General features: G+C 45.2%; 1 protein-coding gene across 1 annotated transcript; it reads left to right on the top strand.

Moving 5' to 3' along the window:
* The first annotated feature begins 40020 nt into the window (after window positions 1-40020).
* Window positions 40021-59683, top strand: ATP6V1G3 (ATPase H+ transporting V1 subunit G3). The gene is made up of 3 exons (XM_056845271.1): window positions 40021-40140; window positions 54577-54677; window positions 59415-59683. Exons 1-3 carry the CDS (start codon window positions 40059-40061, stop codon window positions 59586-59588), a joined length of 357 nt encoding a protein of 118 aa, XP_056701249.1. The 5' UTR covers window positions 40021-40058; the 3' UTR covers window positions 59589-59683.
* The last annotated feature ends 12406 nt before the right edge of the window (window positions 59684-72089 follow it).

Raw genomic sequence — 72089 nt, 5'->3', positions numbered from 1 at the left:
AGGCCATGAAGGGCTTTGTATGTAATAATCAATACCTTGAATTGAGCCTGGTAATTGATGGGCAGCCAATGGGGTGACTGCAGAATGGGAGTGATGTGCATGTTCCACCTAGCTCCTGATAACCTACCTGCAGCATTTTGCACTGAGTCTCTGAATTGGCTTCAAGGAGATGCCTACATAGAGTGCATTGCAGTAAAATAAATTAATCAAAGCCAATTATTTTCCTGCTCACAGCCTATATTCTTAACCTCTACACTAGGCTAAATCTTGAAAGATTTGGACTGCAGTGGCATAAGGACAAACTGGGATCCGTGGTCTAAGATGTCTTTACACTAATGCACAGAGCATGGGAAATAAGCAAGATGAACTAGAACTCTTAACAGAACAAAACAAATATGATATAATAGGCATTACGGAAACCTGGTGAGATGAGTCTCATGATTGGAATGTAACACTTGAAGGGTATAATCTATTTCGGAGAAACAGACCAAATCGAAAGGGGGGAGGAGTAGCATTATATATTAGGGATGATTACACCTGCGAGGAGGTCCAGAACTTAAACACTGGAAACCAGCTTGAGAGCATCTGGGTAAAAATTAAGGGGGAGAAAAACAGTGAGGTCATTGTGGGGGTATATTATAGATCCCCAAGCCAGACTGAAGAATTAGATGATGCCTTCCTGGAACAGATGTCCAACCATTCAAAAAAGGGAGACGTAGTAGTGATGGGAGATTTCAATTATCCTGACATCTGTTGGAAGACAAACTCTGCCAAGACAATAAGGTCCAACAAATTCCTCACTTCCGTGGAAGAAGCAACAAAGGGAACAGCCATTTGGGATCTGATCTTAACCAATAATGATGACTTGGTTTATTGGGTGGAAGGAGTGGGATCCTTAGGTGGGAGTGACCATATTCTCCTGGAGTTTGTTATAGGGCTGTCAATTCGGTTCGGCCCGAACCGAAAAACAGCCGAATTTCCCGATTCGGCGGTTTTTCGGTTCGGATTGAACCGAACTAAAAAAAGGGGGGAAACGGGGAGCCGAATTTGGCGAGTTTGGGGTGTTCCCAAATAAATTCAGCAAATTCGGGCCCTTCCCCCCTTGCGCACCTTCAGGGAGCTTCCCTGAAGGCTTGCGGGGGGCCTTTAAACAGATCTGTGCCTCCCAGCCAGGAGACACAGATCTTAACCCCCCCCCCCCGCCCGCCTTCAGGGAGCTCTCCTCCCACGGCAGACCCCCACTTTGGCCCCATACAATGATAAAGGTTTTGTGACCCCCATGAACAAAATCTGGGAGGCTTAGCGGGATGGGAGATGTGGGGAAATTCCATCCCATGAGCTTCATTCTGCTAGAAGATCTTGGAACTATACGAGTCATTGAGTTCAATGAAGCAATGTGGAGAAAACTGAGCTTGTGAGAAGAATGGGATAAAGAGTAAGGAGAATCACTGTGCTCTAAGAATGCTAATGCATTTAAAATTGTTGGATGTAATTTAATACATAATCTTTGTTTCCCATTCTTCCTCCAAGGAACTCACTACCTCCCTGTGAGATACCTTGGTTTGCGACACAGGAACTTGTCCAAGGCCACTGAGCCAACTTCAGAAATTAGTTCGGATCTGAACTGGGATTTCCCAGTTTCCCTTTTGGTATCACTTAAATAATTTCAGAAGTGTGATAGTGGCCGGGGGGGTGGAGCTAGTGAATGATAAGAGAACAAGCTACAGGTCATAAAATTGCTGCTTCTAAGCTTATCTTAGCTGTAAACTCACTAGATGGCATTAAGCAAGGCACCATTTTTGCAGTCTTTTACCTGCAAAAAAAGAATGGTAATGCTGGTCTAGTTTACTGGGTCTGCTCTAATTTTTTTCCTGGTCTAATTCCCACTAGAAACACAAAGTTCACAATATAGATTTAAAATACAAAAAAAATTGCATTCTATAACAATATATTGCTCTGAAGCAACATTAATATATTTTCCAAATTCAGGAGTTCCATTGCTATCACAACAGTAAAGACTACTCAATTGTATCCAACCATCCATGCATGGAATATGGCATTTTCCCACTTTCCTCTTCATTCCTGAAGCCCCTTCTGACCCCCAGAAATATCATGTCTGGTATCACAGGACCCATATGGAGGAACAGCAGCATGGGTTAGGGGTTGGAGCGAGAAGGTACAAGGGGGTGAAATGACTTCTCCCTCTTCTATAAGCTCTGCTCTGCTGAAACAAGGAAGCAATTTCATCCTCTTGCTTCTCCCCTGACTTCCATGGCTGCTGCTCCTCATGGATCCTGCAATCCCTGGAATGATCTTTCTGGGGTCTGGAAAAGGTTGCAGGAATTGACAGAAACTCTGTCTGCCTCCCATGCACAGGCAGCTGGACAAAGGCCACTGTACCTACCTGTGTGGATCAGGTAGGATTAGTGCTATAAAAATGTTAAAGACTATAGCATGTTTTTTCTGTTTTCCCCACTAGTCCACACAATCACAACAATTTTAGTGATCGGTCATAAAACATGGGGAAGGTTAGTGGCATAAAACACAAATGACAACACATCACCATTTTAGGCCAGCTTTTACGAGCTACCATCAGAGTGCCCTGTTGGATCAGTTGTGAAGGTTTTTCTAAGCCCTGCGCTTAGACTGCACATACATCTTCATGTGGTGTTCCTTCAGGGAAAGGTCTGAAGGCACAAGATGTTCTGCTGTTGCAGAAGCTAAACAGGTTTGAGTCTGTAAACTATCTGGATAGGAGCTTGTTGGAGATCATAGCCAAGTTGCTCAATGCTTGGTATAATAAATGAAAGACAGCCAAGCAACCATCACAATTGAAACGAAGGACTGGGAATGAGAAAGACCTGTGCTAATATCAGACAGGGATGAAACTCTGTTTAGTTCTTTTCCTGATAATCAAAGAAGAGGATTGGGGGAAATAGGACATTACAAGCCAGTGAAATCAAACAAATAACAAAGGCTCAACCTTTTGATATTAATCACAGCCTCACTATGTCCTTTGGCATAATCATTAGATGTTGGCTCTCTGGTTAGCCCTTTGTGCTTCCCATCTATGGCATGTTTTTGTTAGCACCTTTTAAAACACATTTAAAATCGTACTCCAGGAGCAATGAAGCAAAAAAAAAAAAAGATATAAAGGAAGCTGATGAACAGGTAGCACCAATTGGGCAATTGACAAAGATCTCAGTATGGATGAAATTCTGTTCCTGTTGAAATCAATGCATGTTTGGCTTCAATGGGACCACGGTTTTGCTTGGTATCTCTTTTTTTAGGTTTTGTTTTTATTCTAAAGCAACAGAATCTTTATTTATACCACAATACTTGCAGACTACTGTGTTCACTATTTTATGTTTCTCATTTTATATGGGAATAGCCCAAGGACATTTTAGAAAAAGAATTGGGGGGAGGCAGAGGAGGCACTTTGAAGTTATTGTTCCAGCACACAGCAGGGAGCCTAGAATACTATCAGCAACCCCAACAGTCAGCAACATGTGCTTGCAAACTGACGGTATAATGTACAAATATGCTTTCTGCTGAGGCCTATCCCCTGATGTGTAACTGCCACTAAGGAATGAATAAAGAACACTTCACTGAAGAAAAAAAAAAGTCAGAACAAATGCTTCCAAGTTTTATATAATAGCCATGGCTTCTGAAAATTTCCTCCAGCAAGCAGTTTGCAAGTGCCGGAAATGCAATCGGAAGATTCACTAGAAGCCAGCGGACAAAGAACTAGCTGGTTAGTTCAGTTCCATATGTGAATTTCATTAACCCATCCCACCACCACTTTGCCTTTACAGCGCCTGCAAAATTGTCAAGTCAAGAGGATGCCACAGTGATGGCAGAATTTCCCCTTCTACACCAGTCTTTTTTTATATAATTTTTTTTATTTTCCCCCCAAAATCATTTCATATTCCATTATACATAGCCATTGATTAATTATATTGTAACATTATTTTCTTATCTTATAAAATGTGAATTTCTTTAACTTCCCCTCTCCCCTCCTCTATCTCTTTATTATCATTGTTGCTCTCTTTGTAATTATTGTGTAATCCCACCGCCACTTTGCCTTTACAGCGCCTGCAAAATTGTCATGTCAAGAGGATGCCACAGTGATGGCAGAAGCAATGATAGGCAGAATTTCCCCTTCTACACCAGTCTTAATGGCAAAACAAGTCTTCGCATAATGTAGGCCTGCAATACCCCAATATGTGGTACTAGTGTTGCCAACCTCCAGGTACTAGCTGGAGATCTCCTGCTATTACAACTGATTGCCAGCCGATAGAGATCAGTTCACCTGGAGAAAATTAGACTCTATGGCATTGAAGTCCCTCCCCTCCCCAAACCCTCCCCTCCTCAGGCTCTGCCCCAAAAACCTCCTACCTATGGCAGAGAGGGAACTGGCAACTCTATGTGATACCTATGAGTGCCTTGGTGCACACCAGTGGACATCCTGGTGCTCATTTGCTTCTTCCTTAAAGCAAATGGCTAGTCTTGGCTTTCTTCCACCTCACTGGAACAGGAGATGTTTCAGAAAAATCCAGGAGGTATTACTTTTGTGTTTGGAGGGAAGACTCATGAAGAAACAATTGTCTACATTATGGGAGAATGCTTACTTGGCTTGTAAACTCCCAACATTTTGTGATTGGTCCAAGCACTGCACTGCAGCCATTATCTAGTGGCACCCATTCCCCATTCTCAGAGATCTAAAAGTGTCCGCTGGCTCAACATGATTAGTAGGCCCTGAGATAGACACAATACCACTATGCTGGATAAAAATTGGTTACCAAGTAAATGCAAAAAATGAACTTCCATTCATTTTTTTTTTCATTATTGTAACAACAACAAAAATAGAAAAATAGACTGGAGCCTTGAATGGACAAGAAAGATCTTTCTACAAACCTCAAAAATGCCCCAGGCTTGTGAAATATCTAAAATCTAAACCCCCAAAATGATAAAAGGAATGCTTGTAGCTTTAAGAAACAGATGCTGTCAATGGCCATTGCTAGGCAAGCGCAACAGTTTTCCCAGCATTCCAGGTTTGGTTTCTCTCAGGAAAAGGTAGGGGAAGCCCCTTTCTCGGGTTTTTTTTGGCCTTTGAGGGACGACTCATCATGGCCAGACCCAGAAGTAACCACAGGGCGACTTGCTTGACTCACCCAGGCCCAGCAGCATGCTACTGTTCAACAGCAGCTACCCTAAGAAAGCCAGTTGCTTGGACTCTCCTGGGAGCACTTTTACTACAATTAAAACTTGTTCTGCTCTTAGCTAACTCTCTGCTTCAGCTTTCACATTTAAAAACTGTGCATGACCTTTACTCTCTACGCTTGCTTAGTGTAGTCTTAACTGTAGTTAATAAGGCAACTGCTTCAGCACAATTTAATGCAGCAGAATTGCTTTCACAGGACTTAGCCATTAGCATTATATGTCAGTAATTTATCTTGCATTTTAAGTAATATGTACCATTTACCTGCTTACACAGCGGACTAACTCACATCTTGGTGTTTTGTTACTGCAGAATTGAAGGAGCTGACTCCAAAATTTATTATAAGGTGTCTCGATAGCAATAAAACAGAAGGCTACTCGACTTTGGGTGCCACCTAAAGTGATAGAACTACAAGTCCTAACAGTGTCATATGACTGCAAACACAATATAAAGTGCACCCTGTGTTCAGCGGACTGCTTACTGTGTCTAGTTTGTTCAAGAAATAACTCCTTTTCCTTCTCCACCAGGAGCCAGTTATATGGATCAGTCAACAACCTTGTGCAACAAGTGGCAGCTAGACAAAGGTGTTGCTGATCAGCCTCTATTTGTAGGTTGGAGAATTACACATGTCCTATGTGTCCCACTGGGGAAGTATAACTGCATACCACTGTCAAGTCAAGTGTCCCAGCAAGAACAATTGGACTCTGCTTTTTTAAGCTCCAGCAGGGTCATAGAACAGTAATTGGACAAGTTATAGCACCCTCACATCACCTTCATATAAATGATAGCAAAAGTAACTCTAGGTATTTTTTTTAAAGCTTTACTATATGAGTGGACAGTTATTACCGGTTGTTCACTTTAACAGGCTTTCACCAAAAAAGCACACACACTTCCTGACTGCTAAAACTGGGGAAGCCACATGACTGGTATAATGTCATAAAGGAAGAGGTGGAAAGTATATGGCTGAAATGGGTTGGATTTCTGAAAGCAGAGGTGAAGATTAACCATTATAGGAACCTGTTATCTCCTTTCTACCTTATGTTTCAGTCTACAAGTGAGTCTAGTCACTGAATGACTATCATTAGGACCATTTTGCAGCAATATGTACCACCCACCTACACGAGGACACACATCCCTTTGCTTTATCAAAATTGAGGAGATTATACATTGCTGTACTTATGTGGTATAAAAAGGCAACACATCAAACAGTCTTAAAATATACGGTATTTTTACAGTTACATTTATTCATAAGTGGATCTTTAAACCATGCTGAAGATCTTGCTCTCCCCCTCCTGAAATCTATTAATTCGCTCTCCTCTTCCTCTGCTTAATAAAATCGACCATAGCAATGCCAGGGGAGGTGCTAGGCCTCAAGCATACCAGAAGTTATATCTGGATTCCTTCCTCTGAAAGATTATTATGATTACTTTAGCGTTACTTGGAACAGTTTCAGAAACATTTTGAATTTTTTTGCCAGGACTCAAATTCCAGGACTAAGACTTTGGGGGGCTCAAATAAGCCCTGGGGGAAGTCCAGCTAACATTCCAAATTTGAGCTTGCAAGTTTTGATTAAAGGTTCATAATTCTTAGGGTCTTTATCCCAGTTCATACGTAATAAAGCTTAGCATTTATAAAAAAATTCTTGAAAGTGTTTCATATGCATTATCTCAATAATCCTTCCTGAAACTTCATTCCGAATTGGTAACCCCAAATTGCAGCCATCCAGCAGAAAGAAAGAGCCGGTTAGTCCAAGTATTGTAGTGCCCTAATTAACTTAGTTTATAGAGAAAACATATATGCTGTCACATATATGCATATTTACATAATATGAGACACATACACACACACATATATATATTCTTATATACAGATCCAGAATCACTTTGCATTATGGGTAACATGTATACTTTGGTCAAGAGACATTCATTGCTGAGGAGCCTGGGTCAGAGTGACCTGCAACTGTTTGCAGGCAGCTGACTAGGTGAGATCATTCCCTCTTAGTACAGGCAGGTTCCTTAATTAAGCCTGGAGCTTTGATTTAAGACAAGAAGTGTCATTCTGGAATGTAAAGTTGTGCTTACTCATTAACCATTAGGGAACGCCTTGAAGAGCATTTTCTATTGGCTATGCAAATAATTGCTTATACGTCCAAAAGGTTTATTGGACAGTTCAGTCTTACGTGTGTATTATGCTTCTGTAACCACCCATTATCAAAGTCTATATCCATGCTTGCAACCCTTTGTGTGTGGAAATTGCTCTGCGCTTTAGGCAATTTTCACCAGCATTTTGTGTATTGGCCAATAAAACAACCTGCTTTGAATCTTCAGCTTCCAACTGTTTTATTGTGATTGAATATTAATACAATAAGGCAGGTGACATAACATTTTGGCCCCCAACGTGTGTTTTCTCAGGGGATCAGTCTCCTTAGCTGGATCCCACCAGAACTTTGTGAGAAGCCACAAAATTGTTGGGACGTGAGGGTGCTTTTACACCCCGCGAGTCTTTGGGAGACTGGCACAGTTGAAACCGCCTCCCGTGGGCGACACCCATCTCAGCGCGCACCCTGCTCTTTCAGCGGGGAGAGACGGAGTCTGCTCGCCCCAGGCAGGAGGCAGATTCCGTTGCAAGCCCCTCGAACGCTGCCCCCTGGAAGTTGACCTGCGCATGCGATCAAGAGAAGAGCTCCTTTGACTCATGCAAGTGTGAGTATTTTGATGAAATTTAGATACAGTGTGCTGGTTGTATGTGAAGGCTGCATGTGTGGGCACAGAAAGTGACTGCTGTCTGAGATTCCTTTGACTCTGGTGTGCAGCCCCCACTTCTCATCACTCCTTTTTCCCTGTGTCTCATGTCTGTGTGTTTGTGCCGCTTCCTTAGCTCCTGGCCCCTGTTAGGCACAGAAGAGAAAAGTTAGGTAGGAAGCTTTAACAGTGATGGAAAAGGCACGTTCTCCCTTCCAGAGAGTAGAGGGTCTTAATTCGTGTCCGCCTGACGAGGCGCAAAAATTTCTGGAGTTAAAGCATGGGGCAGAACCAGAGTAAGCTTTCTGGCCCCTTTTAAAATGTGTTTGTAAGACTTGGAATACTCTCAGAGCTAATGATGGGCTTTCTATTAAGTTGTTCGTGTTCTCCTATGAGGTGGCTTGGCCACAATATAAACTAGAAGAGGGGAAATCCTCCCCCACTACTGGATCTTTGGATCCTACTCGTCCCCCCCCCTTAAATCTCTTTCTGTCCAAGCAAGGGAAGTACCACGAAAAAGGCTACCTTGCCCCTTTTTGGGTTCTCCGAGACAACCCCCACTGGCAGCTCGTTCTAGCCTCGCCGTGCCTCCCTCTGGAGCATCCCTGGTTTTGTCGTGATTTGTAAACCTCTGAAGGTCGTGTCTCCAGAAGACGCGGAAGTAGAGGATTACCCCCCCCGCTCCGCTGCCCTCCCCTGCTTCCTTGCACGACGAGCAACTCAAGGTGCCAAGGGACGACTCTCCTCCTCCTCAGCCAGAGCGCCTGCAGCAATCTGGCCGCGCCAGAGCGCACCATTCCCCCCGCCTGTCTGTGGATCGGGCCCTCTCCCCTCAGCAGACGCCTTGCTCCAGCTCAGAGCTTCGGCTCCTGGAGGCTGGCTCACCTGTGAATGCCCCTGTTCAGACCTCCACCCCGCCTCTTTCTTGGAAAGTCTTGGCACTTGGCAGCCCCTCCACCTCATACTCATCCCCACTTTCTGGTGCGAAGGATCAGGGCCACCCAGAAACCCACAGTTTCTGATCTCCATGCCCTTCTGGCAGCTTTGCCAGATAAGTCTTAAAAGCAGCTCCTATGCTATGAGAAGAAGAAGTTGCTGCAGGTTGAAATCCTATCAGGGCTTGGCCCCAATCCCCCCCCCGCAGAACTTGCCGTCTCCAAGCTCCCACAGCTCAACTTTTGATGCAGTCCGCTTATGAACTTTATACCCAGAGGGGGGGAGCGGGGAAAAGAAAGAAGATAAGGAAATGCAGCGGCAAGCGACCCTTTTGGCAGCCGCGATCCACAACAATTTCCCATCCAACCCGTTCATCCGAGCCAGAGGGAGGGGAAGGGAATCTAAAGGATCCACCCTCAACAGTAAGCATCACCCACGATTGGGATCCCTCCCTGGGCCCCTCTCACTCTTTTCAGCCACCCCCCTCTTGGCCTCACGGAGTGCCAGCTTCTTTCCCCCGGCTCGGGCCGCGCTTCTCAGAGAGGACATCCCTCTGCCGGCTCTGTTAACTCATTCATCTCCAATGCTGCTCCCTATTCAAGCACAGGTCCTCAGGCAGCCTGCGCTCCTTATCAGCAGACACTTTCCTATCAGATGGCTGGGTTTGATGACTCTGCTCTGGACTTTCAATCATATTGCCCTCCTTAACCATCTGGCTGCCTGCGGCTTTAAAATCAGCAGGAAAAATAATAATAATAATAACTTCCAGTGGCTTTCCCCTGAAGTAACCTGGGAAGTGAGGAGATTTCTCGGAATCACGGGGATGCCAGGATCTGGATTCCTCCTCCTTGGTTTTAGTACAACCCCTCTACGAACTCCTCAGAGTAGATCAAGCTTGGGACTGGACACAGATTCACCATGATGCTTGAGATTCCCTGCGCTCAGCTCTTCTTAGAGCCGTGGCTCTTGCTCTTCCTGATCCTCAGAGACCCTTTCTCCGTTTGTCACTGAGAACTCTGGGTGTCCAGTGGGTTTACTCGCTCAATGCCTTGCTTCCATCCCCCAGCCAGTCGCCTATCCCTCCAAACGCCTTGATCCTGTTGCCCGGGACTGGCCGGCTTGCGTAAGAGCAGCAGCGGCAACTGCCCTCCTGGTGCAAGGTGCTCAGAACATCACCCTAGGAGGATCCCTAGAAGTCCACTGCCCCCACTCCGTGCAATCCCTCCTCGAACGTAAGGCTCCCATCTGGGCTGCATCTAATCGCCTCTCCGAATACATGGCAATTCTCCTGGAACAGGCAGGAATTTCCCTCACCCGCTCAGAGCGCCTGATTCCAGCCACCCTTTTCCCGATGCAAGCTCAGCCACAAGCCCCAGATGCTGAAGCACAGAATTCCCTCCCCGCTCAGGATTGCATGGAAGTTTTACTAGCAGCTGGGGGGGGGGGGCTCCTCGATCTCCGGTGTGATCCTATCCCCTGACTGTGAACTTGTCCTTTGGACAGATGGGACTTCCTACGTCCTCAATGGAACTCGCCACACCGGCTTGGCTGTTGTGGATTCCTCCTTTGAACTGTGTCCATATCTACTCCCCCCCCCCATGATCAGCGGAACTGCTTGCCCTCATCCAAGCCTGCTACCTAGCCGAGGGAAACTCAGCCACAATGAAGAGCTAAGGGTTTCAAGGTGCAGATGGCAAGCCCCTAAAGATGAAGCCCCTGCTTGCAGAACTGATGGAGGTTCTCTGGCTCCCCTATTCCCTTACGATTATCAGCTGCCCCAGCCATCAAGCGGACAGCTCAGAGGTTTCCCAGGGCAACCGCACCGCGGATCACTGGGCACACAAAGCCGCCCTCCTGCCCCCAGCTATTAACCCGATCTACCCCCTCGTCCTAGCCGACCCTTGCGAAGCAGACCCGATTCTTTACGGCAGTAAAGATGTTCTTGAAAAGGGGGGGAGGTGGGTCGAAGGCTGGTAGACAGTGGGAGATCGAATTCAGCTCCCATCTGAAGGACTTTTTGTTGTAGTACAAAGGGTGCACAGAGCATCCCACATGGGAATCAAAGACAAACTGGCTCCAATCACGCTATTGTAATCAGGGACTCCATGCCATGGTCCAGCACGTTCTTGCCAACTGCCCCAAATGTCTGCAAACCAACCCAAAGCTTCCTATCCACAAGGGACCCCCGACTAGACTCAGGACAGCCAAGTACCCAGGAGAGGCTTGGCAGGTTGACTTTGCTGAAATGCCCAAGCATGGAAAAAAGAAACACCTTTTAGTTTTTGTGGACCTTTTCTCTGAATGGCCGGAATTTATCCCGATGGGGACCCAAGAGGCAAGAGAAGTTGTCGACACCCTGCTGGATGTCATCTTTCCGAGATTCTTGATCCCCAAGGGGTTAAAAATCCGACAATGATGCCAGTTCCCTATCAGAAGTCACTCAGGTGGTTAGTACCTTCTTGGACATTAAGTGGCATTTGCACTCAGCTTATTGCCCACAAGCCTCGGGCAAAGTTGAGCGCATGAATAGAACACTCAAAACGCACATCTCTAAGTTGTGCCAAGAAACTTCCCTTCCCTGGAGTAAGGTTATATCCATTGCCCTAGTGCACATTCGAAGTGCCCCAGGGTCAAAGCTTGGTTTCTCACCCTTTGAAATATTGTATGGGAGACCTTTTGTTGCAAATGTATGTAAGGAACCATATGGTGGGAAAAGAATTTAAGTTTGTACATGCAAAAGCTGGCGTACGTTTTGTCTTCTATTCACACACAGGTGCTGGATGCCCTTCCCCCATAGCCCGACCAGCCTCCACGTTCAGAGATGAGATCTGTGAATCCTGATCAAAGAACTTTCACCAACTTCGGAACAGCCCAGGTGATTGCTCCTGAAGCAAGTCCTCCTGTCTACTCCAAGAGCAGTGAAAGTGGAAGGAATCAAGCCTTGGATCCACTGTTCCAGAGTGAAGCCGGTTCCTGACCCAAAATCTCAACTGGCAAGCTGAGCAGTTCGCTCTTCTGCGTCTGAAGATTGCCTGAATAACTTTTCCTGAAGAGTTCAAAGCCTTTCCTGAATGGACTAGACTCTCGAGGTGTTGGGCCTGAGTGGGGTGGGGTTTGATTTTATTTTTTTGCTGGTTTCAAAAACAGCGTCTGTGTGGCGTACCTGTTTCTGAAGGTCAGTACTCTGAAAGTATTTGTATTGACTATGAAATCCCTGAGTTCCCTGAAAGGTCCCCTTCTCCCTCTCCTATTTATAGTGTTTTGTAATCTCCTGGCAGTATCCCTTGGTGGCACCTGCAGACCCTGCTGCTTTTCATCCACCTGTCATTAATGTCATGAATTCATGAAGAGGGATGGGTACTCAGTGAAAGTTTTTCGTTTTCCCCCCAGTGTAACCTCTGCATGCCTTCAACCTCCTTTTTAAGACATGCACTGAAATGGGAAAAAAAAGTTATGTCATTGCCCCAAACCTAGAACATGTCATTGGGAAGTGGGCTGGAGTGTCTGGCCCTGGGGCCCCTTGGGCATGTACATCCCAAGTGAAGCAGAAAGACTCAAAGGCCACCTTCTTAACTTGCCTGCCCCAGATCCTGAGTCAAGTGCCAGAGTCAAAGGCCCCCCAATATATCCTTCCCTGTATAGACAGCTGGCAAAAACAGTTTGGCTCCCAGATCCAGTTAGAAATGTATTTATTGACTTGGGAGAACGAATTGCTGCTGTGTTAAATGTTACTAATTGCTGGGTCCGCTGTGGCTCTATAGCCTGCACGGATTGGCCTTGGCAACTAATTGAAATTCCCCCGGCTTCCTTAGCTGAGTGGAATTGCCACCCTTCCTCTAACCCTTCAGCCAGGCCACAGCTCTGGCTGCTGAGAGCTCCAAATCTTGGGAGCCTCTGTGTATCCCGAAGACAATCTGCCAAGTTCAATCACCCAGTAGGAAATACTCTAAGCACCTCCACTTTTGTAGCCAACGACACCCACTCCTCCTGGTGGCCTCGAGCCCCCACTTCCTTTTTCTCAGCCACCAACAGGAGTGAAAAATGTGTCCCTGCTAATGACTCCCGACTGTTTAATTGCTCAGGCAGTAACCCATTCCAGGCATTCCCCTCTTTATGATGGCTCTGGAGAGACCCTTCTAATTTCTCCTTCCCCTGGGTTACTCTTGATGGTTTCTTTTGGCTGTGAGACAACACTGCTTATTCTCAACTGCCACTGAAGTGGGCTGGAACCTGTGTATTCGAGACCATCCAGCCAAAGTTTTTCTTGCTGCCTGCAGTCAAAGGAAATTCCCTAGGCATCCCCTTGTATGATGATCTCAAGAGAGTAAAGAGATCCATTCAGATCAGTGGCAAAGAGTGGGGGGAGGAATGGCCCCCACAGCGTATCATTAAATATTATGACTCTGCTTCTTGGGCCAATGATGGCACTTTTGGGTATAAAACTCCTATATACATGTTAAATCACATCATCCTGCTTCAAGCTGCCCTAGAAATTATTACCAACCAGACTGCCAGTACCTTAGAGCTGCTGGCCCATCAGCAAACACAGATGCAAGCAGCAATTTACCAGAACCGACTTGCATTGAACTATCTCCTGACCAAGCAGGGTGAGGGTTGTGAAAAATTTAATTTTGATAGTTGTTGTCTTCAAATAAATGACAATGGAGAAGCAATCCTTAATATTGCCTCCAATATTTGAAAGGTAGCCCATGTCCCTGTTCAGTCCTGGAAGAGTGCTTGAGATGCATCTTGGTGGGAAAATATTTTTGCAGGGGCTTGGTGGAAAAAGTTGATGTTCTTTTTAGCTTGTGCTCTTGCTGGAATAATCTTTGTACCCTTTTGTATCCCCTGTTTCATGTATCTCAGTCGAGCTGTTCTCCGAAGCTCACCCATGGTCACAATGCCCTTGATCAACCCTCACCCAAGGCACCAGGGAATATAATGGTTCTACGTTTCCTACCCAAAGCAGTTGCTGAGCTGCACCCACACCTTAAGTGTTTTTATTTCTACTTTAAAATAATTGAAAGGTTCAAATCAAGGGGGGGAAATGTAGTGCCCTAATTAACTTAGTTTATAGAGAAAACATATATGCTGTCACATATATGCATATTTACATAATATGAGACACACACACACACACACACACACATATATATATATATATTCTTATATACAGATCCAGAATCACTTTGCATTATGGGTAACATGTATACTTTGGTCAAGAGACATTCATTGCTGAGGAGCCTGGGTCAGAGTGACCTGCAACTGTTTGCAGGCAGCTGATTAGGTGAGATCATTCCCTCTTAGTACAGGCAGGTTCCTTAATTAAGCCTGGAGCTTTAAGACAAGAAGTGTCATTCTGGAATGTAAAGTTGTGCTTCCTCATTAACCATTAGGGAACGCCTTGAAGAGCATTTTCTATTGGCTATGCAAATAATTGCTTATACGTCCAAAAGGTTTATTGGACAGTTCAGTCTTACGTGTGTATTATGCTTCTGTAACCACCCATTATCAAAGTCTATATCCATGCTTGCAACCCTTTGTGTGTGGAAATTGCTCTGCGCTTTAGGCAATTTTCACCAGCATTTTGTGTATTGGCCAATAAAACAACCTGCTTTGAATCTTCAGCTTCCAACTGTTTTATTGTGATTGAATATTAATACAATAAGGCAGGTGGCATAACAGTATCACCCCTTCTATCTATCCATCTCAGATTCTATCAGATTCCATTAGTTGCCAGCCAACCTGCAGAAAGAAAGGAGGAAACAAAGAGTGAGGACCAAGGCCTCCTGTTGGATAAACAGGTAGCAGTGGTGGCTAAGGGTGCCTTTCACCAGCTGTAGCTGGTCTATGTAGGGCTGTCCTTGAAGACTGTCCAGAAGCTACAGTTGATACAGAACGCTGAGGCCAGAAAGTTAACTGGATTGAGTTGTAGGGACCGTATCACTCCAGTCTTACTCCATCTACGCTGGCTCCCAATTTGCTTTCGGGCTTAATTCAAGGTGCTGCTACTTAAAGCTCTATACAGCTTGGGGCCAGCATATCTTAAGGACCACCTTCTTCCATATCTGGCTACCCATCCAGTCAGGTCATCTCCAGAGGCCATGCTTTGGGTACCCCCTACCATGTGAGGCTACACTGGTGGCAACCCAAGAAAGGGTTTCTTGCTGGTGGCAACTTAGGAAAATAACCTTCCCAGGGAGATCTGTCTGTTTCTCTCTGTCTTTTTTTCCTGCCAGTTTGTGAAGACTTTCTTTCTTTCTTTCTTTTTTTGGCATACTCCCCCTAACCATTATTTGTCCTCCTACCCGAGTGTGGTATTTACGTGTTTATATGTTTTTATTGATTTATTATGTATATAACTTTCTTTTAAATGTTGTTTTAATGTTGAAATGTTTTGAAATGTTGTTTTAATGTTGAAATGTTTTGAAATGTTTTAATATTTTGATGTTTGCCACCTTGGGGATCCTATTTCTCTGCTGCCTTTCCACCCAAATAGGATCAGTCAGTCAATAATACCTTTTCTATTAGGCTGCCTGGCCTAAGTGCTACCTAGAGTTGCTAGCTCTTGGAAGGCACAAATCTGACAATGGCTAAGGCCAAACCAGGGTAGAACTTGACCCAAGAGTTAAGTATTGGCTTCTCACAAAGATTACATGAGGTCCCGACTCACTTTATTAAAGACCAAAATGAGACGTTACAAGTATAACTAGAGACAGGGTTGCCAACTTCATCTTGGGAAATACCTGGATATTTTGGGGTAGTGCCTGGGGAAGGCGGAGTTTAAAAAGGGGAGGGACCTTAGCAGGAATGGGATGCCATAGAGCTTACTCTCCAAAGCTGCCATCTTCTCCAGGGAAACTGTCTCAACAGTTGAATGCATAAATTGACTTCATTCAGTTGGTCACTGGGGTTTAAAGTAGTTTCAGAAAGATTTAGCACTGGTTTTTAGATAAAGACAGTCTCCTATCTTTAATGGGGGGGGGAAGAGCTTCCAATGTCAGCAGGAAACATCATAGCGCCATTGCCATGTAGTGGTTAGACTGCTGTACTCAGGAAGACCTTGGTTCAAATCTACACACTACCATAAAAGTTGTTGGGTGATCTTGGGCCAGTCTAATTTCCCCCACCTAACCCATCATACTTGTAAGGACAAAATGGGGAAGGGATAGTGATGTAGTCTGACCTGAGCTCCTCGGAGGATAAAAATATACTAGGCAGGATTACAATGTACTTGACATGATCTTATGGAAATAACTATTTTGAGGAGAAGTATACAATGTAGCACTTCCTTAGAAAATTGAGAAAGGTGGAATCTCCAGTTGAAAAAGGATTCCATTCTTAAAATATTCCGAGTTCTTCAAGGCAGGTTTGTAATCACTTAGCATTAGGTACTGTGTGAGAAGAGGGAGGAATAATTTCATTAAAGTTCAAGAATAAGGTTCCCTTTGGGGCAAATACACATAATTGAAAGGTGTTCCATTTGAAGCGTTGCCAGGGAGAAGCGTCAATGGGTTTAATTTAATTTTGCAAAGATTTCAAATGCTAGCATTGTGCAGACTTTTATCAAGGATTACTTTGTCATAAGGCACAAAGCTTCCTTTAAATATAGATACACTTTTGAGCTTTTCAAAGCAGCCTATTTCCCTTTGTGAGCCTTCCATTATCACCTGTCATGCCCTATGAGAAAAGGTTTAATCTCTGCAGTTGCTGCTACCTTTTCGCTGCTAAGGAACAGCAGTACAAATGCTAATGATATTTCAAAATCGCCGTGCAGTACACAGACAAAAGGGTTCCTAGTTGAAGGGTTACCCTTGTAAAACTAATACTGTACAATATACTTGATACAGTCATATAGCAGATTCATCTTCCATTCTTTTGACTCATCTGAACTGATTATGTAAGAGAGAAGAATATTGTTGTTGCTGTCATTATTGTTGTTATTGTTATTCACATTAATCATATTATTAAGCTTTTGACCCAAATAGGGCACCCAAGGTAACAAACATCAAAAAATTAAAACATTTCAACATTAAAACATTTAAGACATTAAAACAGCATTTAAAATAGAGTATTTCTAAACTATTTAAACAATTCAAGAAAACCTTTTAAACACACAAAACATGTAACATGACCAGGGAGGAGAACCAATAACAATTATTGGGGGATATGCTAAACAAAAGGGGGGAAAGTCTTCATCCACTGGTGGAATATAATGATAGAGGGAGAAAATGAACCTTCCTGGAGGGGGGGGGGAGTTGTTCCAAAGTTTTGATGCCACAATCGAAAATGCTCTTTCTTGGGCTGCCACCTGCCTAGCGTCAGCCAGTGGGGACATCCAAGCCAGACTCTCCAAAGATGATCTGGATGGACAGGTAGGTTCATATGGGAGAAGGATGCCCTTTAGTTATGCTTGCCCCAAGCCATATAGGGCTTTAAAAGTCATAATCAGCACCTTAAATTGAGCCTGGAAGCTAACTGGATGCCAGTATAGATGGAACAAGACTGGAATGATATGGTCACTACAACCCACTCCAGTCAACACTCTGGCCATAGAATTCTGTACCAACTGTACCAACTCTTGACAGACTTCAAGGGCAGCCACAAGTAAAGTGCATTGCAGTAGTCTAATATAGATGATACCAGCGCATGCAACACAGTGACAAGATGTTTACCATCCAGGAACGACGGCAGCTGGTTCACCAGACAAAGCTGGTAAAAGGCACTCCTGGCCACCTCTGTATCCAACAGGAGACCTGGGTCCAGCAGCAACCCAAGCTATGATCCTTTAAGAGAAGTGCAACCCCATCCAGAATAGGAGATATCCCAATTCCAGGGTCAAATTCACTACCACCACCAGTAGCACCTCCCTTTTGTTAGGATTAAGTTTCAGTTTATCAGTCCTCGTCCATCCCAAAACTTCTTCCAGGCACCTGTTCACAGTTTCCACAGCCTCCCTGGGATCTGCTGAAAGCTCAAGATAAAGTTGAGCTTTATCTGCATATTGGTGGCAACTCAGACCATAACTCTGAATGACCTCTCTCAACCGTTTTATGTAGATGTTGCAAAGCATGGGGGAAATATAGAACCTTGCAGGACCTTAGAGGTCAGAGGCCAAGGGGCAGTTCAGCAGCACACTCCAAAACATCCCTAAGTATAGGAAGATTAAGATGCCATCGGTCCATATTCAGGAGATTTGAACAGGAATTTTCGATTGCTTCAAGTTCCCTCTGTGAACACACACACAGAGAATCCCTTCATAAACAACTATTTTAATTTTCATAATTCTCATATTTATATAAGCTTCTTTGAGTGTTCAAAGTATTTCACATTTATTACCTCAGCAACTTTTACATTACCCCTGTAATGTAGGCGAAGACTTCTAACAAGGGGGGAACAGCAACCTCATGGGGTGGGGGAATCCCATCCTTTTTGTCTCCCCATCCCATTCTAGTCTGCCCATTCACCAACCAATCCACCCACCAGTCCACCCAGCAGCAGAGGCACCACCAATGGTTACCTGGATAAAGTGGCTCAAGCAACCCAAAATGCTGCTGAACTCTGGCTTGGGGAGGGGGCATTTGCTTATGCATAAACACGTTTGGGATAGACATTACCCCAAATACAGCTTTTTCAAAAAGTAATATTTTTTTCTGACCAGGATAGACCCAGGCTAGCCTGATCCCATCAGATCTCAAAAGCTAAGCAGGGTCGGCCCTGGTTAGTATTTGGATGGGCGTCCTCCAAGGAATACCTGTCTTGGCCCAGCCTGAACTCAGCAACAGCGAGGACTCCACAGAGGAGGGGGAACCCTGTACAGCAAACCCACAGCTGACAACAGACAACCAGCAGGGAGACCAAGTGCAGGCACTCCCAGAGGTGCAGCCGACAGTCAGTTCAGAGGCACCTTCACCCTCTGGCCCTGAGGCAGTAGCCCAGGACCCAGGACCCAGCTCTCCAGGGTCACCGCCACCCTTGGAATCCTGACAAGGACAACTGAGATCAGAACTGCAGACCCGAAGGTGTAGTGCACGCCTGGCTGTTCAGTGTCAGCTGCAGATGGAAAGCGACAGTGAAGATGAGCGTTCGCAGGACTGTTCTTGAGAGGCAGGTGGCACACCACAGCACATGGCTATAAAGCCTCTGGACAGGAGCTGTTGCTCGTGGATGCAACACATTAGATAGATGTTGAACTAGCTGACACTCTACCTGATTTATCACCTGTGACCTGACTTTGGACCGGCTACTGACCCTGGCAAACCTTTCTGGCTACTTTTGACTCCGGATCATTTGACTTTGCTTTTGGACATTCCTCTTGCTTGTAAACCTCTGGACTGAGAGAGATGCTGTAACCTGACACCAGCCTGGCAGGCAGAACAATACCAAGGTCATGACGCAAAGGCAGGCAAACCAATGCTTGCCTTGAAAACCCTACAGGGTCATCATCAGTGAGCTGTAACTTGACAGCACACCCCCAAAAAAGTCCTATCTAAAAGAGAGCCAGTATGGTGTAGAGGTTAAGAGCTGCAGACTCTAATCTGGAGAACTGGGTTCGATTCCCCACTCCTCCACATGAAGCCTGCAGGGTGACCTTGGGCCAGTCACAGTTCTCTCAGGACTCTCTCAGCCCATGCAGAAGCAGGCAATGGCAAACCACCTCAGAACATATTTTGCCTTGAAACCCCTACAGGGTCACCATAAGTCATCTGTGACTCGACGACACACACACACAATATTTTTCTGCAAGCCTAGAGGTTCCCTTGGATGTAAAATAAAAAAAAATGGGTCTAGCCCCATTATGCAGTTTTGCCTGTCTGCAGGGAGCAGGCAGTCCTTGGTTACTAGATAGATGGATAACAGAAAGCTAAAGCAATTATATAATCCAGATCAATATAATCCAATTATGAATCACCTGCTTTATCCAGCTGTGAATTTCTGCCTTCCTGAATTTATAAACAGAAAAAGATCAAGCCAGTGCCTTCAACCAATAATTGCAGTTCCAATCGCTGCAGTTTTTAGATAGCAATCTTAAGCGGGTCTCCTCAGAATGCTACTCAGCTTTATTCACTAGGGCTTACTTCCAGAAAGCACTCTAAGGATTACAACGTTGACTGAAGGTGACACTGGAGGAAGCTCTGGCAGACTAATTAGGTCAGAACTGGCCCTTGTAGAAAACAATCTCAGATTACACAGATTCTGGGACAGAGGGGGAAAAGGAAATATGTATTTCAATTTCAAAGAACGGGAATTAGCCATGATTGTTCAGAGCAATAATTAGAAATCACAGGTCCCTTGTATTGTACAAACACACCATTTTAAATTCTTTACCATTCAGTCTGGGAAGGTATCCATTCTAACCTTAATGTTAATGTATTGCATTGTGAAAACTGGAGGTTATTAATGTACTGTGTGAATTTTGCTATAGTAAACCATTGTGGATATCTGCTTTTATTCCTATAATAAGAAATTTATGCAGAAAGCGAAGAGTTTTACTGTTTTGTTTAAGATACAGACTTGAATCTCATTTTCATGCCACACTGGTCTGCAATTACAGTAGAGCCTTAATTTTGTATTCCACACATTTTAAAGGTTTCTAATAAAAACAGTATAATGTGCAACAGGATACAAGCAGTTATTTTTAATACTGCTCTTCTCCTCTGCTCTCCTCAAAGCTGTCTGCCTTGTATGCTACTTTTTAGCCATTTTACATGTACCAGTGCAATGCTGTTACAGAAGACAGAACTCACTGACTTGAGCCACTGTATCCATAATTAGTCTTATTTTAATTTTTGCTCTGTAATTGCCACATAAAGGTCATCTTTCTTATACAATGGAAGAAAAATAATCAAAGGAGGATGACTGGGAGCAATCTCATCATCCTGGCTACTTAACTACGTGTTACAATGTTGTGGGTCCCATCTCATTTGGATTGTGACTGGGATGCGTATTGTTAAGTCCGCGTGGGGAGGACACACGAGGTCGAGACGGAGTTCCAACACAACGCTTTATTGTTGTACAAAACAGAACTGAGAACTGTGGGGAACAGCCCCCGGGTCGCCAATAGTGCGACCCTGCTTAGGGCCAATGGGACGCGCTGGCTTCGGCCAATTGCGTGAGCAGGGCTTAGGAGCCTTCGTCTGGGACTCAAGCTCCTAGGTTTCCCCCTGCTTACTATCCTAACTATATACATACATAACAGCCCTCCCCCTTAAGTCCAAACACAACTAGCACACAAAGTCTTTGAGGGGCTTGGTCATGTTTGTACCCGCTGCGAACCGGTGCTGGTGATATGGAAACAGCTGCTGGCTTGGCGGTCGGCTCGGGTGTGCTTGCAGTGGGGCAGGTGGCGCCTGGCAGTTCCTCGGAGGGGCCGGCTGGCAGACGCTCATCGTCCCGTGCGATCTCCGCAGGTGCTCATTGCTCCGGATCTCTGGAGGCGGTCCCAAGGTCAAGTGCATCAGCCAGGTGGCGGCGCAGCTGGTCGACGTGCAGCCTTAAGACACATTTCTCGGGGGTAGCAACCCAGTAGGAGACCGGGCCGGTGGCTTCTTGTACAGTGGCAGGAATCCAGGCTGGCCCCGTCCCATAATTGCAGGCATAGACCGGGTAGACCGGGTCATCCTGCTCGACAACCCATGGGGTGGCGGTCGTTTCCCTGTGGATTGGGAACTCTGGAGCCAAGTCTGGGTGCAGCCAGTCAAGTGTGGTCTTGGGCCGGGAACCCATGAGGAGTTCGGCAAAGCTCTTGCTGGTAGCAGAGTTGGGGGTGGTGAGTTGATCCAGGAGGAAGTTCGCCAACTTCGCATCCCAGTCACCCCCGATGATGCGGCCCAGTGCGTCCTTGGTTATGCGCACCATGCGCTTGGCCTGGCCGTTGGTGGCAGGGTGGAATGGAGCGGAGGTCACGTGATGGATTAGGTTGTTTGCCATGAACTCCTGGAATTCCGCCGATGTGAATTGTGCCCCATTGTCTGAGACCATCGTGTCTGGCAGCCTGTGCGTTTCGAAGAGCTGCCTCAGGACCCGGATGACCACCCGGGATGTCATGACCTCCAGCCATTTTGAGAAGGAGTCCACGACAACTAGGAATGTCTTGCCCTGGAAAGGTCCAGCGAAGTCTATGTGGATGCAGGACCAGGGCATGCGCGTCGACTCATAGTGCTGGGTCGGCGCGCACGGCATCTCTGGTCGGGACTCCTGGCAGGGATGGCAGCGCTTGACCCATTCCTTCACGGCATCGTCGATGCTGGGCCACCACACATAGCTCCTTGCCAGCACCTTCATATGCACGATGCCCGGGTGGGAGGCGTGTAGAGTCTCCAGGACCCTAGTGCGGAGCTTGGGTGGGACGATGACCCAGTTTCCCCAGAATAGGCAGCCCTTGTGCAGAGACAGTTCGTGCTGGCGGGTTGTGAATGGTGCGAACTCCCCGTCCGGCCGGGTAGCTGGCCACCCCTTACCCACCCAGTTCAGAACGTGGGCAAGGGTCCAATCTTTACCTGTGTGAGCGGCGATGTCAGCAGCATGCAGGGGCGGTTCCGGCAGGATCTCAATCAGGAGCACCTCATGGGCCGGGGTGGGGTCGGGGTCAGGACTCTTGAGCAGCAGGCGGCTGAGGGCATCCACGTTTGCGATGCTCTTCCCGGGGCAATGCAGGAGCCTGATGTCGTAAGCATTCAGGAAGATCGACCAGCGGAGCATGCGGGGGGACAGGATCTGCGGAGTCTGCCTGTCCGGAATGAAGAGGCCCAGGAGCAGCTTGTGGTCAGAGACGATTTCAAAGGACCGTCCGTAAACGAAGTCGTGAAATTTCTTCACGCCGGCCACGACAGCGAGGGCTTCTCGGTCAATCTGGGCGTAGTTGCGCTCCGCCGCAGAGAGAGACCGAGAGTAGAAGGCAATGGACGCCTCCTGACCATCCGACATCCGGTGGTTGAGGACAGCTCCGACGCTGTAGGGTGAGGCGTCGCAGGTCAGAACCACCGGTAGACGCTCATCGAAGGCTTGAAGACGACAGAAGACCCTTTGCGGCATCGAACGCCTGATGCTGCGGTTTGCCCCAGGACCACGGGGCGGACTTGTCCAGCAGGCAGTGCACAACGCCTTGTTGGGCAGGAAGGCGTGGTAGAAGTTGAGGAGCCCTAGGATTGACTGGAGTTCCTGCTTGCAACGGGGCGGCGGGGCACTGTGGATGGCCTTGACCTTGTCGGGAGTGGGGTGGATACCATCTGCATCTATCAAGTATCCCAGGAACTCCACCTGTGGCAGGCCCAGCTGGCATTTCTCCCACTTCACCGTGAGGCCGGAGTCCCGGAAACAGCAGAGCACCCAGGACTCCCTGGGCGACGAGACAGTCGAGCTCTGCATCGATCCGGTCCTTGAGTGCGAAGGGAACCCGGCATGGCTTGAGGTGGATGGGGGTGGTGGCGGGGTCGACGCACAGGCGAACAGGTGGCCCCTTGTAGCAGCCCTTCCAGACATCCTCGAACTCAGACCAGATGGAATCAAGGGTGGACTGGGAGATGTGGTGAATGCCCCCAATGTGGAGCCCAAGAGCCTGGAACCACTCAAGGCCCAGGAGTCTGGCGTGGGGCCCATCAACCACGATGAGGCGGAGATAGCTGGAGTGATGCTTGAACTGGACGTTCATATAGGCGACACCCCAGACCGGCACCCGATGATGCTGGTAGTCGGAGATCAGGACATCGGTTAGTTGCAGCTTGGGCAAGGTAGTGTGGTGCCTAGGGCGTGGAAAGTGTCTCAAGAAACCATGGAGAGGGCCGAGCCCGAGTCGACCTCCATGTCGCAGGGGGCGCCCTGTATTCTTACGGAGATGGAAACTTTCTCCACGCCATGGACCCGGTGCACGTGGATGCTGTGCAGCTTGGAGTCGTGCGGGTAGCGGTAGGAGGCGGGAAACTCATCGTCGGCCATGTCGTGGACGGGCTGAGTGACGCCATCTTTCCTGGCCCGGCCCGCCGGCTGGCCCTTCTGTGTGGAGCGGCAGACCTTCCGATGTGGCCAACCTGGCTGCAAGCCCAGTAGTTGGTGTCGTGAAAACGGCAGGAACGGCGGTCGTGCTGGTCGCTGCAGCTGGCTCATGGGCGAGCCATGGGGCCCTGCAACCAGTGCGGTCTGGCGGACATCTTGTGTGTCTCGTCTGCCGAGTTGGAGTTGCTGGCGTCCCCAAAATGGACAGGGGTGGTGGCGTGAGGAGGTGTGGCAGTGCCACGGTCCCGGGGCCGGTCGCCCCTGGTGGCGGAGGTGGCCACCGTGGCCTCCTCGACAGCGGAGGTCAGGGTCGCATCCTTTCTGGCGATAATGCAGCGGCGCACCTTCTCGTTCCAGAGGCCAAAGACAAACCTGTCGAGGAGGGCGTCGTTAAGGTTTAGGAACTCGCAGAAACGGGCCAGCTGAGGTAGGGCGGCGAGGTAGTCTGCAGTGGATTTGCCAGGCTCCTGGTCATGGAGGTGGAACGGCAGGCGGTGAGCAAGGCGCTTCGGCTGGGGGCATGAAATGGTTCCCCAGCTTGGCCAGAATGTCCTTTAAAGGCACCTCGCACACCTTGGTGGGGCCATCAGGGACTGCGCGAGCTGGAAGGTCCGTGGCCCACACATGCTTAGGAAGATTGAGCGCTGCTTGCTGGTGTCGTTAATGTCGGCGTCCATGAAGCAGGCAATGCGATCCACGTAGCTCTCCCACTCGCTGGGGTTGGCGGAGTCGAATGCTTCCAGTGATCCACGGGTGGCCATTGCAGCGAAGTGTTGCGTCTTGGTGTGTTGAGGGATTTCAGCAAGGCGAGCCGGACTGCCTACCGGGCACTGCGAGGTCACGGAGAATTGAAGGTGATTTCAGCGAGAGTGATTTCGGTAGCAAGCCAGACTGCCTACCAGCCTTCGGCGCCAATGTTAAGTCTGCGTGGGGAGGACACACGAGGTCGAGGTGGAGTTCCAACACAACGCTTTATTGTCGTACAAAACAGAACTGAGAACTGTGAAAACCGGCCCTGCTTATATTCCCCCTGGCCGCGTGCGGCCACTCCCCCCCAATCCATGATAGGGGGGAAAAACCCCGGGTCGCCAATAGCGTGACCCAGCTTAGGGCCAATGGGGCACGCTGGCTTGGGCCAATCACGCGAGCAGGGCTTAGGAGCCTTTGCCTGGGACTCAAGCGCCTAGGTTTCCCCCTGCTTACTATCCTAACTATGTACATACATAACACGTATGAAGAGGGGACTTAAGCTCCCCCCCCCAAGCTTTTTTCCCAATCTGAAATGGCCCTGGGGAGCCACAGTTTGCCCCATTCACAATCTTTGGCAAATCTGTTAGGCACAGTTCTCATTGACAATTCCCAGAATTACAGGCTTATTAAGAGGCAAAGGTGATAAGGAAATGGAAGTTTGGAAAGGCAAATTCGCATGATTAAAAGTGCTTGTGGTTGCTCTGAGGACATTGTTTCACTTGTGATAGGAGTTCTGTGCCTCAGCGATGCACGGAAGCCCAGTTCTGATAATAATTCTGGCACAAGGTACACAGCAAGAATGAGTTTCAGCCTTCTTCCCGTACTGTTTTTGCTTCTTGAAAGGGCATGGGGGAGCTGCTATTTGCTGTGGTGGGAAACTTAAGGTACAATGATGGTGACCAGAGTAACTAGCAGCTCCTCAAGGCCTAGGGTTGCCTAGGTTGTTCCAATGGCCAGCAAGAGAAAATTAAAGTAAAAAATGGCTGCTGTGCAATGGGGTTATATCACTGTCAAGGAAAACCTGGACATGATATCATGCCTCTCTAAGAATCACTGGAAACTCTATGGTTCATGAACCATATAATTTGTGGCGATTCCTACAGAGGCATCACATAAATTCTTCCCAGAAGTGGCATAACACCATCATGCCAACAGTGCCCCCCATGTTCCCAGACTCCCACTGGTTGGCAGTAGGGCTGTTGATTCGGTTCGGCCCGAACTGAAAATCAGCCGAATTTCCCCTGATTCGGTGGTTTTTAGTTCGGGAGGAACCGAACTCAAAACTGGCGAGCAACTGGGGGGGCCGAAGTCAGCGAGTTCGGGAGTTCGCGAATAAATCCGGCAAATTCGGGGCCGTCAGTAAGCAGCATTCTCCTCCCCCGGCCAATCGGTGGCCAAGCTGGGTCTTCTTCTGGCCAATCAGTCAGGATTGAGTACTGGAGGAATCAGCTGATGTGTGGCCCGGCCAGGGAAAGAGAGAGAGAGAGCGAAATCCTCATGTGTGTGTGGGGGGGTGCTTGTGCACATTTGCTCCTTTCTGTGGCTGCAGGGGGCGTATTGTTTGGGGTACAGACACAAAACTTTCAGTGGAGCTTCAGATGAAGCTTCTTAAGATACCCCCCAAGTTTTGTAAACATTGGGTCAGGGGGTCCCGAGATATGGGCTCCCCCCTTTTTCTTTCCATGGCTGCAGGTGGCGCATTTTTGGGGGTACAGACCCCAAACTTTCAGTGGAGCTTCAGATGAAGCTTCTTAAGATACCCCCCAAGTTTTGTAAACATTGGGTCAGGGGGTCTCGAGATATGGGCTCTCCCCCTTTTCCCTCCCCCCTTTTTCCATTTATGTGGCTGCAGGGGGCGCTTTTTTGGGGATATAGCCCCCAAACTTTTAGCATAGCTTCAGACAATTATTCTTAAGATACCACTCAAGTTTTGTAAAGATGGGTTCAGTGGGGGCAGAAATATCGCCTCCCCCCTTTTCTCTTTCCATGGCTGCAGGGGGCGCATTTTTGGGGGTGCAGATCCCAAACTTTGAGCGGAGTTTCAGACCAGTGTTCTTAAGAGACCACCCAAGTTTTGTGAACATTGGGTCAGGGGGTCCCGAGATATGGGCTTTCCCCTTTCCCCTTTCCCCTTTTCCCTATTGGGATGAATGGATCAGCCGATCCTGCGCATCGCCAGAGCAAAATGCCCCGTGCCTAATTGGAATCATCTTGGATTACAAGTGCTCCCCAGCCCCTCCTGATGGAACAGAAGACAGCCACAGTAAGACCCCTTTGGGGGCTTTAATCTATAATTTTTCTCCTGTGTATGTGTGTGTGGGGGGGGAAAGCAGAGTCTGTGTGTGTGTGGGGAGGGAGCAGTTTCTGTGGGGGGGGAAGCCAGAGGGGGCTTTCGTCGGTTCTGCCTGGGGTGTGTGTTCCCCCTCGAGTCTCTCGCTCCCTGGTTTGAGGGGGGAGGTTTCAGTTGTGTGTCTTCTGGTTTTCCCTGTTGCAAAGGTGTTGTTTTACAAGGTTGTGTTGCTTTGCAAACTGTTGTCGGGGCTGGGAGCTTTGTGCGTGGGCGGCAAGCTCTGCTTAAAGATGCACATTAAGGGTGGGGGGGACCCCTTTCAGGGCCCATATCTCAGCCCCCCCTGACCCAATCTTTATAAAACTTGGGGAGTCTTTCAATAAACGTCCTTTGAAGCTCTGCTGAAAGTTTGGGACCTCTAACCCCCAAAATGTCCCCCCCAGAGCCGCGGAAAGGAGCGATTGTGTTTTTAATGGCTTTATTCGGCCGAATTTTTTTCCGAACTTTGAATTCCCGCCGAATTGAACGGATCCGAAGTGGGGGAGTTCGGACTTCGGCATATCCCGAATCTAAACGGGTCGAATTCGGCCGAATCCGAACTATACCGAATTTTTTTAAATTCAACAGCCCTAGTTGGCAGTCCTATTAGGGCCTTCTCCAGACATAAAAACAGCATGGAGGAGCAGAAGCCCAATGTCACTACATGCTGCTGTCACAATTCGAATTAGGTCCATGTGCATCTGGAAAGCACAGAACTCCCATTGCACATCTGATACAAAGTTCCAGTGGCAGTTTTGAAGACACTGTATGGTGTGAGATGGCTCTGGAAATCTAAAACCCAGCATTCAGTGTGGAGAACAAAACAATATGATTGGATTCAGATATACATGTAAGGAACTTTGGGTTAGGCTTCATACAACATTGGCCATCTGCAACTGAATCTCCTGGTGTCTAATTTAGCTGCAAAAAGCAGCCAAGGAGAAGAGGACAAGGATGGAAGTCATATTTCTATGGCTGAAAATGGCCCATCCTGGGCCAATTTTAAATTCATCATCTGCTAGTCTATTTGCTGTACCAAAGCCACCAGGAGTGGGCCCTTTTCAATTTTAAAAAATGTATAGTGGGGATAGTTAACCCTCTCCTATGGCTGCTTTTTGGTACTAAATTACTCATCATGGAACAAGATCACAGATCCCCGGTGTCATGTGCATAGTTTTTGGTATCTATTAGGAAAGTACGGTAGAGCATCAGCTCATTATTTTAAGTCTTATGCCTCTTGGCCATACCCAACATGACTAACAGTGCAATCCTAAGCACGTATACTCAGCTATAAATGCCACTGAGTTCAATGGGACTCATCCTATTAAGTGTGTTTAGGAATGCAGCCATAAATACAGGGTAGTGCAGTGCAAAAAATAAAGGCAGGAGTGGCCTGGCTTCCTCATCTTCAGCCGCTGTGCTGTAGATAACGGTTAGATTATTGGACCAGATCCTGTTCCTACTATGCCATGAAGCTTTTGGGGGGACTTCAGCTTGACCTACCTCATAGGGATTTTGTAGGGATTAAACTGGGAGGGGAGAACCATGTATACCACCCTATGCTCCTTGGAAGAAGGGTGGGATAAACATGCAAAGATTGATAGCTCTTCCCATTCTAACTCTGATGACATCACCAGAGTTCACAGTGACTCTGCTGAATAGGAGTCATATCAGCTGTGGTGATACTAGGGCTGTGGGAAAGCCATTCTTCTATTTAGGGCTGTTGGGAAAAAAATTCGGTATAGTTCGGATTCGGCCGAATTCGGCCCATCTGGATTCGGGATATGCTGAAGTCTGAACTCCCCCGCTTCAGGTCCGTGCAATTCGGCGCGAATTCAAAGTTCAGGAAAAAAATTCAGCCGAATAAAGCCATTAAAAACACAACCGCGCCTTTCCGTGGCTCCAGGGGGGCATTGTTGGGGGTAGAGGTCCCAAACTTTCAGCGGAGCTTCAAAGGACCCTTCTTGCAAGACCCCCCAAGTTTTGTAAAGATTGGGTCAGGGGGGCTGAGATATGGGCCCTGAAAGCAGTCCCCCCACCCTTAATGTGCATCTCTGAGCAGAGCTTGCCGCCCACGCACAAAGCTCCCAGCCCCGATAAACAGCTGAGAGCAAGGGCGGGGCAGGTGCTAAGAAGTTTGCAAAGCAACAGAACTGCAAAGCAACACTGCAAAGCAACACAACTGCAAAGCAACACCCACAACTGCAAAGCAACACCTTTGCAACCATGCAAAGCAACACCTGACACCTGGGAGTTTGCAAACCATGGAAAGGGACAGAGGCAGCTAGCTATGCATAATGAGCAGGAGGGTGTGGAATTTCCCCTTTTGCATTGGACCCGGGACCAGGTAAATGCATTCTTTAAGTCACCATTTAAAAACCAGTTTTGAGCAAGCATCAAAATAGACCTAAGTGATCTTATGAATGAGGGAAAACCTGAGGACACACAACTGAAGCCCCCCCTCAAACCAGCGAGAGAGAGACTGGAGGGGGCACACACACCCCAGGCAGAACGGGCAAAAGCCCCCTTTGGCTTCCCCCCACCCACAGAAACTGCTCCCTCCCCACACACACACAGACTCTGCTTCCCCCACACACACACACACAGGAGAAAAAGTATAGATTAAAGCCCCCAAAGGGGTCTTACTGTGGCTGTCTTCTGTTCCATCAGGAGGGGCTGGGAGGACTGGGTAATCCAATATGATTCCATTTAAGCACGGAACGTTTTGCCGCTCTGGAGATGCATACAGGATAGGGTGATCCATTCATCTGAATAGGGAAAAAGGGAAAGCCCATATCTCGGGACCCCCTGACCCAATGTTTACAAAACTTGGGGGGTCTCTTACGAAGGCTCGTCTGAAGCTATGCTGAATGTTTGGGGGCTGCACCCCCAAAAATGCACCCCCTGCAGCCACGGAAAGAGAAAAGGGGGAGCCCATATTTCTGCCCCCACTGAACCCATCTTTACAAAACTTGGGGGGTTTCTTAAGAAGGCTCATCTGAAGTTATGCTGAAAGTTTGGGGGCTGCACCCCAAAAAAAGCGCCCCCTGCAGCCACGGAAATGGAAAAGGGGGAGGGAAAAGGGGTGGAGCCCATAACTCGGGACCCCCTGACCCAAGGTTTACAAAACTTGGGGGGTCTCTTAAGAAGGCTCAACTGAAGCTCTGCGGAAAGTTTGGGGTCTCTACCCCCAAAAATGCACCCCCTGCAGCCACAGAAAGGAGCAAATGTGCACAAGCACCCACCCATGAGGACTCTCTCTCCCCGGCCCGGCCGCGCAGCAGCTGATTCCTCCAGTACTCAATCCTGACTGATTGGCCAGAAGACCCAGCTTGGCCACCGATTGGCCGGGGGAGGAGAATGCTGCTTACTGACAGTTATGCTGCTTACTGACGCCCCGAATTTGCCGAATTTATTCGTGAACTCCTGAACTCGCTGAATTCAGCTCCCCCAGTTTCCCGCCATTTTTTGAGTTCGGTTCGTCCCAAACTAAAAACCGCCGAATCAGGGGAAATTCGGCTGTTTTTCAGTTCGGGCCAAACCGAATCGACAGCCCTACTTCTATTGGCAGTCTCATCACTGCCAGTGCCAAAGGAGACACTACCTCCTTCCTTAACATGCCGGCTTCTACCAATACGGTCTTACCGTGTGGGGTATGTGTGTGTGTGCGTATCCATTGCTTACTCGTAGTCCTTGTAGCCCCCTCCCCTTCATGAGGTGACTCTCTCCTCCATGCCCCCTATGAAAGAACTGTGAAGGCCTCATCAGAACTCAGTACCATGCTAAGAAATTCAAAAGACATTTGTTTCAAGAATCAAACAGGATGTGGTAGGTGTTAAAGCAAGAGAAGTGGCCGGAATTTGTGGAGAAAAAGCATGCAGTAGGAGCCCCACGCTGCAGAAAAGCCGAGTTAGTAGAACTGAAACTTCAAGACTTTTAAGTTTCTGAGTTTCTTTTCCAACACGTCAAAACTTAATCTGTTTGAAGAAGTTCTCTGGGTTAAAACAATAGCATTGGTTGTCCTCGTTTTGAAATGGCAAAAAGAAACAGAGAGAGAGATGTTTGCACAATTTCTCTTAGCTTTGATAATTTTCTCTGTAAACAAAAGAAATACACACACAAACAGCCCCTCCAGGTGGGCTCTTTGGCATCCTACTGGTTACACTTTCATCACTGAGCAAGTATGAAGCTTCACATTTGACTTCCGAACAAAGCCTGTGACTGATTAACTGTGGACAGCTTCTGAAGTTGCTAAAGCTGTTGAACCCCAAAGTACTTACTAGGCTAGGGCTAGGGCTACTGGTTCGGTCATTCAAAGTATGTGTGCTTATATGTATGTTAATTGAACGCCACAAATTTGAAGGGAAATCCTTACAAAGTAATAGCTTAACCCAGGATAGAGGTCTAGATTTGTGGTTCATTCAATAGGATTGAGGGTATTTTATTTTTAAGCCTGCCTTTCTCCAGATAAGTGGGACCCAAGGTGGGCAACAAGAATACCATCAGTAGAAAGGCGTAATTCTAAAAGCAACAGAATTAAACCAACCAGTAGAAAAAAGGTTCAAAGAAAAGTTCAACAGAGATCACTGTCTTTTAAGATACCCGCAAAGCAATCATCCACAGGGATCTATGTATCCACACGTGCTGGGATACTAGCCTCCTCTGGCATAAATCCAGTGATCTTTTGGAAAGCAAATGAGCAAAATGTACCCCTTGGCTCCATCATCAACCAAAAGGGAGACTGCAACCAAGAAATCAGAAAAAGAATGAGGCTAGGAAGGGCAGCCATGAAGTAGCTAGAAAAGATTCTTAAGTGCAAGGGTGTGTCTCTGGTAACCAAGAAAAAGACAATTTATACCAAAGTATTTCCCTTTACTATACATAAGTGTGAAAGTTGGACAATGAAGAAAGCTGACAAAAAGGAAATATGGTGTTGGAGGAGAGTGTTAAGGATACCGTGGACTGCCAAAAAGACAAGTAAGTGGGTGACAGATCAAATCAAGCCTGAACTTTCCCTAGAAGCAAAAATGACTCAACTGAGGCTACCATACTTTGGTCACATTATGAGAAGACAAGCGTCACTGGGAAAGACAATAATGCTAGGAAAAGTTGAAGCCAGTAGGAAAAGAGGAAGAACCAACATGAGATGTATTGACTATATAAAGGACATTTGGAGGACATTGATTCATAGGGTTGCCATGAGTCGGAAGCGACTTGACAGCACTTAACACATACACACAAGAATAGGATCAGGACATTGCTAATTAGACATGAGCAGGACTCATTTACAGACATGACTGGGGTCAGAAATAGCCAAATGGGAACCTGTGGGACAGATATTATCCCAAAGCAAATTTGGCATATACCAGGCCTTTTCCACACCATTATGATAATTCTTATTATCATCGTGTTCCCTCTACTAGGTTTGGCTGCGATTTCAAAAATCCGGTCCACACCAAGCTACTTTCACCGTTTTATTCATCCCAGGAGAATCCTAGTTTCCCTGTTACTTTTCTGTCCGCACTTTTAAGAAATGAAGTGATGTCCAGCTGGGAAGCATTGTGTCGTTCATGACACAACGCTCCTACACCCCCTCCCCTTTTTTGTTGCGCATGTGCTCTAGCGTTAGTGCGATGGTTCGATGTGATGGGCTGCCAATTCGGTGGGTTTTTTTCTATTTTGATTTGTGTGGTTGCTAAGGCTTAACGCAGGCGCAGGCTGGCCGTGGAGCTTGGAGCGCTCCCCCTCCCTCAGACTCTCACCGGGAGCGGACGTTTCCCCCCCCCAAAAAAATGGTCATGTAATGGAGGAAGGGCGAGCACTCCTTCCCTCAGTTCAGTCACGCCAATAAAAAGAAATCGTTTGTTAATAAAGTGCTGACTGAAAATGCTTTCAATGACAATTGCTTTAGGGGAAAGAGTAATGGTGATTCTGCTTAGACTAACACACCAATGTCCCTTCGCCATTTCGAACTGATAAGAAATTTTTTAAAAATGTGCGACGAGGCGCTGAAAGGAGGAAGAAAGGGTAAAGGGGTCTACATTGTTCTACCACTTCCATGGTGGTGTCTGGAATGGCTCTCAAGAGTACAGAAGTTGACCCTCTGAAATCTGGAACTGTATAGGTGGGTCTGGATTCTGCTGAACATCTCAATTAGATTATAGAATCCCCTGACATGGCCAAAAGACCATTGATGACTTATGTAGGTCTGTGATGTCATTGATTCTCATCACTGATGGCCAATTCACTTGGTTAGTTTTACACAGACTGTGTCTGGCTTCCCTAATCTGTCTTCCAGTCAGGCGTGGCCTGCAAGTGTCCCTCAATTACCACCAGCAGACTGCCAAATTTGGATCACAGTGCATGGGGAAAAGGAACTTGTCTTTCCCCCACATCATTTTTCTAACCTGAAATAGCCCCAAAGGGTGCTAACTGCTTCTGCTGCATTGATAGGGTATGGGAGGGTTTCCTCAATGGGGCAAATACTGTTTCCCCCACATCTGTCTCTGGCCAGCAAAAGAGTTTGGAGGGAGGAGGCTGTGGGTTCCAATCAGAATTAAGCACTGTGTAGAAGAAGAAGAAGAGTTGGTTTTTATATGCCGACTTTCTCTATCACTTAAAGGAGAATCAAACCGGCTTACAATCACCTGCCCCTCCCCTCCCCACAACAGACACCCTGTGAGGTAGGTGAGGCTGTGAGAGCTGTGACTAGACCAAGGTCACCCAGCTGGCTTCACATGTAGGAGTTGAGGGAACTCACAGCTTATATCTAACTGAAAGAATAGAGGACCCAGACAAAATCCATGTAAAATATTAGGTGTGATTTGGCCTGATTCAATTTCCCCAGCGAATGACTGACCCTTATCAGGTATCAGCTTTCCTCACCTGCAGATGGGTTGATGTGCTCAGCAATTTATCTGCAACCAGTATGTCAAGTTTACACGTCTACCCAGAAAAGATTTTTTTTCCAAATGCAAGGAAAATGGCAATGTTTTTACATAATGTGCACATAATTCAAAATTCACACTGTGTTTACTTTGTGGCACACATTATAATTCTGTGATACTTTATTACCATATTTGCCATTCACAGCTCCAGTGTTTTGCAATCTGTTTGCAAATAACTGAAGAATCTGAAAGAGGGGGGAAATTCATCCCTTTCTCTGCTGAGGATTTTCCAAGCCCCAGTGATAAATATTTGTCCACTAATGTTGTGTCCCAATGAAAATAAATGAAACAAAGTGTGGCACTCTTTCTGCCTCTCCACCATCTTGCCACTATCCCTGTGACCTCCCTAGGTCTCAGAATTGGAAGCAGAGGAGGTTGCTTCACCTTGTTCCTCTCTTCCACAGGCAGTAACTATCGTAGCCATGAGCTGAGCCCGCTTCTGCTCCCCAGCCATCATCAGGAGTCTCCCTTTTAACCTCTGCTGTCTCCACCCCTCCCCCACTGGCACCCAATCCTGGGGTGGGTTCCGCCCAGCTGGTGCCCTGGCACTGCCCATCTCTGACTCCGGACTCCTCCTTGCAACCAGGCAGTATAGACAGAAGGCTACTGGGCCTCTGAGCTCTGCCAACCTTGCAGCATAAGAAGATAAGAAATATGTTATGCATCATGACTAGGTATCCATTTTGACTAGTAGACATGGATAGCCCTATCTTCCATGAACACGTCCACTCCCCTCTTAAAGCCTTCCAAGCTGGCAGCCATCACCACATCCTGGGGCAGCGAGTTCCACAATTTAACTATGAGTTGTGTGAAGAAATACTTCCCTTTTGTCTGTCTGGGGTCTCTCACCATTCAGCTTCAGCAGATGACCACGCGTTCTAGTATGATGAGGGAGAAAAGCTTTTCCCTGTTCGCTCTCTCCACGCCATGCATAATTTTAAAGACCTCTATCATGTCTCTCCTTACCTGCCTTTTTTCAAAGCTAAACCTGCCCTTCCGTTGCTTCCAGTAAGCTCAACCTCCCCCTCCTCCTAGCAGCACCCTAATTGGGGGAACAGAGTGCGTGCACTACAGAACGAGCTTTCTCTTCCATGCAATTGAGCCTCCCCCACCTCCTAGCAGCACCCTAACTGGGGGAACAGGACAGACTCACTACAGAATGAGCCATCTTTTCTGGGCAATTGAGCCTCCTCCACCTCCTGGCAGCAGCCTAACTGAGGGAATGGGGTTTGTGTGCCCTCTCTTCCATGCAATTGAGCATCCCCCACCTCCTAGCAGCAGCCTAATCAGGGGACCGGGGTCCATGTGCTGCAAAATGAGCCATCTCTTCTGGGCAACTGAGCCTCCCCTCACCTACTGCTGCCACCCCCTCTCTGTCCGGCACTGAGGGCACTTGTTTCCCTCACCTTCCCTAGATCTGGCCCTGGGTAGGTCAGGCTGAGAGACAGTGGCTGGCCCAGGGACTGAGTGGGGATTTGAACATGAATCTTCTCAGGCCTAGTCAGACAGTATAACCACTACACCACACTAGCTTCCTATAAGAAAACCCAGACAATGATAAGAACTGAGGATTTTCCATAGGAAGATAAATTCACAGTGAAGGTGCTACTACTAATAGTGCCTAGCTCTGTGAATTGTTGGGCCATTCCTAGGTTTGCCAACCTCCAGGTACTAGCTGGAGATCTCCTGCTATTACAACTGATTTCCAGCCGATAGGGATCAATTCACCTGGAGAAAATGGCCACTTTGGCAATTGGACTCTATGGCATTGAAGTCCTTCCCCTCCCCAAACCCTGCCCTCCTCAGGCTCCAAAAACCTCCTGCCGGTGGCAAAGAGAGACTTGGCAACCCTAGCCATTCCTCTGTAAAGGATGGCACACAAAGCTAGTGTACAGTTAACACAGAGAGCTACTGAGATCCAGACAGCTCCATTACATTTTTAACTATCCTTTCTCCAAGGTGCTCAGGGTGGGATACATTTTATCATCTCAACAATCCTGTGAAGAGGATTAGACTTAAGGAGAGTGGCTGGTTGAAGGTCACTGGGGCAGCTTCATAGCTGCATGGATATCTGAACTCAGATCTCTCCAATCCTCACCTGATACTTTAATAACTACACCAACTCTCATATCAGCAGGCCACAAGAAATGTCATTTTTACTTTCATTTTCTACTTTGCATTTTTGCCTTCCCATGAGTTGCTTTGAGCTTTAAGGGATGGCAGTCTGAACCTCAGTGCACATACCATTCTCTACAGCTGATCTGCACTTCCCCTTTTTCTACTCTAAAATGCAGCATTTTTTTTTCAAACTGTGCCAGTAACTTCTCTAAAAATAGGGCCTTCCTGTCTATTCTTTTGAACATCTGTACATGTCATAGGATCTGGACAGCTGAAAGAGGCATTGCCCTCACTTGGCATCTACAGCTATTCTTGACCTTATGAAGGGAAAGCTTTGCTGCAGAGATGCAGAGAAACACTGGGAGACATATGTAAGGATAAAGGCCTCTGTGGCATGAACATGTGAGAGCCAGCGTTAAGAGTGGCAGACTCTAATCTGGAGAACCGGGTTTGATTCCCCACTCCTCCACATGAAGCCTGCTGGGTGACCTTGGGCTAGTCACAATTCTCTCAGAACTCTCTCAGCCTCACCTACCTCACAAGGTGCCTGTTGTGAGGCGGGGAGGGAAAGCGATTGTAATCCACGTTGAGACTCCTTACAGTAAAGTGGGGTGTAAAAACCAAATCTTCTTCTTCTTGCTGCACTTAAATCAAAATGTCCTACTTCATTTGTATGGTAATGTTAAAATTACACCTCCAGTTCATATACGGCCAGTGTGGTTAGAGTGTCAGGCTAAGAGCTAAGAAACCCAGGTTCAGATCCCCCTCTGCTAAGAAGCTTGCTGGGTGACCTTAGGCCAGTTTTTGTCTCTCAACCTCACTTCCCTCACAGGGTTGTTATGCGGATAAAATGGGGAAGAGAGAACCATGTACACCACCTTAATATCCCTGGAAGAAGAATGAGATGTGTGTAAGCATCACATGGTAAGAATCATCACAGCAATGATAACGGCTGCCAGTTCCTGCAACGACTAAGGACAGCTGTGCCTCACGCTAATGTTAATTCAGATCTTGGACCCCATCTGTATGATTCATCCACTTAGGTTTGCCAACCTCCAGGTATTAGCTGCTATTGCAATTGATCTCCAGCCGATAGAGAAAATGGCCGCTTTGGCAACTGGACTCTATGGCATTGAAGTCCTGCCCTCAGGCTTTGCCCCAAAAACCTCCCGCTGGTGGTGAAGAGGGACCTGGCAACCCTACATCCACTCCTTGTTTGCAACAGACATTGCAGGAGTGGGGCCTGCATGTGTGGGAATGTTTAGGTGCAGGCCTAGGGTTGCCAGGTTCCTCTTCGCCATCGGCGGGAGGTTTTGGGGGTGGAGCCTGAGGAGGGTGGGGTTTGGGGAGGAGAGGGACTTCAATGCCACAGAGTCCAACTGCCAAAGCGGCCATTTTCTCCAGGTGAACTGACCTCTATCGCCTGGAGATCAGTAGTAATAGCTGGCAATCTCCAGCCACCACCTGGAGCTTGGCAACCCTAACCATAGGGTTAGACTCCAGGGAAGAAACTCTCAAGGCAATATTTTCTAATAGGTGCAAACAATTATTTTTAAGAGACAAAAATGCATATAAAATCTGGTACTAGAACAATTTTTGGCCACAATGACATAAGGAACATACACAAATGACAAGTTCCATAAAGTAGGATTCAGTATGAACTGGTGCTAGTGTCCAGTGCTGGATTTAGATGAAGAGAGGCCCTAGGCTATTCCACTTGTGAGCTCCTTCCCAATTCCTTACCCTCGCAGCTAGAGAATGATGGAAGAGTGTTTAAACAAAATTCAGAGAAGTCAAGGATGATTATGGGTGTTTACAATCCTGCAATCCACAATTCCTCCTCTAAAGGACATAAGATGTTGTTGTTTAGAAAAAGCATAAATGTTAAAATTAACACTGTGAAAAACTTTTGCAATAACCAAAATTTGTAAACATTTTGTGGAATAAGCAGGAATTTTTAGGAAAATGAAATTGTAAGTTTACTGTTATATTCTTTAAAATACATATATTTTTTTAAAATACGTATTAAGAAATAAAGGAAGTATAATCATCAAATACACGAAGACTAAAAAAGTTTTTTCTAGACTTTCTCATACCAAAATCATCCAAAAGTTAATCAAAATTTGTCTGTCTAAGTTTGTCACTTTCCATGCACAGAATGCTCAGTGCAGAGAACCTCTCTTGAGACATTGTGGCCATTAATTCATTTTTAATTCTTTTGAGGCTTGAAAAAGGCCTCTCTCCCGAGCAGTTAGTGACCATTAAGCTACGAAATAGCCACAATATTGCTTCCACATTAGGGAAGGCCATCTGAATTTTTCCTTGTATATAATTTGATAAAGGTCTGTATGAGACAGTGACTGCTCTTCTATAGGCCGATAGCTTTGGCCATTTATGCATGGTCGCTTTAACCTCCTTTATTCCCTGTTTCAGCCAGGATCAAAGTAATCCGGGTTGGGAGAAACCCCATGTTCTGAACCCCCTAGCAGAATGTACAGCAGCATCACCCTCCTTCAAAGGCACTCTTGAACAAAACTGAATTGCAGTGCTTTCTAAAAACAGCCAAACTAGGCACCCTCCTAGTCTTTTCCAGGAGCCTATTCCAAAAGGGAGAGGGCCACCACCATAAAAACCTGTGATTAAGCAGCAACCAATCTAACCTGCACCTTGCATTTTAAAATACTGGTAACCAACTGAGCTGCTTTAAAAGGAGTGTGGCAGGATCCCGCTGATGACCTGCTGTACTCAGGTAATTATTGGAGTTTCCAAGTTGCCTTCAAGCATAGGCCCATGCAGAATACACTGCAGCAGTTTAGCTTTTAATGGATGGACCATCTGAGTCCAAGAGGAGAGATGATTTCGGCACCAAATGCACCATATTAACACCACTGTAGTGTTTGTATAGTCCAGTAATTTCTATGCCACCGAACCTCAGGAAAAATATGTTTCTAGAAATCTACACTTGTTTGCTATGACTTTGGCCATTTATGCTTGGTAATTAGCAGCGCGTTCCAGGCTGAAGTGCCCCACATATTTTTTTTTATTTCTTCACACTGAACTGTAATTCCAGAAGTCACTGTGAAGCCAGCGCATAACTGCTTCGCATTTCTTAAGAGCCCCTTTAAGGCGGCCTTTTTTATTTGCTCCATTTGCTCCATACCCTTGAAGCATCCACTCAAGGAAGCATGAAGAATCACAGCTGTGGGTTAGCTATGCAAAGGACGATTGCTAATGGCTATGCAAATGAAGGAACAAAGGAACAGGCGAGTGGGGGTGGAATTTGTTTGACTTTCTCCACTTGCATTGGGACTGTGAATAGGCATTTTAAAGGTTGGATTTTTTAAAAAAAGATTTGAGCGAGCATCAAAATCAACCCTGCATAAATGGCCTGTGAGTCAATGAAATAAAAGTATTGGAAAGTTTCTGGGATTCTGTCAAAATATATGAATGGCAATAATACCACCACATGATATCATTATTGTTATATTGACACATAACAGGGGAAGCATTATGGATCTCAACATGTTCTGCAGTCAAGCATACCTGTATACAAATGAGTAGTCATTAGTTAGGAGCAGTGTTCAGCCCATTGTACCCAATATAATCTGTGGCTTGGCACAAGGAGGGGAATGCAAAGCAACCACAAACGTGAGATAACACAGACACTTTTCAAAATGTGTTATTTACATTATGCTGGTACCTTGATTCTTGTTGCAAAATAGTGAAGTTCACATCCGTTATGGATAAGCAAGAAGCTACTATATTTTCACAACACTGAGTCATCTTGTATGAACCAGTTGGAAGGATCGTGCCCTTCAAACTGATCTGTGCACCTTCCATAAATTCATGTTTTGCTTGGTCTCCCAGATCATTAATCTAGCTTCAGCAGGACAGGAAGGAGAAAATTGGATGCCTTTAATGTTGACACAATAAGACACACAAGGAAGAAACCTGGAGGCTGCAGCATAAAGCTCTCTTCTCATGCCGTGGGTCTCCAAAAGACACACAGAACTCAAGGAGACAAGATGACCAGCCAGTCCCAGGGAATCCAGCAACTTTTGCAGGCAGAGAAACGTGCCAAGGACAAACTCGAAGAAGCCAAAAAGAGTAAGTTGCAGGCTGGGTGGGCTGTAGTGTTTTGCGGGCTGAGGTGTTTTGTTTCCTTTATTTTTACTGAATACTCATTAGAAAACCAGTCATTCCTAGGAAACCCAGCACTATTTCATCTCCATGTAAGCTCTAGTCTCCTGCTGCTGCCTCTTTCTTCATCTCTTTCTGCTTGCTGTCTTGGGACCTGCTTGCCACTGTGCATTTCCCCACAATTGATTGTTAAATGTTTTGCATAGGAAATTGTCTCCCAATTACATGGAACAAGGTTTTTTTTTTCTCTTCTTTTATGCACCGTGTCACTTTTTAATCTGTTACAGGGTAATAGGCTTGCCATCCTCTGTTTACTTTTTAAAAAACTGTCATAGAATCATAGAGTTGGAAGGGATCTCCAGGGTCATCTAGCCCAACCCTCTGTACAATGCAGGGAATTCTCAACTACCTACCCCACACACACACCCAGTGACTCCTGCTCCATGCCCAGAAGATGGAGAGAGAAAAAAACCCTTCAGGATCCCTGGCCAAACTGGTCTGGAGGGAAATTGCTTCCTGACCCCAAAGTGGTGATTGGCATTTCCCTGGGCATGTAAGAAAGGGCCATGAGAGCCAAGCACTGACAAAACCCTTCCTGCCCTCCCGCTCATGATCTGCCTATGCTCACAGAATCAGCCTTGCTGTCAGATCTAGCCTCTGCTTTAAAACCTCCAAAGAAGGAGAGCCCACCACCTCCCAAGGAAGCCTGTTCCACTGAGGAACCACTCTAACTGTCCAGTGGATGTTCTAGTCCCCAGATTCAGGGGCACAGGAATAAGAGGACAAGCCTAATCCACAGCTGCAGGAGTCTATGGCACATGTGGACAGGTGCAAGAAGTTCCATGGGCCTAGCTCTCATATACACTCAGCCTTACACTGCATTTTCGGCAAAAAATAAAAACCATAGCAAAGCATCCTGAGCTGAATATGTACTCTGGTGTGCATTAATTACACACTCTTATCTGGATGACTTGTGATACTCAGAAAAGTTGGCTATCATTGAAAAAACTTTGTATTTATATCTCTTGACTCTGGAAGACAAACTTGCACACAGAATGTCAGCAGGATTCCGGAAGGTAACAGACATTCCCATCCTTTTTGTGAACATAAAAAGCTCCCCCCACCCCATACAGTGCACAGGCAAGCCCTTGAAGGCAATGGGTCTCAGTGGTGGAAAATATTTTTTGAATGTAGATCCCAAGTGCAATCCCTGACATCTCCAGTTTTTTTAAAAAAAATTCAAATGTAAGGTGTGTTAGGGAACACTCTTCTCAGCCCTGTAGAAATACTTCCGTGTCTGAGTAGACAGTATAGGTCTTGATGCACCAATACTCCAACTCAATTTAATGTGGTTTCATATGTTCATGGGCTGTTTGTAGATGTTAACTCAATCCAGGAATCAGTTGATTGGAGCAAACTGAATTTTATCTGGAGACATTTAGCTTCATTATTTAATTCACTGCTGACTAATAGGGTTTTTAAAAATATGGTAGAAGTGTACATCCTGGGAATAAGAAGTTTGCTTGAGCAGAGAAATTTGAGTTTCCTAAAGCTACTTTGGGGGATAAAATTCAAATGTCACCAAATCTTGAGCGTACATACAAATGCATCTACATTAAAAGCTGAAATGCAACTCCACCCATACTATCAGTCAGACCCTGATTTTCAGCAATCTAATTTTGAAATCCAGATATTCAGTTTCAAACATTGATATTTAAATGCATACACATTTTAAACAGGAGGAGCATTTCCCCCCTTCCCTTCTTTCCTTCTTCTCGATTTTATTCAGTTTAGGGCTGAATTTTCAGGGTAGCTTGAAGGGACTCTCCTTGCAAGAACCTCCAAGATTGGTAAAGATTGGGTCAGGGGGTCCAGAGTTAAGGGGTCTGGAAGGGGTCGCCCCCATTCCCCCATAGGAATGCATTGGACTGAAGTCTGAAGACTGAAGACTTGGAGGTTCTTGCAAGGAGAGCCCCTTCAAGCTACCTTGAAAATTTGGCACCTCTACCTGCATAAATGCCCCCCGAGAGCTGCGGAAAGCCGGGAATGGTTTAAATGGGTTTAAATGGCCGAATTATTCAGGAACTCCAAATTTAAAGCTGAATTCACACCTATACCAGCATAGCGGAATTCAGCATTTGGGTTTTCCCGAATAAAAAAAGGCATTTAAACCCAAACCCGAATTTTCCTGAATTTTTTCCCCCAACAACCCTAATTCAGCTACTGTATACCGTATAAATTCTTCTTGCAGGTTAGTTTAATGAAGAACAGGGGAAATGTTTATCGGTTTTAGCACTTCCTTTAGCTAATATTGTATTTTTATCCCACTCTTACCCATGACATCCAGCATAGTGTAGCATAGGGTTGCCAACCTCCAGGTACTAGCTGGAGATCTCCTGCTATTACAACTGATCTGCAGCCGATAGAGATAAGTTTACCTGGAGAAAATGGCCGCTTTGGCCATTGGACTCTATGGCATTGAAGTCCCTCCCCTCCCCAAACCCCGCCCTCCTCAGGCTCCACCCCAAAAACCTCCCACCAGTGGTGAAAAGGGCAACCCTAGTGTAGCAGTTGGAGTATTGGACTAAGACCTGGAAGAACCAGTTTCAAATCTCTGCGTTACCATGAAAGCTTGCTGGGTGACTTTAGGCCAGTCACTTTCTCTCTTTCTCTCTCTCTGCCTAACCTACCTCTCAAGAGTTGTTGTGTGGATGAGGTGGAGGAGGGGAGAATGATGTAAGACACTTTGGTTCCCCATTGGGGAGAAAAGCAAAATAAATAAAATAAAATATGCATGCATGCAATGATCCCAGTCTGAATAGGACCCGCATTCAACTGGGCATCACCAGCGCACATGTGATCCAATATTCATCCCCACAGTGGCATTTTCTCTGCAGCCTGTCTTAGCAAAGCTAAAGATGGGTTATTAATTAGTCATGTGCACCTCCGTGACATAAACGTAAACCTACTTGAGAAAAGACCAGTTCCAAGGCAATCTGTACCAGTCAACAGCTGTCCAGACTGCTCTGTGTTCAGCCACGAACAGGATGCAGTTGTAAAGCAAAACAATGAGCCTGTGCTTTCTGCACCAAGGCGGTCCTGGCATGTCCTACTGAAAACAGGATCTGCATTGTCACTGAAAAATGGTGTTGTGTAACACCAACTCTAATCTTTTTTTAATCCCCCCTTCCTTCTCCAGTTGTCACTCATTTGTTCAGAGAGCAGGAAGTAAAAGAGGATTTTCTTCAACAGGCCTCACAAAGCCCCTTCAGAGCATTTGAAACTATAAAGAAAGACTGCCCCGAGTACAGATTGTTTAAAGCGCTGAACGTCTAATAGTGGATCAGGGGGATGCACAGGTAGTAGGGTTGCCAACCTCCAGGTGGTGTCTGGAGATCTCATGCTATTACAATTTATCTCCAGCAGATAGAGATCACTTCACCTGGAAAAAATGGCCGCTTTGGCAACCGGACTCTATGGCATTGATTTCCCTCCCCTCTCCAAACCCCGCCCTTTCAGGCTCCACCCCCAAAATCTCCAAGTATTTCCCAACCTGGAGCTGGCAACCCTAACATGTAGGAATGGGCATCCTGACTAGCTATTTTTTCTCCATCTCAGTTTCTCAAGGAGGGGGATTGGGGCCAAAGGTCAGGGTTATCCCACTGCAAGTGGGCAGATGACAAGCCTAACCCTGACCTAAAGAGAGGGCCACCAGTGGTAGCACCCACATTTTCTTTTGCAGGTTAGTGTTTTGTTTTAAACACCAAGTAAGAAAGGAGAAAAACAGACAGAGATAATGGGATAGCCAGAAGCAAAATGGAGGAGAGGAGAACAATGTAAGCTGCTTTGAGTCCCCATTAGGAAGAAAGGTGGGGTATAAATGGATTAAATAAATAAATATGAATAAATACACATAACTCCTTCCCCTTGTGGACAGGGTCAATTATCCAGGTTCCTCCTACCAGATCAGTGCATAACCAGAAGAGAAGCAATAATTGGATAGGAAGGACCCACAGAATTACCAGTAGGTGATCTGCCTATAAAGAAATAGACCCTTGCGCAGGGCCAATTGCATGGGTATTCCCACCAAATCTGCATCCTCTCAGGGCAGAAGCCAATGACTAGGTCGGGAAAACATACAATTAGCCTGCATAAGTGGTTGCTGAATGTACCTATTCCCTAGCAGGCAAGGCATCACAACACAGAAAAGCAGTTCCAGAACATTGGAAGGGGGATTTAACCTACCCCTGGCTTGCTCTAAGGAGGAGGAGGAAGAGGAAGAAGAAGAGTTGGTTTTTATATGTCGACTTTCTCTACCACTCAAGGAAGAATCAAACCGGCTTACAATCACCTTCCCTTCCCCTCCCCACAACAGTCACCCAGTGAGGTAGGTGAGGCTGTGAGAGCTCAAAGAGAGCTGTGACTAGCCCAATGTCACCCAGCTGGCTTCATGTATAGGAGTGGGGAAACCAACCCGGTTCACCAGATTAGCATCCACCGCTCATGTGGAGGAGTGGGGAATGAAGCCTGGTTCTCCAGATTAGAGCCCACTGCTCCAAACCACTATACCATGCTGACGGGTGAACAATGGAAGTAAGAGAAGAAGTCTGTGTGTTATTCACAAAGATTCTCCCTCCCTATAGGGAAAAGAAATCCTCTAGTGCATCGGTGGGGGCGGGGGCAGGCTGGAAGGAAACTTTGCTGTTACTAAGGGCATATTAATAAAGAACAAGTATCATCTGGTCTTTGGCCTACTCACCTTCACCTACTGCCAGATTCTGACTACAAGGCACTGAACCTAAATCCATATCCCTGCCACCACCTCTGATATGATGAGATCCACACATCTGGTATGAATTAGGGTTTCTGTATCCCAACCCTTAATGTCAGCCGTATCCTCGAATGACCGAAAAACAGGCCCTTGTTTGTGCCGCCTAGTCCATAAAGACAAGAGTTTAATATTATCCTAGCCAATTCATTAATTTTGGCTTGCCTTGAGTAAAACAGCAGGTTTCCATCTAGCTTGTGTTGTGGGATGCAATCAGGTATAACATAGCTAAAGTCATATCTACAGAGATAGATAGATATATGGACAGAGGCTGAATCCATCCACAGCACTGCAATACCAGTGCCCAATTTACTTGCAGAGTTCAAATTCAATGAAATGAAAAACAGCAGATCACTGGTGTGAGCGTACCAGTGGCAGTGTGGGAAACATAAGAGGCTGCCATGTTACAATGACATCCTGAACTTAGTAGCATATATTGTGCATCAAGCACACCTCACTTGATTTTGCTGGGCTGAAACGGAAGTAATTTCAAAAGTCTAAAGTCTGGGATGGCAGCAATTGTGCATTGATTTAGTTGTTAAAATAAATACAAAGCAGAATTTCTTATTTGTCTTAATATTTTTGAGGCCCCAAGTGACTGGGAGGGCTAGGACCTGAATTAGAAGGGATGCTACTGCACATAAATCACTCTCCTCTGTAAATGTTCCAAGCAGCTGGTGTCATGCTTAAAAGACCCGTCAATAGACAGGACAGTAGCAAGTCTGCTTGAGACACTGTGAGCATGCTAACCCCGCACACATGAGCAGTGCCTTTTAAATGTGATGGTAACTGTGTGGAACACTTCTCTATATCAATGTTTTACATACACACTACATCTAAAGGACATCTAAAAAAGTCTAAGCAAAGATGTGCAAACCCTCCCTCTAAGTTTCACTGTGTGTGTGTTAAGTGCCATCAAGTCGCTTCCGACTCATGGCGACCCTATGAATGAAAGTCCTCCAAAATGTCCTAACCTTGACAGCCTTGCTCAGATCTTGCAAACTGAAGTCTGTGGCTTCCTTTATTGAGTCAATCCACCTCTTGTTGGGTCTTCCTCTTTTCCTGCTGCCCTCAACTTTTCCTAGCATGACTGTCTTTTCCAGTGACTTGTCATCTCATGAGGTGACCAAAATACGACAGCCTCAGCTTAGTCATTTTAGCTTCTAGGATCAGTTCAGGCTTTATTTGATCTATAACCCACTGATTTGTTTTTTTGGCAGTCCATGGAATCTGTAACACTCTCCTCCAACTCCACATTTCAAAGGAATCTATTTTCTTCCTATCAGCTTTCTTCATTGTTCAGCTTTCACACCCATACATAGTAATAGGGAATACGATGTATTCACTAGCCATATCAAAATTCCTTTTGGCTTCTACTGAAATTCTTCAGAGATTTCACCCCTGAAGGAATTTCTAAATTTGTTTCAAATTTACTTTACACAAAATAAGATAGCCTAGGAATCTGCAGATATTCCCTGAAAAGTTTTTCTAGCTTCTAAAACCTCTCTGATAGTTTCCCTTTCGAAGGTTCCCTCACATTGCCACTCATCATTAATTTCATTTAAGCAAAATGTTGGTGTCAGTTTTAGGTCTATAGCAGGTTCTTAGTCTGATGTGTGCTGAAGGCCTTTTTCTTGACTTGGACAGATGAGTGACAGCACAGGTAATACCATGAATTGCTTATACTGTGATAATGTGCAGACTGTTTAATTCCATTTTGGGGAGTGGCCATTATTCAATGATAGCGTACCTGCTGGGCATGCAGAGGGTCCTAGATTCAACTTCCAGCACCTCCACTTAAAAGGATCAGGTGGTGGGTGATGTGAAAGACTTCTGCTTGAGACCCTGGAGAGTTGTTGGCAGTCCAAATAGACAATACTGACCTTGATTGGCCAATGGTCTGATTAAGTAGAAGACAACTTCATGTGTTCCATGTGTGTCTCGCTCACACACTGGCACCAGCTCCCTGTCTCCTGCACTGGGCAGAGGCTGATGTGAATGAGATTACCTTACTTTGCTCTTTGAAACAATAAACAACAATTTCAAGGGAAGGGGGGGATTTTGCCCTCTGCACTTGGTCTTCATTAGCCTCCACATCCAGTTCAAGATATCACCTGTGCCCCACTTATGCCCCTTTATAACATACATCTCCCTGAATGTTTTTCAGCTCTCTACCTCCAACTCTGTACTCCCAAAGGAATTCATGGGTGAAGTGGGAAAGGATGATATTCCTCAAGCTATCTCCTATAATCAAATCAAATATACCTGCATGAAATTGCTAACAAGTTTACTCAGTTATAAGACCACAGAACCAATGATGAATTGTGAAATCATCAGTGTACAAAGCTGGGGAAACCTGGCTAGCATTTTACCAAAAGTGAGCCACTGAGGTAAATTTAAAGGTTCCACCTCTGAAGCACCTTCTGAGAAGTTTTGAGGCAAATGAAAAGTTTGACAAAACCAGACTTTTTTTCCCCTTAGGGGCATTGGGTATATTCCTAAAAATCATCACTAGAAATTAGATTCCTCTTATGAGTTTTACCGCCCATTCCTGAGGTTTCACGTTGAAACCTCTTAGGAGGTGGCCTGACCCCGCCGCCAGCGTAACTGCGTGTTATCACGAGATTACACTCACTTATGCTGGCGGGGAGGACGGCTCCGCCGGCGCCCAAGCACCGTGGAGCCGTGCCTTCCCCTCTGCCGGCATGGCCTCTCTGTGGCACAGGCCACGGCGCACAGTGGCCGCGCTGGCGCAGGGGGGCATTCCGGGGGGGGGGTTCCAGGAGGAGGAGCCGCCGGTTAGGTGGCTCCCTATCCCAGTTCAGCCGGGTACGCCGGTGCCAGGAATGGCGGTGCTGCGCCTGCTTTTTAGCCATTAAACAAACAAACAAAAAAGCCATTTAGCGTTTTTTTGTTTAACTGGGGCCTTTTGCCCCATAGGGAACAGCGAGGCTGCGCCTGCTTTTTAGCAGGCGCAGCCTCACTGTTCCCTATGGGGCAAAAGGCCCCAGTTAAACAAAAAAACGCTAAACGGCTTTTTTTTGTTGTTTAATGGCGTACGGGAATTGGCTTAGGAAGAGGCGCCACCACGCCTCTTTCCTGCCGTCCCCGTACACCACCAGCTCAGGAATGGGCTGTTAAGTCATGTGGTACCCCAACTTCTCTTTTTGTCATATAAATGGCTGAACATACACCAAAACCTGAAAATTGGGCAGGATGTTGAGGTTTGATAGATAGCCTGAACCTTTAACTAAATACTGTATGGTAGGCCATCCTGAAGCATTTGCAGCGAATCAGCCAACTTCCAGGGCAGTGGCAGCCAGAGGCTTCAGAGGAATCACCAAACTTCTTTCATCTCAGTCATATTCAATAAACATTAACCCTAGTAAAACATGCACTTCAAGCTCTTTGCAGGGAGAAAAAAATAAGCCTTAAAATGTTTTTTTTTTTTTTTGCCCATCTGTACATAATCCAAGAGATAACCGTAGCATATAGAATCTGGCAAGTGCAATTAAGTAACATGGAGAGGAGGGGGCATACATCCCAGAAGATGAAATGATATTCAATAAACCCACATGGTTCCTCGCCAGATTGTTTCTTCTGTAGAGAGGCTTTGTATAATCACACTTGATCTCTCTTTGAATCCCACAATAAGCAAAGTCAGCAAGACAAGCGGCCCATAAATCGAAGCAAGGCCTTAAAAGGTATTCAGTGTGTTTTGCTGTTCCTCAAATCTGCTCACAGAGACGCAGGTAGTGACTTGGGACTGAACTGCCCACTGAGCAGATAATTTACTGCCAGATCAGTCAGTTCTATCCAGAGCTGTCTCAAGCTACAGATCCACCGAAAAGACTGGTTTTCCTAAGCTTCTAGTTCATCGCTGTGCCATGCCCAGAGGAGTCACATTGCTGCGTGTCACATCCAATACAGTTTTGCATGCGTGGGGCAACCACAGTCAATGCAATGTGGCACAGCAAACGAGAGGGAAATGAAAGGCGGAAAGGGAAGAAAGATTGCCTCAAGTCTGAAATAAAAGCATTCACAAAATGTGGCTTAGTGAGGGTCTGAGTCAGATCTTTTGTACTTTGTCTCAATCCCATTGATTTCTGCTAGCAACTCCTGAGTTACACCAGAAGAACAGAAACAGAAATCAGGACCAATCATATCTTGTGAGAAACTTATAAATGAGGAACAGCAACTGCACATTCTATGCAAGATGATTTCAGTGAGATGAGCTCAGTAACATGGGCACTGATTCCTCTGGGGGTATACAGGATTTCTAGAAGCAGACACAGGATATTCTGCATGGTTGTGAGTTGGGGGAGAGCTGTCCTCTACACTAAGCTATGTTTTTGCTCTTCAGCAGGCTAAATGGGTTGAGAATGCTTTGCACCCAAGCTCAGGTAAACAAGGCCATTTTTATAGTAACTATTTTATGTTTAGGTTATAATAACAACAACAACCATTGAAACCAATAAATTTTACTTTCACCCATGATGCCTTGTAGTAATGCCCTACTTTTTAATGTACCTTTTGCAGACAAGTCTTTTAGTCTATAGATGTACCTTTTCCCCCAAGTATTATAGATGCCTATGTCCTGTCCAGGTGGGAAGAAGGCTTGGTCTGTTATTGTAGAGGCTTGTGATATTTCTGGAGCCAAGACTTTCCTTCCATTATCCCAGATTTGCGGAGCAGTTGTAAGAAAGGAGTTCTGCTTTATTCCTTTTGGTCTTGCCGAGGCTTTGCCACACCAAGTTTTCTAGGGAAACTTTGGGGCTCCAGCCACAAAATTACTGCCACAGCTTAACTTTAGTTGCACAGTATAGATCCTTGTGCTTTGGTGACAATTGAATCTCCAATAGTCAACCAGAAGCCTTGCTGGGCAAAAGCCCTACCTGGCTCTGCCCACTTCCTTAAAATACTTGAAGGATGCCAGAAAAGGTTTTGGTGGGTGCCATAGCACTCATGGGCACCATGTTGATAACCCCTACTCTTGAGTTTTGGGCTTCCACATCTCTCAGAAGTAAGCCGGAGCATTCATAGAATCATAGAGTTGGAAGGGATCACCAGGGTCATCTAGTCCAACCCCCTGCACAATGCAGGAATTTCACAACTACCTCCCCCACACACCTCCAGCGACTCCTACTCCATGCCCAGAAGATGGCCAAGATGCCATCCCTTTCATGAATTACCTAAGGTCATAGAATCAGCATTGCTGACAGATGGCCATCTAGCCTCTGCTTAAAAACCTCCAGGGAAGGAGCACTTACCACCTCCCGAGGAAGCCTGTTCCACTGAGGAACCGCTCTAACTGTTAGAAAATTCTTCCTAATGTCTAGATGGAAACTCTTCTGATTTAATTTTAACCCGTTGGTTCTGGTCCGACCTTCTGGGGCAACAGAAAACAACTTGGCACCCTCCTCTATATGACAGCCCTTCAAGTACTTGAAGATGGTTATCATATCCCCTCTCAGTGTTCTCCTCTTCTGGCTAAACATACCCAGCTCCTTCAACCTTTCCTCATAGGACTTGGTCTCCAGACCCCTCACCATCTTTGTTGCCCTCCTCTGGACACGTTCCAGCTTGTCTACATCTTTCTTAAATTGTGGTGCCCCAAACTGAACACAATACTCTAGGTGAGGTCTAACCAGAGCAGAGTAAAGAGATACCATCACTTCGCATGATCTGGACATTATACTTCTGTTGATGCAGCCCAAGATCACATTTGCCTCTTTAGCTACCGCATCACACTGCTGACTCATGTTCAGTGTTTGGTCTACTAAGACCCCAAGATCCTTTTCGCACACACTACCGCTAAGATAACTCTCCCCCATCCTATAATTATGCATTTGATTTTTCCCACCTATATGCAGAACTTTACATTTATCTCTGTTGAAATGCATTTTATTGGTTGTAGCCCAATTCTCCAGCCTGTCAAGATCATCCTGTATCCTTGCTCTGTCTTCTACCGTATTTGCTACCCCTCCCAATTTAGTATCATCTACAAATGTAATAAGCATCCCCTCTAGTCCTTCATCCAAATCATTTATAAAGATATTGAACAACACAGGGCCCAGGACACCCATGTGTGACAGCTAGGGTTGCCAGGTCCCTCTTCGCCAATGGTGGGAGATTTTTGGGGCAGAGCCTGAGGAGGGTGGGTTTGGGGAGGGGAGGGACTTCAATGCCATAGAGTCCAATTGCCAAAGCAGCCATTTTCTCCCAGTGAACTCATCTCTATTGGCTGCAGATCAGTTGTAATAGCAGGACATCTCCAGCTAGTACCTGCAGGTTGGCAACCCTAGTGACAACATAGGCAACCACAACAGTTACAGTCAAGGGCAACCCACTTTTCCTTTCACTTGCCAGTTGAAAATGTGTTTGAATAGAAGGTTAACTTGCAGGAGCTGCTTGGAATTTTCCTATGGAAGGCAGGCCTAGCGCAGTCCTGCCAGAAGGAGATGAAGATGCCCAACCAGTGGTGCAGGCCAGGCCAACAGCCAGTGCTCCCATTCCTCTCCAGAGGGGCTCACCCCTCCAGAGCTCCATCTGGACTGCAGGGCCTGTGGCCAAGCACTCCCCAGGGTGGGTGTGGAATGGCGGGTGTGGGTTAATCAGGATGGGGCCAGTAAGAAAGCCAGCAAAGGCCACCATGCATCAGAGCCCTGGCCTGCTCCTTGACCTGTATTGCCTCTTATGCATGGGGTCTGGGGTCTGCAGGGCTCCGGTGAGGCTGCCCCTCTACTTTGCTTTTTTTTGCTGGCTGGCAGCAGCCAACGCCTTCCCAGCAGTGCATATTGCTGCTGCTGCTGCCGCCGCATTCGGGAAGGGTGGGGGAGACAGCAAGCCCAGCCACTTGTGCTGGCTGATCCTTTTGCTGCTCGCAGGCTGAGGAAGTGACAGCAGCTGCGGAGCCGCCAGGCAGGTAAGCCAGGGAAGTAGAGTAGCCAGGTCCCTCTTCGCCACTGGTGGGAGGTTTTTGAGGTGGAGCCTGAGGAGGGCGGGGTTTGGGGTGGGGAGGGACTTCAATGCCATAGAATCCAATTGCCAAAGCAGCCATTTTCTCCAGGTGAACTTTCTGTTGGCTGGAGATCAGTTGTAATAGCAGGAGATCTCCAGCTAGTACCTGAAGTTTGGCAACCCTACATGCTGGGCATGCATCAAGTTTTCAAAATGGTTCACAAATACTATCTAAGCAGTCCTTAATTGAGTCCTTGTGGGATTGGAGGCCAAGAACATGGCTTTTCAAGTCTCTCTAGAAGTGTGCAGCTAGGAACATTTGAACTGGGGACTTCCGAGCTCACATGCTTTTTATAATCTGCTCCTACATGCACCTGCTGCAAGGCAAGCATTTACCAGGTTGTCTTGTGAGAAGCAATCAGGTCACAACAGGTCAGTCCTCCTCTGCTTGCCTGTAAGAGCTGTCTTGCTAAAGTTCCCCACTACCAAATGGTTGCACTGGTACATCATGAACTGTGGGGCCATGCTGTTCTTAATGTTAAGAAGAATGCAGGCTATGTACTATCAGTTTATGCCAGTCTGCAGTATGTGACTCCATGTTAGAGGACATTCCAGTTTTTTTCTCCAGGTTGCTCACTGCTATTCTGGCCACATGTCTGTCTTTGTAGCTGGCTTTTCCCCAGCATATGTTTCTTAAGGCAGCCTTATCAGTACAGGCCTACCATACAAAGAATGGGGCTGTTTATTCACTCCTCCTAGCCTCAAAGGTGCCACTGCAAAATGCACATGTTTTAGAATGACTCCCCACCCCCACTGAAGCAAACATGCTCAGAACTTGGACAGAGAGCTCACTGCACCACTCTGAGAAGCCTGAGCCCTACATGCATAAGGTTTCCATATTTATTTAAAGATTTCAGGCTCAGGTAGGATTACAATCCAGAAGTTTGATTTTGGCACACCAACTCCATGTAACGGGAGCATGTGCTACGCATGATCCTTTCAATACACGTGGTTGCCATTTTGTATGAATGAGGCAATATGCATATTTTTAATGCACACATCTTTGGTATATGTTAACATGTACCCCCTGAAATGTGGGGTTCCTTTCACACATACCAAAGCTGTATGCATGTTGCCCCTTTCCACACAAAACGGTGGTTGTGTATATTGGGAGGCTCACAAGTAGCACATGCTCCCATTGTGTGCAGCTGGAGTGCCAAAACTGAACAAGTGCAAAGGGCTACGAACAGTACATTTCATCCTAGATTGCTGGCACTTATCAGGGTCTTTGCAGGATTGAGGGTGAGGGCTTCATGTTTATTGCTCCCTACAGGGTCACTGAACACAGTCATTTTCCTGTTGTTGTTTGTTGTTATTTTTTAAAGTCTTGACTTTACCTTCACTTTCATGTCTACAACACATCAATGCTGGAAATCTGCTTTGATGTGCTTACCCACCTTTGCATTTAGCAAATGTTAGGAAAAGGAAGGGGGGGATCCAATAAAAAGTAAATGTTGCAACTCAGTTAGTGGCTGAGCTATATCTTTGTAGTGCTTTGGAAATCTGCCAGTATTAAATAGAATCCAGTTGGTGGGGACTGAAGGGTTCCTGGCAGCAAATCAATACAGCAAATCTTGCAGAATAATGTCTTTTCTCATCAGCGACAACTAAAATCTGTTCTCTGGCTGTTGCCATTGCAAATGGGGAAAAATAACTATTTGATTATTTAGAACCAAAAGCATGATAGGGAGTCATCAATGGCTGCACCAAAGGATACACTTTGACAATGCCTTGTTCTGTTTGGTTACAGAGCCTGCAAATCTTTGCTTGTTGATGAGAGCTAGTAAATATGACAGGCCTGATCATGGAGTCAGCACATAATCAAAACACCCAGTAAAATCAATAGGAGTTTCCTTCCTGTAGCCACAGCACATGAGGGACAGAGGAAGAGAACAGACTGTGTGACAATGAGGGTAACTGTGCTTGTGCTCAGAAGTGTATGTGCTCTGGGGAAAATGCAGACACCTTACCAAAAAAAGTATCTTTAAAAAACCTCTCATTTTGTTTGTTTGTTTTAAATAAGAACAAATAAGATATTCAAGTGTTGGCTGAATATACCAAATGTTTAACTATTTTGAAAATATAATGATTCACAGATTTTATCTAATTTAAAGGCTCAGGAAGACAGCATATACACTTGAGGTGGATGAAACAGAGAATGTCAGGCTAGCATGCAGCCTCATCAGATATAGATCATAGTGCATTCTTGGCTCATGTGTATGTGCCCTGTTGTGCAATCCATCTACCCCGTTTGTACCTGAGGAATCAAGAGGATCACTTGTGTACTGTACATGTGCAAGGGCACTGGGTTGTATAAGGGTAGCCCGCTCACCACTGGTTTTGTCCATGAGACTGTATTCTGGCAGGTAGCTAGTTACCAAGTTCTCAAAGGTCAGCAAACTTCAGCCTACAATGTTGTACCATTGTATGCTTTCTCCAACCAACATACTTGGGAACTCCAAACACAAAATGAATACTATATACAGAATTAGATAATATTCACTTGCATCATGATGCTCATGTCACTGAATTTGGATTTTCTCATTGTTTTTCAGGAAAGGGAAAGAGGCTAAAGCAAGCCAAAGAAGAAGCCATAGCAGAGATAAACCATTACAGATTACAGAGAGAGACGAATTTCAGACAAAAGCAAACCAATGTAAGCAAGGCTACAAAAGAGGGACTGGATAGCTAACTGGTTTATGCACTTACTTAATTGAGATTATCTCAGCCTGGTTCAGAAATTAGCATGGACACATTACATATCCTTACAAAATGTAGTCCAGTTGCTCAGTGCACAGATCTATTATGTCCACATGCCCATTTCTCATAATCCTTCATTTTCCAAGGACTGACTCACATAGCCAAGGGTTCTCTCTGCATGGCTGAGGTGCGGACACACCTCCTCACCCTGATCCATCTAATAATGTGAACTGGAAGCTATGTTTGTGAGCTCATATATAAGTAGGCTTTAATTTGCTTGATCTTTCCTATAGTGACTTGTTATAAACAAGGAAATTGGGTTATCAATTATTTAAAATTAACATTTTGCCTCTTCTGCAAACTCCTTGATCTGGTTTACAACATCAAATCAAATAAAACAATGAAAATTAAAACAATGAAATTAAATAAAACTAACCTGAAAAGCAAAACACATCCAGTGACCAAGAAAACCAATAGTACAGTTGCAGGAATATAAAAACACCATGAATGCTGGCTAAAATAAGCATAAAACAAGGAAGAATTCAACTAATAAAATCACAAAAGAGATAAAACTAGCTAACTAAATGATAGGCCAAAGCTCAAGGAACAGGCTTGGGAAAACAATAATATTTTGACCTGGAACCTAATGTCAACAAATAAGGTACCTGGGGAAGCTTTAGGGGGATAGCATTCCTAAGAGTCCTGTTTCTGGGCTTGACATTACAATCTTAACTAGAAATTCCTGCCAAAAGTATCAATCTTTCCTGGCAAAGGAATAGGGATGCCACTAGGGTGCCAAATTCAGGTAAATTCCTGGAGATTTGAGAGTGGAACCTGAGGTCAGCGGGGTTTGGGGGGAGGGACTTCAGCAAAGTATAGTGCCATTGAATCCACCCTCCAAGCCAGCCATTTTCTCCAGGGGGAACTGACCTCACAGTCTGGAGATTCCAGGAGATCTTCAGGCTCCACCTAGAGGTTGGCAACTCTAGATGCCACAGATATCTCAGTGAATTTGTTTGTCAGAGTTGACGAACATAGCCTATTTAACACTCGATCAGATTGTGAGCCAATCAATTATATGTAGAGATTACACTGAGCAACTTGAACAGCTGTCAACGAAATTTACAGCTGTCTGTTGGCCAGAAACTGATTCACAGCTGATTGTGGGAGTCACTGGAGGTTGGGTTCTAATTTACTACCCACCTTCAGAAAAATAGCTACACAGTGAAGGTGGACAAGGGAGAGGGAAAAGAAAACACTTCTCTCCAAGCTGGAAGACATAAGCAATGCTTTTCATCTCCCCATTGAAAAAGGGAGAGATTGTTTCTCTTTCCCTACCTCCAATCTCAGTGGGGGAACAGAAGCAATGCTTTGATCTCCCAAGTGTAAAATGGGAAAACAGTAAGATATCATTTATCTCCTATTCTCTGCAACCCAAACTGTAATCTTGGGATGAGGTCATGGGGAGCAGAGAAGGGAAATCAGCTGAGCTTCTGGTTCCCATTCCCCTGCTCTCATTCTCTGGGAGGCAGCATAGTTTCTAGGATGGGGAGATCAGAAAACCCTGCTCCTGTTCCTCCTGCCTCCCCTCAAAATGGCTCAGTACAGAGCAAAAATTCCTCAGGTGGAGATCAGAAGTCAGCTTCTAATAGCTGCAAGTAGCATGTTCCTGCAAACAGACGTGGACAGGTTGAGAACATTGGAGCAGCCTATCAATTCATTGACTGCCTGATTGTCACTGACAAACAAGAAGTGAACCAAAGCAGCAGGTGTTCAAGCATCCTTACAAAAGATCAATGGGAGTAACTGTGTTGATAACATTGTTATAATTCATATAAAATATTTAAAAAGAATATAGCCACAAGTGGCCCTGATAATAGTTCTAGTTGCAGACACTATTGTAACATCTGTTCCCACTAGGTGGGGCTAATGTATTCCACTAGTTTGATGGAGCCTGGAGTGAGCTTTATGATGAAGATTTGGATTTCCTTTGTTGAGTCAGGGACCTGTAATGTTGTATTGATCAGTTCTGCTTGTTATAAGGTAAAGAGGCAAAACATCTATTACACTTTAAAAACATGCTAACAATATGAGAACATGGGTGTTTGGAAAGCTTTTGTGAAAACCGAATGCAAATAATGGATACTTTACATAAGGGAGCCACAAATTTTGACAAGGCTTATTCGCCACCGATTTTTGGTCACCATTAACTCCCCCAACCTGCAAGTCCTCTGACATGAATGCAGACCTTGGAAGGGGAAGGGCCTATCTTTCACTTTATGTGGAGCTTCAGAGAAAGAAAGATGGATCACTTCACACCAGGCATGGGTGAAGGACCAGCTATTGGAGTAGTTTATGCTGCTTCGTTCCTTCTCCAAAACCTTCTGCAAATTGAAAGAAAGTACTCTCCCCTCCCCTGGCAACTCTCCATATGCAGAGATCTCTGGGGAGAGATTTGCTTCATTTTGTGCCATGCTTTAGAGAACATATACATTTCACATATAGTCCATATGTTATTCTTATTATATTTCTACAAGAGTCCATAAATCATCTTTAGCCTTGTGTTATAAATTTTACTTGTAAGTTGTCAGCCGGATCAGCATCTCCTGTTGATTTGAGAGTCCTTTTAAATTCACAAAATAAGGTACCACAAGAGTCCTTGTAGATTTCACAACAATATTCACAAAGTAAGGTAGCACAATAGGAGCCCCGTGGCGCAGAGTGGTAAGCTGCAGTACTGCAGTCAAAAGCTCTGCTCAGGACCTGAGTTCGATCCCAACGGGAGTCGGTTTCAGGTAGCCGGCTCAAGGTTGACTCAGCCTTCCATCCTTCTGAGGTCGGTAAAATGAGTACCCAGCTTGCTGGGGGTAAAAGGAAGATGACTGGGGAAGGCACTCACAAACCACCCTGTAAACAAAGTCTGCCTAGTAAATGTCGGGATGTGACGTCACCCCATGGGTCAGGAATGACCCGGTGCTTGCACAGGGGACCTTGACCTTGACCTTTAAAGTAGCACAAATATCATGCACAAACGGCCATCCCAGGTAATGTACCATTTCAATTCTTCTTCATATCAACATCCAATGGATCCTTATCATATATCTAGACATAGCATATTACAATAGAGTATTGCTTACCTCATATTCAGTTTCAAAAACGCTCAATTGTATATCAAATGGTCTCAGTTCAGAGTTAGACCTTTCACGTTATCTCTAAGTGACCTCAGGATACTTATCCCTCCCTAAGGGGACACACCTACAAATGCTAAAATACTGATTCTGAGTTACAGTACTTAGAGCGGAACATTGGCTCACTACGTTCCTGTATAGCAGCAAGATGATATGCAATTGAGTGTTTTTGAAACTGAATATGAGGTAAGCAATACTCTATTGTAATGTGCTATGTCAAGATATATGATAAGGATCCATTGGATGTTGATATGGCATATTTTGTCTTATTTAGCGGATAATATTGCACACTGAAGAAGAATTGAAATGGTACATTACCTGGGATGACCATTTGTGCATGATATTTGTGCTACCTTACTTTGTGAATATCGTTGTGAAATCTACAAGGACTTTTGTGCTACCTTATTTTGTGAATACCATTGTGGAATTTACAAGGACTCCCAAATCAGTGAGAGATGCTGATCCGGCTGACAACTTACAAGTAAAATTTATAACACAAGGTTGAAGATGATTTATGGACTCTTGTAGAAATATTAGAAGAATAACATGTGGACTATATGTGAAATTTATATGTAATCAAATTGGATCCTTTTTGTTTTGCATTTAGTGTGGTTAATTTATATATAAATGTTAGAATTTACTTGAATATAAATGTTAAGAAGAATTCTATTTGAGTGTGATACAATATCTTAAAAATCCTATACTGGATTTTGCATATCTGTTAAGTATAGAGATGTTTCTTTTCCCATCATCCTTTAGAGAAGGCAGAAGCAGCACACATTTCTCCTGCTGCTTTTCCTTCTCCAAAGCCAGTGTGAAATGACAAATCAAACACCCCCTCCCTAAATTCCAGTGCATGCAAGAGGACTCAGGGTAGGTCTAGTACCATGACCCCTTCCCCACCTCCAAGAAATCTGCAATTTATGGACAATTCAGAGGAAGGGAGGGGATGTTTGTGCTTGGTTGCCCATAACAGGCTCAAGGTGGGATGGGTGCCTCTGGCAACCTATGACCATTTTCCTGCTGTACAATCACATAGAGATACTCTAACAGAGCAGGGGGAGCTGTGTCACACTGACACAAACCCTGTTTTTTTGTGGTCACACAAATTTCTACTTCAGACACCCCTTTATATTTCTGATTCTACACACTGAGTATTATTGTTGTAAAAATCACATGGATGAATGTGCTAGGCATGCATTTGTTTGCAAAAATTAAGGTGACTGATATCCATGCAAAATATTGTTGTAGTGTATTATGAAATATTGTTTTTTATCACTATACTGTTTTCTGCAACGTTGATTTTTGATTTTTGCAATTTAATCTTGAATATATTCAAGAACAGGCTGTTAAAACTCTCTGACAATCTGATAACTTGCTCACATGCACTACACTCTGAAATGGCATCTTTGTGCAACAACCGTTAAAGTAAAGGGCATCTAAGCTAGTATAAGTAAGTTTTCAAGTTTCTGTTTCACTCACAGGATGTCTTGTTTGGCTTGTAGATAATGGGCTCTCAGGGTAACTTATCAACAAAAATAGATGAAGAAACTGCAACAAAGATCCGGGATCTTACTAGTCACTACTGTAAGAACATGGAAAGCATGATGGGACATCTTTTGGACAAGGTCTTTGACATCAATCCAGAAATCCACCCAAATTACGCATATACTATTTAAACCATTTTGTGGTAATGTTTTGGAAAGTGTACTGATGGTTTTGCCATTAGACAGGGTAATGTGGTTTACCTAAACTGGCAGATTATAAAATACCATTAAAGGGCAGAATAAAGTCAGTTGTTATGATTTTACCACCAGCAAGACTTGGGTAGCCATTTGGATATTCAGCCTCTAGAATCAAAATTGTCTCATGCTCTTTTTGAGCAGAAGGTCTCATTTTCCTGATATTTGTCATTTTCTACATTTCTGCTTTGTATGTTAGAAACCACAAGCCAAAAAAACATGTAGATGTTTATAAGATTTGTGATGTGACTAGTTCTTCCAAGGTTTCACACAAGCATTTGGTGGAATGGATTTTCTCCTTTTCCCTACCTGCATCCCTTTTTCTGATAGCAAGGATTTGCAATGCCATCCTAAGCAGAGTTACACCCTTCTAGGGCTACTGAAGTAAATGAGTTTAGAAATCTGTTTAGGATTGCGTTTTTTGTCACTTGAATATGGGCAACAGTGGAATAAGGAATTGTTTGACACCAGCAGCTTTTCAGTGGGTGTCTTTTTCTTCTTTACTTATGTTCTCTACTACTTAAAAAATGTTCTGTATGACTTGGCCTGTCACAGGAAATCTGTTTGCTGCAATATGTGGAGAGTTTAAAATAACCAAGTATTTTAATACGTATACTGAAAGAGAAACTTAAAATTATAGCATTTGCCTAACATCTAGAGAGGCAGCTATCGTACATATTATGTAGCTTTACGGATTAGGCATAATTATACTTGATTATGTAAGGAGAAGGAATTCCTGTTTGGGGCCCTAATCGCTAATGAACTCAATAATTTTCTGTTTTATGTGACTCCTCTTGCAAAAGGTAACTAATCTCTCAGATCCTACAAATGGGTTTGGATTACAACAGCCATAATAGTGGTTTGAGCAGCTGCACTTGATGTGTAATTTTGTGCTCTTGGTGTAGGGTCTATAGTTGTCTTTCATGCTGGATCCCCTGAGCCACTTGTGTCTCTGTGGAATGAAAATCTCTTTTTTTAAAGAAACCAATGAATTGGATTGTTCAGAACATCTGATGTAGGCTGGAGACTTTCATACCTTACAGCTTCCATGTCAGATACATGCATAGAATTAGACCACTCCTACTTTTGCTCAGGACACAACTAAATGTGATGGAGGCAGACCTGTTATCAGCTCCCCCAGTTTTAAAAAGAGAAAGAGTACCAGTTGTAGGGTTAAAGGTTTAATTCCCCCCCCCCAATGCTGATTATCCAACCCCCTGAGCTGCTCTTTACCCCATGGAGGAAATCATAAAGGAACCCTACAATTTCGAACATCTGAATGTAACACATAACCCTTGGAAATCAAATGTATTGTAATCATTAAACAGTGTGATCTGGGAAATTGCTCATTCAAACCTCACTTCATTCATGCCTTTATGAAAACTGCTTTCTCTCAGTCCCTGCTTCATGACATGGTGACAGCAATACTGGCTTACTGTGTGTAGGGCCGGATAAAAAGTATAAGATTGGCTCCAAAGGTACCTTTCAGTTCATGCTTTGGATCCATCCCAAGACTATTGAAAAAGTGATTGACACAAGGGGTATGGATCACTATAACTATATAAACAAAAAACCTAAACAAAAACCTTATAATTTTCCAAAATCAAAATGGGAAAAAAGTCCCAAGCCCTATGGTATTAAAATACAATTCTCTGTGGATAAATATCACTATAAAGGGGAGGAAAAGATATTGTAACCCTTCTGAAAAAGATGTCAGACTATACAGAGCCTGTTCTGGGTGGATCCTGAAGCCATTTGGGTGGCTGTGAAAGAAGAGTTAGAGGTAAGGGCATTTCTATCCAGCAGCAGTTCAAGCCTCAAAGAAGCTGGAGGAAGAGTCCACCCTGTTAGGCAGTCCAGTTCAGGAGCCAGGAAGAAAAGAGACCTGTCCTGAAAGGGAATGGTGTATCATTTGGGGTACAAAAGGAGACAGGGAAAATAGCCCAAAGGCAGGTGTTTAAAAACAACAACTTAAGGTTAAAAAAACATTAAGAGTGATTGCTACACAAGCACATGCAGAGATATTGCTAAAAATACTCTGGAGTGTGGGTGGCATTTTGGGCTCGGGTGCTAGAGCAACCCAAAATGCCACCCCTCAATTTATCTATTTAAATTTACTTCATTTATAGTCCTCCTTTCTCCCTGACACTCAGGACAGATTACAATTAGGGCTGTGGACATTTTCGGTATTTTTTGGGTTTAATAAACACAGAACATTTCGAAAAATCCATGCTGCTTGCCTGCTCGGACCTCCACATGGAGGACCAAGCCCACAGACAGTGGGAATCTGAATGCACATAAATAAGGGGGAAATGGTGGTGGAGCAAAAGCTGCCCAAATAATGCAGAAAAATTCTGCATTATTTTGGCTCCCTTTATTGCTGCCATTTTTTTCCCGGTAAAATACCCCTGAAAAGGGTTTATTTCCATTTGGCTTTAGCTGAATGCACACCCCTAATTACAACTTATGAAAATCAATTCCCAGAGACCTCCAGTAATCACTACAGTAGGCCTATGAGTGCAGAATTAGTAAATGATGCAATTTTTTTAAAAGTCTATGGTTTGTTATACAATAATGCAGACAGTGAGTTACAAAAGGAGAAGACGACAATGCAGTAAAAGGTATGCGATAGGTACAACAAATCTACCAACAGACTACAAACACATGTAGTAGCTTCAAACGCTAGGAGGAGAAGGGGGGAGAAGAGCCAGTGGAGCTGGAAAGGAGAGAATGTGGAGCCTAAACCAGATTGGGGATCAGGATTCTCCTCCAAGGGGAGTCCTCACAGGTTCTCCTCTTACCGTAGCTAGTAGCCATTTATAAACATCCATGAATGTTTTGAATCTCTGTTTACAACCATCTGAGACACTGGATATAACCAGATCATGAAGCAATAAATGCCATGTACATTATTAATAAACAAATAATTATTATGAACTTTACTTATATTTAGGAGGTGGAGGTAGCTGTAGTGGGTGCTGGCTGAGTAAAAAAAAAAAGCCTTTTTCACCTTAGTCAAAAAGCCAAAACAAGGATTCGCGAGAAGTGAGAGCATTTCCCCACACTAAGCCCAGGGTACATCTTCACATGCAAACAAATTGCCAGATAAATTGTCTTCCAGGTACGTATGCATTGGATTGCAGCAATCAATGGAAAAATATGAACCAGTCAAACTGGTTTCTATGCAGTGAAGCAATCTGGAAGATCAAGAGAACTGTAAACATGCGTAGGCTCTACAAATCACTGAGAGCAATATGTGAGTGCTCTCATTAGACAGCAAAGAGGCGCGCATGCTCTGTTTTGTGTATACACAGCAAAAACAAACCCATATAGATTTATGGCACATTAACAGACTGAATACACCCACATTTCATTATCATTTGAATTCTGTGCCTATACAGAAAATGATTGCCTCTTGTGTCGTACTGGTGTGCTATTTTCCAACCCATACCATGATGGCCTGCCCTTATTTATAGCCCATTGTTCCTCGTTTCCAGAAAATGAACACTTCAGACTATTGGGACATTATCATTTGTTGTTGTTACGTGGCCATTAGTGCAAAATGCTCAAGGTATATTGCTTGGGAGTTTTATTAAATGCACATGCAGGACACTGGCTGTGCATGGAAATCTGTGCTGTCTTGCAAGCTTATTGTCTTTCTGGAGCACCACTGACCTGTACTGACAGTGCACAAAGACTGAGTGGCAGGTTGCTGTAAGTATCTTCATACTGTTATTTGCTTACATGATATGGATACACCAATGTTCGTGCAGGTATTGTTGTTTCATAACCATCATGATTCTGTGGTTCCTCCCTGTGAAATCTTTGGTAACAAGAATAAACCAATGATCTTTGCTATCCCACGAGAGCTGGACAAGACATACATTTGTGGTTAAGAACACTAACGTTTACTTATAAAAAGGCTTGTTAGCAGATCAGAACAAACTGACCTGGCTTGCTGCCATGGATTTAGCAGCTGCTTGTCATTGCAAGTGCAGCTTTTCACAACTGTAGATCATGCTGCTGCTAAACGCACAGGAGCAGAGACAGGCAAAAAGTTGGCACTCAGTCCTGTTGACAACATTCACAGCAGTTATGGTCAACAAGCACAGTGATATATCATAATTGCCAGCAAAACAACAATGTTGAATGAGTAGTCATCTTCCTTTTAACTGATTAAATGTAAATAAGTGTGCACATTACAGTGATCTCAATATAGGCTTCTTTCGGAGATGGAAAGAAGTTTGCAGCTTAATAACCAAAGCAATTATTCATTAGTCCATCTTCAACATTTTTTTTTCTTTTTCATTCCTGATCTGAGCAGCACACAAGACTCACGCAAATTAATTGTTTCCATTATGGCTGTAATCCAAAGACTTATGAAAAATAGAGAATTAGCCTGTGACTGCCATTTAGGAGAGTCTCTATGTTCTTGATTTAAATCTGAATTTTATATAATTACATTTCACCATTCTTGCTGTGTTTCACTGGCCCTTGTCTCCACTCTTCGTTAATTTTTGTTCTCATATATAAACATCTTCCTACAGCGCATTCCTGACCTTTGAGGGCGAAAGCCCTTAGGAGGCCAGGAAGTGGCTGTGCGGGCATTAGGGCCCCCGGTACTGGCATCTAGTCTACTTATGCCAGTGTTAGTGGCCCCAATGCCGGCGGCCTGGATGCCAGTCTCTGGGTGCTGCCCGCCCAGGACGCCAGCGGGGCCTTCCGCCGGTGTTCCACTGCCGTAAAGGCCCACGCCGGTGTTCCAGGGGGTGTTGAAGAAGTAAGCTCTACTCCACAAAAGCCAGTGCCAGAAATATTTGAGATGCCACTGAACTCTTGTTGTCTATTAATTATAATATTTCTATTCCAATTTTCTCCCATCACAGAGATTAAGATTGCTCACCCAGACAATGAGACCCTAGACTTCTTAGATTTCACAAAGTTTCTTCATAAGGTGTCTTCAGAACATCAAGCAATATAAAAATGAACTGATTAACAGGGCTCTGATCCCCTTTGGAGGTTAAAAAAAATCTCTCTGTGTGTGTATGTGTAAAGTGCTGTCAAGTCGCAGCCAATTTATGGGAACCCCTTATGGGGTTTTCAAGGCAAGAGACTAACAGAGAGGTGGTTTGCCAGTGCCTTCCTCTGCACAGCAACCCTGGTATTCCTTGGTGGTCTCCCATCCAAATATTAATCAGGGCTGACCCTGCTTAGCTTCTGAGATCTGATGAGATCAGGCTAGCCTGGGCCATCCAGATCAGGGCAAAAAAAATCTAGGAAATATTTATTCTGATCCTTATTAATCCCTTCCCCCAACCTGGGTTCCTTTGGGTAGGGATAAAGCCCCTACTTAATACCTTAAGTATCCTAGAATGGGAAGTTAAAATAGACCAGAAAATATGCACTGGAGGCATGTACTCCAACTCCCCCCTCCCCCAAACTCTTTCTGCCCATGACATGGTACTCAGGTTTGGGCTAGAAGAACTGTGAGATGAGCAGCTTGTTTTCCAGATTACATGAGCAGGAAGCTTCCTATCTGCCCCAGAGCTCAGCAGTTTTGACTGCCTCAGTCTGTCACATGATAGAGCATATATATCTATGGGGGCACGTGCCTGTCCCCGGGTCACATACAGTATTTTACATCTGGTGAAATTGTATGCACGAGGATTCTCTCCCTCATACTAGGCATCCCAGATCTTTTTTTTTATCACCTTAAATGCAACAGTTGTCAGTAAAAGCATACTTATCAGAGTTGGACTACAATCTGGGGGAACTTTGCCATGGAAGCTCACTTAATGATCTGGGGCCAACCACTCTTTTTCAGCCTAACCTACCTCATAGGAATATTGTGAGGGCAATATGGAGAAAAGGAGAATGTTGTATGTCACTTTAGTTCCCCATTTGGGGAGAAAAGTGGGGTATACATATTTGAACCAGCAAATTATCAAAAATATGATGAAATCAAGCAAAAAAGTGATAAATTGTTTTCCAGCAAATATCTTTCTGCAAATACAAAGTGCATTCAGAGGCCAAAGTTAGCACATGATTTTGTAGTTATCCTACGATAGCTTGACTATGCGATGCTACTTACCAAAAGGTGATCATTTCAATTTTAGCCGTCTCCAGGTACAACACTCCTATTTGGTTTTTGCTATGTGAATACGTTCGTAAACACGTCTGTATGCAACCTCCAATATTATTTCCCACCACTATGAGGCTGACAGGCAGATCCTGGAAGTGAAATCAGAAACCAAGGTCAATGGTTCCTTTGAGCCAAACTACATATTACATGGTAACATATGTAGCATAACCCAGATGCCTTTTTGTAAATGTACAGCCAACTAGAGAGAGAACAAAGCTGAGACGATCTGAATTCCTCCCCACCCCACCCCTGTGGGTTTTCCTCCTGTATGGTTCAAAGAAATGTATTTGCAAGTAGTTCCTTCTGGAGCAAATAAAAAAGGAATACTTAAAATGTATATTCCCCAATGAAAAGCTAAATTCTTGAGACAAATTGGTTCCAGTTTTGTGCTTAATAAAACTGTTTCTGGAACCACTGAATCACTCCCTTTGCCTTTGGATATGAGCAACGTCACTCTCATCAGTGTAACAAGAGTAAGAATGGAACAACTTTAACAGCATGGTGATTTTTAAAGATATATTTTTATATATCACCATTTCTCATTCTTTTCTTTATATCTTTGAAATATTATAATAGCTTTTAAGCCTATAGAATAGGTTGGGGAATAAATTAAGGAAAGAAAATCTGGACTTTTCTGAAGGCTGCAATGTGAAAGGGAGGGGGAGGTAAGCAGAACAAGGCTCCATTACAAAATGTTATAGTAGCTGGAAAGCAACACATCTGGAGAGCAGTGATGCAGCTCCTGGCTGGCTGACCTCACCCAATCTGAACAGCTGGGAGGGAAGACTATGTTTCAGCACAGAGAGAGGTGGGAGCTAAACAAGATGCTGAACCAAGGAGAAGATAAGCCTCTGATATTTATGGCTCTGGCCAATATGCTTTCATTTTGATATCCCCCTTGAAATCAACATATATTCCTACAAAGGTGAATGATGCAGAGTTACAACCTTCTAGTTCTATTGAAGTCCATGGGTGTAGATGAGTATAACTCTGCTTGGATTCCTCTGCTAGTTACTGGGAAAAATGGAGGGGCTTCTGTTTTGCGGGGCCCATTATTTTTCTTGTTGTGCTGTCCTAACTGTCCCTGGTTCCATTTGCTCTGTCTGCTACATTTTCAGAAATACTTTTCTTCACTCCCATCTACAGCTTCCTTGCACAGAATATTTGAAACTCATGGGTGGCAATTACGATCATTAAAAATAGGGCATGCTCTCATCTCAAATAGCAATCTCTGTTCTCTCTCTAATCCTCATATCTATCTTCCTGCTGCTGCTACTACTACACACAAATACGCATACTGTACTGCTACTTTTAGACGCAGTTAAGAGCTTACAGTAAACCTTTCCGCCCCATGAGACAATGCACAAGCAGAACTAAGCTCTACTACTCAACAATAGATGGCGCTGTGGGCTCAGCAAAGCCTGCAGAAACCTTCTCAACAGTGTCAGTCTAAACCAAAGGAGGAAACAACATTTAAAAACTATACACTGATTTGACATATTTTGACATGTATAAATTAGGAGATGAATCTATACAGTGCCAGCTTCCTTTGGCTCCAAAACTAGGTGACTGCACCACTTCTGCCCTCCTTTATGTTGTATGTTCACAATGATTCATTTCCCAAGGCTTCTGGAGCACAGTGAACACACACATGAACACAAGACATTGCCTTAGACTGAATCAAACCCTTGGTCTGTCAAGGTGAATATTGTCTACTATGACTGCCAGTGGCCAACAGAGGTCTTTCACGTCACCCACTACCAGATCCTTTTAACTGGAGACACCAGGGACTGAAGTTGGAACCTTCTGCAAGCAAAGCAGCAGCCCCTCCCTTAGTTATCAAAGGAATTACTGTGAGACAGAGTTAAAATCTCTGCTCAGGGTGATGATAAAGTAAAAGTTTATGGTGGCTCCCTGGGAAGAAAAGCAGGGTCTTCAGGGGTGGGAATTGGCAAGCATTGCTCCCGCCCCCAGGATCCAAGCCAATACAGACACCTAACCTATAATATGGGGTGAATAATACCACCCTACCTCATATGACTGTTGTAAAGATGATTGACATGACACAGTTGAAATGCTTTCAGCACTTAGGAAGAGTCCCATAAAAATATTATGTCACAATATGCTGCAGGCCAGGGATGTGGTATGATATCAAGTGCCACAGTGAACATTGGGAGCTAGTGCTACTTAATGAATACTTCAGATATGAGAGAACTTGGTGGTGGGAGAGTAAAATGACCTAATTTTTTAAAAAACCATTCTGTTCTGTTATATCCTATGGAATTCTGAAGACTGGAATAATCATTAACACCTACTGTTTTCATCAACTGTCAAGCCCTATCGGGTTCCTTTATCTTCCCTCACTCTGCCCCACCATGTTTCTCAGTCAAATTCCATTCTGGTTCATACATGCAGGAGAATTAAGTGGTAAATGAGGTGGTACATAGATTAAATCCCAACACACACTATAAGTAGTGTGTTTCAAATCTGAATGTTACTTCTCATTAAAAGTTCCATGTAAATTGAAAACTAGCATGGCCAAAGAAAACTTCTGTCTCCTGTCTTTGCTTTCAATGCTGTTTTTCTCTTTGCACCTGCGCGTGGAACATTCCACGATGGGATCTTTCATAATCGTCCACTACCGTTGGGCATAACACACTCTGTTCGGCCACTTCCGCATTCTGCTACCTCAGCCAGGTGTGTGAGTGAACACTTCCAAGTCTGTCCTGCTTTGACAGCAAGATTCCTCTCCAACTTTTGGTCTGCCCAGGTTTTAAAAACCCATCTAATGTCCAGCTTGAGACTGATATCATGATGGTTTACAATGTAGTAACCTAGCCCCATTCCTCGCTTACTTTGCCCACTACATTGGAACCATAAAAATTCACTTCTTGAGGCGCAGTGGATCCAATAAGCAAGAGAAAACTTGAAAGGGGTGGCCTTTCTGATCAGACTACTTTTAAGGGACTTGTTCTCCACTTATAAAAAGAGTTTCTGAACTAGTGCCTGCATATTGTCAATGATAAGAGATGGGCATGAGTTCCTTCTGTTTTCCCAGAGGACCCATCCAGTTCAGTGGACTGCTCACTCAGACTTGGTCATGAAGGGGGCCGGCTAAATGAGGCTATCTTCAGTCCTTCCCCTTCACCAGCCTTCAGAAAACACATCACCCATTGATGCCAAGCGCAAAGAGAAGGCACGTTTCTTGCATGTGTGCCAAACAATATGCAAGATGTGCTCGCCCACTATCAGACTGTGCTGTCTTCAAAGATGTAATCTTCGCACTTTTCCACACGCACTGTAGGTGTGCGACTCCTTTCTGTCCATCTGTTACTTCAAGGCTTTCTGCCCTTCTTTATGTGTGCCTAGAAATTTTCCTAAGTCTTCATCGGCTTCTCGTCTCACAACACTGACATTTATAGGTTAACTGTATCCCTTTGCATGCCAGCATTTTTGTGACATCACATAATTGTAATAACTAGTGCTGTTATCTGACATCATTATAGCTATAATCCTATAGACATTTACATCATTTAATTTCTTCGATGTTTGTGTGTGTGTGATTTTTTAAAAAATCAGTTGAAAGCCATGCAATATGAAAAGTGCTAATTTCTTCCAACTGTATCAGAGGCGTCTTTGAATCTTCAGTCATTACCTCAAAGAAACATCCTGATTATAAAATTGATGTCTATGATGGCTAGAGACATGAGTATAATGAGAGAGAATGACACAGTAAGTAAACACATTCTTCTCAGAAATTTTCTTGTGAAGGCTGTCCCCTCACTAATGGGTCCGTGCTCACGACTGATTGTTTCCCCTAACTCTCCTTTCCAGTAAAATAATATTAAAGGGCAGACTCTAGTTTGAGCTATAACACAGGAAAACTCAACCCTAAAGAATGGAGCCACTGGCTGCTAGCCCAGAGTCCTAAGCCCTGCTCACAATTTACAGTGAATGCACATATAATCCACCTACCACATACATTTGATTTTTCTTTATACATATGTTGAATAATTATGAAGTCTCTAAGAGCCAGAGACTGCTTCTCTACCCAAGTGTTCTTTCAATAACAGAATGGCACCAGAAAGATAGGTTAGGTTGTCATTTATTGTTGTTTTTCCCAATAACACAGTCAATAACACAGTCAATAACATACCTGTGTGGGGATCCAGGGAATCTACAACTGCTTAGTCCTCCCTGTCCAACTCTGGTTCCAGCCAAGACCCCAGGTTCAACAAAGGCTGGATACAGAGAGGGAAGGGGGTTAACCACTCCTCCCCCTCTCATTTGGCCCCTTATATGGGCCAGGCTTAATTGCATGCATGCCCAGCAGCGGGCCTGACCTCCCACGCCTGTTCCCCATTTGCCTGATAGCCCGGATGGTCTGGCTCAGCTGCAGCTGTTGCTGGCAGCTCCATAAAGTGGCCACTTGGTGATGTATAGGAACTTTGCATTGCCTGGCCCAGCGGTGGGGGGCCCCCTTGCTGTTGGGATGGCCATAGAAGTGGTTGGAAACCTGACGTTCGGGACCAGGGTCACGGCCACCTACTGTGGCCTGGGTAAGTCCTGGAAACGGTCCAGCCTTGGGCAACCTAATTCCAGTCTAGAGGTCTGCCTATCCCCTTATCTTCTCTACCTGCCTACATCAAGACCATGCTCATATTCCCAGGCAGGGATTCCTGCCTAGGATTGCTTGACTAGCCACTGCGCCCTTGACAAAGGGTTAGACTTTATGGAGACCAGGCCTCCAGAGAGTAATCTGCTTTTCTCCTGACCTTTGTTCCTTCCCCATCTTCAAGTCTTTTCCAACTGCCGGTCTTACTACCCTTGCCAGCCAGCTATCTTTTCTTCCTCTTCCTTTCTTCTTCTATGGCCTTTAATCTTCCTTCCTTCAACTCCCTGGCTTGTTACCAAAATAATGTACATTATTGCTCAGAGTGCCCCCTGACATGTCAAGTTCAAACATTTGCACTTATGGGCAAATCTTTGTTAAGGGATCACTGTCTAGTGTATACCAGGGTCCTATTCTGAGCAGTGTTTTGTTGTAGGGGGACAGAGAGTCCCAGAAATAATAAGGTGGTAAATAGACAAAATGCAAATCTTACTAGGAAAATATAGCAAGCTGAAATAGCGAAATGTGTACTAAGAATCCAACATGCGCACACACAGCAACACAGTAATAAGGCTACCTATCACCTACTAGGGAATTGCTAAAGGGGGGGCAATAAAACAGGGGTAAAGAAACCATGCAAGCCTGATCCATCTAGGATTGAGGTCTGGGAGACTCCAGGGGGAAAAAACAAATGACATACAGCAATGCTGTGGATCAGGTGATCCCGGTCAGCGATTTGAGTGCAGAGTGAAAAACTGGGAAAGCAGCACAGAAACTGAGGCCTGCTCAAAATCTCTATAAGGTTTTCTGTGCAGAGTCACAGAGGCAGTAGGCGTGGGTCCTACTAGTGAAATACCTGGGGAATCGGGGCTACTTTTATACACTGAAAGTCCTACTGTTAGGGTGTTTCAGCCCTTCTGGACCAACTAGCTGGGCTGCCTGCCACTCCTCAGCTGGCCAGTGGGCAAAAGCAGGCCAGCCGAGGGGGCGGGCAGCAATCCGCATGCGCATGATTCTGACACTTCCGGGTTTATCCCCAAAGTGCTGGCAACGCTTTGGCCCTCCCCCAAAAAAACTCTATGGTTTCCTTATAGTTTTTAGAGGGAATTGCTAGAGCATCCCCATGCGATGCAGGCACATCCAGGGTAAACCCGGAAGTGACAGGATTGTGCCATGCGTGTGCATGATTCACTAGTAGGGATTCCTGTGCAAAGCAAGCTCCCTGCCAACCCTAACCATGGAAGAGAAGTAGGGTTGCCAGGTCCCTCTTCGCTACTGGCAGGAGGTTTTTGGGGCAGAGCCTGAGGAGGGCAGGGTTTGGGGAGGGGACAGACTTCAATGTCATAGAGTCCAATTGCCAGAGCGGCTATTTTCTGCAGCTGAACTGCTACGACTTCTCAGACTAGTTAACTCTTCAAAGCATACAGCTTGAGGATAACAGATTAACCACATGCTGTGCAATGTACCTCCCTCTGAAGTTTGTGGCAAAAGTCCCATAGATTATACTGTAAATCAGAATTACCCCCAAGCCAGGGATAATCAATTGAAAACTCAGCTGCCTCTGATTACTCCCTCAACTGGAGCCAAAAACACACCCCTATGCTGGCATATACCACCATGGAGAGGTGATAATGGCAAGCAGCAACATCAATTATTTTACTCACTTCATTTATCTTTGTGTTGT

The sequence above is a fragment of the Euleptes europaea genome, chromosome 2, assembly GCF_029931775.1.
Source record: "Euleptes europaea isolate rEulEur1 chromosome 2, rEulEur1.hap1, whole genome shotgun sequence".
Taxonomy (NCBI): domain Eukaryota; kingdom Metazoa; phylum Chordata; class Lepidosauria; order Squamata; family Sphaerodactylidae; genus Euleptes; species Euleptes europaea.
Note: the sequence above shows the minus strand (reverse complement) of the source record. Positions and strands in the feature narration are given on the sequence as shown.

What these genes read in the sequence shown, in the direction of transcription:
- ATP6V1G3 (XM_056845271.1), top strand. Translation starts at nt 40,059, where the DNA reads ATGACCAGCCAGTCCCAGGGAATCCAGCAACTTTTGCAGGCAGAGAAA. An exon ending in ACTCGAAGAAGCCAAAAAGA is followed by an intron (nt 40,141 to 54,576) that starts GTAAGTTGCAGG and finishes ATTGTTTTTCAG; the next exon opens with GAAAGGGAAAGAGGCTAAAG. An exon ending in TCAGACAAAAGCAAACCAAT is followed by an intron (nt 54,678 to 59,414) that starts GTAAGCAAGGCT and finishes TTTGGCTTGTAG; the next exon opens with ATAATGGGCTCTCAGGGTAA.